Here is a 72,089-nt window from a genome sequence, read left to right as displayed (position 1 = left end):
CAGGTAGGACCTGACAGGAAGCACTTATCTACTGTGGGGTTATTGGTGAGGCCATTGTCAACTTTTGTTCTGAACAAGCACAAATCAATAAATTCCCCTTCTCGGGGCGAATGGCTTTGCGGGAAACGAACACAATGGTTGCAGTGCACTATGTCAGATAAGACAGTTGCATTATTGTTTGGCAATAGACAGTGAGAGAAGTTCCGGCTTAAACTAGCCTAAACTGGTCAAGCTGGTTAAAGCTGTGTTTTTGACACTCAAACTGGTCAACCATCAGTTCACCAACATATATGGTCAGCTAGTACATCAGTTCACTACCACTTCCAAATAGAGACCAGCTTTTACCAGTCATAGGCAAGTTATGACCAGCAAGAAGTGTCAACCCAACTTAAGCCATCTTAAACTATCGTAGAATCCCAGCTGGTCTTAGCTGGGATTCTAAGATAGTTTTTCAGCAGGGGTGTCTGTGCAATACAATGGTAAGCATCCCTAAAACCACAGGCCAAAGTATCCATTAACCTCCTCATAACATACAGTAAGTCTCCATTAATCTCCATGAATAACGTTGTCATGAGCATGACATAACTACGTTATTAAACATCCATGGCCATGGAGGTGCGGCATATGTTTTATGAGAGAAATATTAGCACCTTCGCTGCTAACAGTCATAGCAAACAAACACAGTTATGCACAGCACAACCATTTACAGTATTCTATACTGAACGTTGATACTGTGTAGATTAGTAATGTATTATTTTTAGGCTATATCCGTTTTAAATAAATTTTTTGATCTAATATTGAATACCCTACAGTGCAATAATGGTTTCATTCATTCACACAACCCAGATAGCAGGCATAGCATAGCTAGGATGCACAACACAGCTAAAATGCACAGCTAACATACATCACAGCTAACAGACAAGCACTGCTAACATACTACATCACAGCTACTGTAGCAAACACAGCACAGCTAACACAGCTATGGCTGTGAAGGCCAATGTGAGAGCCACACACTCTGCTGCAGGTTGAGCATGTGAACTGAGATTTGGATGGTTCAACCCATGCAGCAAGTACAGTAGGTGTCATTTGGTATGCCTCCTGCCTTGTCTCTTGCAGCGAGCTTGTGTTAGCTGGTCTCCCCTAGTGACCAGGGTCAGGTAGGTGGGTCCACACTGTGTTTCTGGTAATATGTTTTCAGATACAGTATAAGCTCTGCAAGTTTGCAACCTCTGAGAAGTGTGGTAAAGAGGAAGCTGGAGGGCAGGAGGGAGGTCAGGGAGTGCATTGAGGTCTAGGGGGTGGTGGGGTTGGTGTGATTGAGGAGGGAGCTGAAATGTTCTGCCCTGCTGTCAAGGATTTTGTGCTTGTCCTTGATGAGGAGGGTGCCATCTGCGGACCTCACTGGGGTGATCAATGGCTTCAGCAAGCCGTAGAGGATGTTGATAGTATCATTGGACCCCTGCGAGTTTCCAGCCAGGCTCTGTATTTTTTTAGCCTTTTGCGCCCACCAGCACATGGTCAGCATGGCTAGTTGTGTCTCAGCTCTGCCTTGGGACAAGTGGGCGTGCAGGGTTGGTGAGCTGGACGTGGCAAAGTGGGCTTTGTGGGCTGCACGCTTTGCCTTTTGAAGAGATTGAATACGGGGAGTGCAATCATCAAACCAGTCCTGATGCGGTTTCCGTGAGTAGCTATCTGAGTCGCACATGGATGGCTGTGCTCAGATCTGACCAGGTAGTGTTTGGATCAGGTTCTGGGGGACTGCAGAGAGTTTTGAAGCAAGGGAACATCAGAGGTTGTTTATGATGTCAGTGTTTTTGAAGGCACTGAGGTTGAGCTTTTTTGAAGGTGCTTTGCTGTTGTGGTGAAGGGGGGATGCACAATTATCAATGATCAGTCTTTGGTTGGTCTAACTGTTTGCTGTATGAACCTGGTAACATGGACCAGGCAACTATGGATGCAGCAGGTGTTTTCAGGAACACCCCTCCTGAAAAAGGTGTATCCTTCTCCAACTTCATGGAGGCTTGTTTCACTGAAAGCTGCAATGTCAATGTTTTATTTCCATAGCTCATTTGTTAGCAGTCATTCAATGAGATCATGATTTGTTCTTTTTATATACTTATATGATTATATTTTGCTGTGACAGCCACAGTAAACAGAGAGGGCAGAACAGGCAGTGTTTAGACTACCGTTTCTAGGTCCTTCCCTGCCAGGAGTGAGCAGTATGCGGCTGCTCTTTTGCAAAGGAAGCTGCTGACGCTGTTCCAGTCCTATATCTCAGCAACCGCCACTCCATTGGTCCGCAAATGCAGGGTTTTCAGCACTTCCAGTCACATCCTTTACCTACACATACTGCCGTTCCCAATCAATGCAGGACTGAGAGGGGGTTTGATCAGGCACCTACACAGATGATTAAGGTGAGGGTTTGGACATCATCTTCGCCCTGCTGCAGGACACTGCCGAGGATCCAGTCTGTTGTATATCACCTGTGCAGGTCCCCATCCGCAGATTTGGAATCAGGGTTTACTCCCCTAGCCTAATGTCCTCACAGAGATGACCCACAAGGCAAAGCAAGAGGCGTGAGCAATGAACAAGCGAGCAAGCTGTTAGTAAGCAGGCTGGCCAGGCAGTTACTCATGCATTTGCTGATGGATTAGCTGCACTAGATGCTTCTCGACACCCCGTGGCTTCGCAAGCCGCCAGCCAGCAGCTAACACACACATCTAAGCTAACACACACATCACAGCTAACAGGCAAAGCTAACAGGCAGAAGGAAGGAAGGCAGGAATTACTCCCAGGCAGGCAGAGAGACAGTGGGAGGAAGGCAGGGTGCCAGCAGGAGGTGAGGGGTAATGCCACCAACAAGAGGACAGGCAAGCCCAGTGCTGGCTGACATACAGAGTGCAGCAGATTCAATGTCCTTCAGTCTGATCCTTACAGTGTGCAACGTCCCGTCTGCATTATTAGGATGTGTGTGTGCATTTAGCAGAACGGTGCCATAAAATATACATCATCACCTTGGTCTGCACAGACAAATGAAAATGAAAGATTCCTTGAACTGATGCCAGTATTGCTTTCCAAGTATCCTCATGTTCAGTGAATGCCTCTGTTCAATACAACTGACACACATATTTTATGGTAGCAACTTTATCTGGTTTTCAGTTCATAAATCAAGCTTGTAAATGTAATATATTGTTTACCAGTTATGATACCCAGACCAAGTAATGGTACTGCATGGCTTGTGGAAAAAAGCTTTCCTTTTAAAATGTTGTACTTTTAGGCTAGCCTCCCAACCACATGCACACACATGCAAATAACCATAACTGGAGTTGTCTAACAACTGGGCCATTATTTCGATCAAAAAAAGGAAATGACAAATGCACCAAAATATTTCTAATTCAGAACAAAGCTTAAAAACTATTTATAGGGATGCTGTCTTTTTGTGGCATGTGACACATGCATTCAGGCTCTGTCTCACACAACCCAAACAAATATCATGCCAAATGAACAACAATGTCAATGACACACCCCCATCATCAATCTCAATCACACCCACGACCCGCATCACCCAACCCAACCCCAGTCTCCCCACCAACAAATCTGGGCTTGATCTTAATCACCCCCCATCACCTGTAAAAGGAATACATCTCAGCTCACCAAACTTGTGAACTCTATTTCACCTTGAAAAAGCAGAGGTGGATTTCTTACATTAGTGGCATTCTCTCTCTCTCTCTCTCTCTCTCTCTCTCTCACACACACACACACACCCACACACTCACACAAGATAGAGTGCAAGCCCTCATGCATCTCTTTCTTCACACCTATCTGAGAATCACACAACTTTGACGGTGTCTTGGTCTTTGCATGCAGGGTCACTTGAGACTAACAGAGTACCCCCACTTCTACATTTCCCTATGTCAGTTACACAACACAAACAATCTTACTAAATCATACCTCAGAGGGATGCCATCATGTGCTGTATTTGCTAATCTTTGGAGAACCCTGCCCTTCTCTCCTGTAGCAAGCAAAGACATTTGTTTTCTGGCTCCTGAATTTGTTTCTAGATTCCATGGCAATGCCCAATTACATGTAAATAAAAATGTCAGCAGCAGTGAACAGGTCACGAGACAAAGTGAAAATGTAAGGAGGCCTTGTCATTCACAACCTGGAGTGTCCTGGCTGGCAGAAGTATTAACAATCACTCCTGTCATGCCAATAGGTTAAACAGAAAACACATTTTCATCTGCCCAGCTGAAAACAACATAACACAATCACACTGTAAAAGTGAGAAATTAAATGTGAAAATGCCCCCTCTCTCGCTCCCTTTTCATAAATAATGCATCATACCATATAAAATTCCAAATGCTGGGAAAGACACTTAAATCAGTTCCTCAATGGTGTCGCTCTCTTACAGGGGGACAGCAACATGGTGGTGTTAAAGTGAAAAAAGCGTGTTTGCTATTACCTCTCTGATACTGTCGCTATTGACAGCAGTACAGACCACTTCCTGCCCAGACTGTGCTTATTAATTAATTAAGAAAAATCTACTCTTGGAGAGAGAGCTAGCGTAATGTGAATCAAGGAGTGTGAATGAACGTGTGACTGTTCACAGCTGGAGGTGACGTCAACCATTTACACCCCTGACTGCATTGTGATTTTCATATTTGAAATCTTGACTTCAGAAAAAAAAAATACAGAAAATAATCTGAAAAGGAGAGAGGGGAGATCCTTTGAGAAAATGAAGATGTCTTACATTTCTTTCTCTGCTCCTCTTCTGCTTTGATGCAGCAAGAAAATCCAGAGGCTGCAAGAAAAGTCAACCAAACCACAACAGGCTTCTTGCCATGGCCAACTGAGTGTGTGTGTGCATGTGTCTGTGTGTGTGTGTGTGTGTGTGCGTGCATGTGTGTGCCTGGATTCGCTACTTTGTTAATCGCACTCACTCAGCTATTTCTGTCTTCGTTATTAATTCCGTCATTTCCAACCTGATCTCACACTGCATTTAACAGGAGCATTTTGCAATTTTGTGAAAGTGTGTCTGATTCACACATTTCTCAGCTTCTTTCTTTTTCGGGTGGTGACGATGTCGATCTAGACAGAGCCGAGTGATTAGAAGAGTATTTTCTCCCTTTGCAGTGTTTCATCACTTCAACTCCCCCAGACCCTCCTAAAACAAAATAACAAAATCCACTCTGAAGATTAATTTGAGGGAAAATGATTTGATGCCAAACTGGCACTTTAGTTTTATGGACAGCTACATTATATTGGACTAAATGCAAAGCCCCAAAGAGGCATAGACTTCACGCAATAAAAATGGAAAATGGCATGTGATTGAAAAACTTGCTTAAAGAGCAAAATGACTCCATAGCCTGCAAACACACTTATTGGGAAAGTCATTTTGCCAACACAGATTCTGGTTAGGAAATTCTGTTGGTCCTATGCTGCACAAGCTTCTCTCTCTTTACAATGTGTTTTACCTCACCATTGCGGTAAAACACTCCACATAAAGAAAACCAATTTTAACACTGCCAGACTGCGACCTCGGAGTATAACAGGGAATATTATCATTACTGGGCACATGGCAACACTCTAGTCATAATCTGGTCAACTGCGATGAACACGGTTATTCACCTATCCGATCCAGGCTGAAGCAGGTCAGGTGTGCTGCATGGTGAATGTACCCAAAAACAGCCTTTCTGTATCGCACTAAAAAACCCCACAAAATATGGATAACCTGAGAAACCGATCACCTATTTTCGAAAACAATGAATAAAACCTACAATACATTTTTATTCCACCATGGCTACGAAAGTGTGTGCAATTCTCTGACATGAAAAGCTTTCTAAGACGTGTGTCGACCTGCGAAAAGCAGCTATCTTTGTTGATTTGTGGCCCAACAGTGACTGATAGTTTCTCTGCCATTCTCGCGCACGCTGCTAGGATACACGGCGGTATCCGTTGACAGCATCGTTAGCGCAGTACGAGCTGTGCTTTCCCCTCCCTCCGTCTGCATGCCTTATTCATGGGACAAGCGTGTTCGATGCCATCAGGGACGTAATTACACGCGCAACGCAGTGCGTTTATTTCCCCGCTATCCTTTTGGGGAAGTACGCTCATGTAATGTGTGGAATTATGGGAGGGGGAAGACTAATACAAATTATGTACAAATCAGATGCTACAGGACAAATGTAAACAGGCAGGATTTAGAGGTGTGAAAGCAGTAATGGATGCAACACATACGGAATCGGCTATAAAAATCCCATCTGACGGCCTTTTTTTTGGCAGGAAACTCTCTTCACTTTTTGAAGTTGTGCTGTATCAGAATGCTCCTGCTCCCCACAGCGACTCTATCATTCCAATCCAGCCTTTAGCGGGAAAAACGGCGCGTTTCCTTTCTGTTAGCTCTGATGACTGATCTGGGATCAACTGTGATTTAATAATGCCAGGGGGCAACGATGGCCTCGTGTGTCAGTTGGCTTTTTGAAAATTGGGGCAGGTCCTGTTCAGTCAGTTGACCAGGTGTGGAGGGCACGACATTTAAGGGTCCTGTTGCTAAGCGCCTGTAAATAAAATAAAAATAAAAAGATCATCATAAAAAAAGATACTACTACTACTACTACTAATACTACTACAACAACTACTGCTAATACTAATACAACTACTACTACTAATACTACAACTACTAATACTATTACACTACTAACGAATAATAACATTTATTTTCAAATTGCCAATGTACCACCTAGACAAGCACATGAGACACACTGTTGCTCAAGCCCATGCACTAGGCTGCAGCCACTGCTTTTACACGGCCTACTGCCCACATGGTTTACAGGACTGTGCTAATGGCTAATTGCTTCTCTAACTGATGACAGCCTGCAGGTGTCTGGCCCCTTGATGGGTGCAGCCAACCTAGCAGCCTCACCTTAGGAACCTTGGGTGACCTAAGAACCTGCTGGGACAGGGCCTTTGTGTCCCAGGACTCCCCGTGTCAGTCAGCTGATGTCTGCAAAGCCCTGCCTGGGCTCACGGCTAGCGCCTTTGCTGCCTGATTCTTCGTTCTCTCCCATATTCAGGCGTTTCGCTTTCCCAGCATGCGGTGGTTTTAATGGCAGTTTTGTGCTCCGCTGGTGTGTGTGAATATACACTGTGGTGATATTGCAGGTGGGAACCAACAAGCCTGCAAATACACCATTGAGTGAAGCAATTCCGCCAGCATTAGTCAATAAAAGCCTTGCACAGCAGCACAGCGTGATATATCCAAGTAGTAGAAAGCAAAAAGGTACAGCCGCTGTGCTATATTTATCCGAGTTTAGTGTATAGTGTTACAGTTTAATGGGTGGGTCAAAGAGCCTATCACAGTAAAAAGAAACAAGTAACTAAACAAAGTAAATAAACAACGATGGTAGTTACAAAAGGGAAAGTCCTCAAATCCAGACCTATGGTTCTTTTGGCACATTCCTCGTGTAAACACGTCTTTGGTTGCTTTAGGTTGATTCTATGATCTCTGGGGTTGTATTTAATCTGAAGTATTCAGAGCAGAGGAAGGTGTACAGTCTTACAGATGTACAACCAACGTAATTACAGGAGCAGGATAATGATCGTGTAAATGACAAGGACAAATGTGCAGGCTGCTGCTGCTGCTTTTTCCGAAGGCCAACGGTCCTTTTGTGCAATCAAAACCACTGCATCCTGACCGCAGCTGATCCGATGACGTCGCGTTTGATCGAAACGGTGTGGTCATTCAGCATTTCACCAGATTTTGGAGAAACATGAGTGTGCAGGTGCTATATTGGTCACTGCTGTTGCGACGTTGCGGTGTGAGTGCGGGAGGATCGGGTGGAGCGGACATGTTGTATTTCTGTGCTTCTGTTGCCCAACCTCTCCCTCACCCTTCTGAGGTTTTGTGAATCTGCATGAGGTCCAATAACAACAGGCTCTCCCCGGATCGTACATTAAGTCCTTGGATGCTTACCAGGTACATCTGTGTTTTGGAGCAAAAAAAAAAGCAAATTAGATTACAGTTCTCTGTACCTTTTTAAGTGTTATGCAACTTCTCCACAGACCTGTGAGAGATGAATGTTTAGGCTTCTGCGTGTGTGGTTTGTGTGTGTGTGCCTGCTAGTGAGCTGCTTTGTGTGCCAGGTTGCCTACGCTCTCCCTCCACACACGCACACACGCACACACACACACGCCGACTCTCACACATGCTTCTGCAGCGCACATTACGACCCTCGTGAGCATCTCGGTCATGAATATTTCAAAGGCCCATGTGGCAGCCATGCACAGCTCTTCGAGGACCCAGAGATGGGCGCACAGGGCTCCATATTCACTCAGGCAGCTGTGAGGACAGCCCACGCCTCATGCACAGGGGCCTCTGGCTGGTTATATGGCATTATCTAAAATTGTACAGCTACGGTATGGAGTGGCACCTCTGACATAACATCCCTACAGACACTGCAGGTTCCTCTTACCCACCCACCCCCATAATTTGTTTCTAACATTCCTGGTCAACCAGCGACTGCTGGCAGGTATCTGGCAGTATGGCTCTGTCAACATTAAAGCAAGTTTCTTATCCTCGTATCCTACGCTAGTTCAGGGGTCTATGGCTGTTCATGCATAATTCTTCACAAAACAGAATGTCCTTTCATATTTAAGCTTGCCCAAAACAAATTTCCGTTGGAACAATAACGATTATCTTATCTTATTTTAAGCGAGCTCCAGCATGTTAGATAGGATTTATTTTAAAAGTAAACCTCAGAATGACTTGATATAACTACTGAAAGCCCAGGCAGCATCCAGAAGTTTTTTTCAGAACCCATGACAGCTGGAGGGGATGTGGTAGAGGGAAAAGGATGGTTGTTGGTTGTTAAGAGCGTTTTCCTGTCAGCATGAGAGTCCAGTCGCTGCCTGATGGATCATAGCGAGCACATCCATAAGGGCATCGCAACGAGCCAGCAAGGGTTTAATTTTAAAGTTTGGAGGCCAAGTGAAAGTCTTGCATTCCAGTATAACTGTTGTTGTCATTTTTCAGCTATTGGAAGGAACCTAAATGTTTTTGGAACAAACTTATGCGGTTGTGGTACTACTATGATGGTTCAAGGTTCAGTGTTCCCCCTTGAGACCAAAGGGTAGCATTAAAAAAAAATTAAAAATAGACCGAAATTCAGATTTTTACACACAATTCCCAGCCCTGTTCAGCTGTTTTTCAGACCAGATGTCAGAATGGGGAAGAAATGTGATGTTGGCTGTGGAATAATTGTTGGTGCCAGGCAGGGTGGTTTAAGTATCTCAGAAACTGCTAATCTCCTGGGATTTTCACACAAAACAGTCTCTAGAGGTGGCTGAGAATGGTGCTGAGCAGTTCAGCGGGAAAAAAAATATTGTTAATGAGAGAGGGCACGGGAGAAGGGCCGGACTGGTCGAAGCTGACAGGAAGGCGACAGTAACGCAAATAACCACGCATTACAACAGCAGTATGCAGAAGAGCATCTCTGAACACACAACACATCAAAAGTGGATAGGCTACAGCATTTGATGACTTAATAACTCAGTTTAAGTTTAATAAATGCCTAATAAAGTGCTCACCGAGCATACCTGTACAGAAGGAAGTGAATGCTGAGCAGAGAGAATATGTAAAGCCAGTCACAGCACAGTGTATGGATCTGTGATTAGTGCCAGGCCTTCCCTCCTTGATGGAATCCTGCTTTCTCTCTCTAAAAAGAGGGAAACTGATGAGCGGTCACACTGCGGAGAGGAGAAAAACACGGCGTTCTGTGTGTGCGCTGTGTAATAATGAAAAGGTGATAGACGCTATCATTTTGCACTCTGACATTTTCATATGCGGCGTATTACAGGTGCCGTGGCGTTCATTGGCAATTGGGAAGCTCTGCCCTTCTGTCTCACATTTGATTTGGCAGATTTATCCCCTGGACTGCAGAATCACACAAACCTGTGTCATTACACAGATAAGGCAGGGGAAGAATTCATTACCGCACAACTGAAATAGTGGTTATCTCTTCAATCATTCGGCCTATCAGAGGAGACAGCGGAGATTTGGGTAAAAGAATTATGGCGACGCGGCGGAATGAGGTGGTTCAGTTCCGGAGACAGGCAGAGACATCTTGGGAATGAATATGGCGGAAGAGTGAGGCGCGTAGTGAGTGGTTGAAGTTGACTCAGGCGAGCCGGAGTGATCTTCTGAAGGCGATCGTCTGGCCGGATAGCGGGTTGACATGAAACGGGTAATTAGATTCTCGGACCTTTCAGATGTGATAAATGTCTTTCAAAGTCAAAGCCACTGTGCAGAGGATGAAGGGAAGTCATGGATTCACCAGAGAGGAGAACCTGGCAGGGAACACAAGCCACTCTGCTGTGAGAGAGATGCTTATGCAAAGACATGCATTTCCTCCACTAAAGTCAACTCTCACATGTTTTTCCCCCAAAAACCCACATCCTGGGAACTCTGAGCTTCCTCTAACACTTTCGCTCCTTCCCAGAGTTTCACATCTGACAACTTCCATATTTCTTTTAGGTTACAGAACACAAGCTGTACTTTCAGCGAAGATCTGGCTGACAGGAGGGAGTTTCAAGGGTCTGAATTTAAATGATAAGCCGAGAAAGGAAACCTTTGGGATTGGAAGGTAAAGACGGTGTGTGTTTTTTCTTCTGATTGTGGTAAAGTGAACATAACGTTGTTAGCACGATCTGTCACAATAGCATCAACACACTGACCCTGGGGAGGTTTTCCTCTGTCACTGTTAAATGTTTGTCCTGTGCTGCTACTGCTTCACTGCTCAGAAATAAAAAATAAATAAATAAATAATTGTCAAACCACTTTGATTTAGATGGGTATAGTGAATTTGCTTAGCATTTAGCATGTTTTATTTATGATTCCTTCTGGCGCATAGTTTATTTTAGCTTGCTAAATTAAAATGTGTAAATATGATAAAAGTGTGAGTGTATAAATTGAAAGTATATGCTGTTGCCAAAAAGTAAAAGGACTGACAAAAATAAATAAATGCTATCAAATTGTTACCAAAGACTTTTATCCAAGGTTTGTACAATAAAACTGAAATAGAAAGATCAGGAGTATGCTATTCCATTTTAATGACCAGCTTTTAGATCTTGAGCTGTTATTAGAAGTCAAATCTCAAAACCATATAAATATTCATTAATCAGAAACCTGATATGAAGCTAGCCTCCTCAAAGTTTGCCTTGTATGCTAAATTAAGCCTTTATAACACACCAGGTGAGTAAAACACTAGGTTCGGTAGGTCATAGAAACTCCTTCACATGCAAGTGGCTCTTAGCACCCCAATGCTGTCTGGGGATACGTAGAGGGGGCACTTTTATGTAAATGATGGGACATGATTAAAATGAACTCAACAAAGTACTTTTTCATTCACAATAAAGATAGTGAACAAATGATTGAGTGTGCAGGGTGGTAGGCATTTGGAGGGCATACATATAGTGGTGCAAAATCAAATAATTTGCTATAACAAAAATGACACACAGTGTACACACAGAGTAACAAATTGACAGACTAATCATGTGAACAAAAGAATAAAAACCCTGTGCAGGTGAAATAACTATATAAGGTGTGGAGCACAGTGATTGGATTGTGCTGTAGATTGTACTATAGACCATTAGAACTGTACAGTAGATCTAATTGGTGAGCGGGATATCGACTGTTTCTAATGCAGAAGGCATTGTGCGTTGACAAAATGGTCTCTGAGCACACATTTTCTCAGCGCTGTCATTTAATGTGAACAGAGAACATGACTAACATCTTTCAGGTGTTTTTCCTTTGTCTGTTAATGTTACAAACCATGTCCTGATAGCCGTTGATCCGTTTTTCTTGGAGATTTGTAACACTAGTTATGGATCCAGTACCCAAACAGCCAATAATTGTCCCTGCCGGTGTTTTCACCTGGTTCCCAAAGAATTGTAGCACTGGCATCAGTTGCTGTGAAATGGCTCTGAAGTATGTTTACATAAGTAGTTTACCTTTTGGGGAAAACATTAAGAAGAAAGAAGTCTTCTCTCTCTGCTCCTTAATTAAACAAACTGCATCCAACGTTTCAGCAGTACGAGACGGGGCTCACAGACGGGGTTTACTGTGAAGAAGACAAATAGTGCCCAAACACTGGTTGTATTTTACATTAATTAAGGAGGAATGTGTGCACAATTGTCTTTCTTTTGAATGTTTGTATTGTGTTCATCTGAGCCTCAGTGGGTGTGCAAACTACTTCACAAATAAACCATTTGAGGGAAAATGGCTGCATGAAAATGACATCTCATTTGTAAAAATAAGACATTTGTAAAGGGATGGAAACAGCACAAAGACTCCATACATGGGATACTAGTGGCTGCTTGGAAGGCATTGTTTACATTGGAACATTTTTAGGTTATCGGTACTCCCTCTCATTATTTTCATTTGATATAACTAATGGGCCAAGACATTACTGTGAAAATCCTTAAATAAGCACAGCACAACACACTTTTTCTGATGACCCTTAGGTTCCAATAAAATGCAGAAAGTCTGTTACATACAGTGTGGAAGTGTATCATTTCACTTCAGTGGCATTTCATTTTGTCAGGATATTATACTAGTACTTTGACCGTCTGTGGAAAAGTAAAGTGCCACATGCAAATGATTGGCCATAAAGACTGTATAAGCAGATGATTATCAGTAATCAGTAAGACATATAGGATCAGTAATTTTAAGTAACGGCATCAACCGTTCAATATCCTGCAGTTTGTCATTACCTCCATTAATCCCCATGCATGGTCGGGTCCATACAGTCAGCATGTAAAGTAGAGATGAAAATGTTATTTAGGATTATCCATCATTCTGTCAGAAAATTGCATAGGTTATTGGGCTTGCAAGGAGTCATTGAAATGTAATCATCAGAAAGCAATAATTTTAATATGTTTTCTGTTTTGGAAGCATACGGGCATATTCTGCACAGTAAATGTAGCTACAGTACCACACAATATCAGCTTTCGGGCAAAGTAGGCTAAATTGTAGTAACTAGTCATGACAAAATTGCTCATAAGAGCTACACTACATGGGCAAAAGTATTTGGAAACCTGCTCATCCCACATCCCGAATCATGGACATTAATATGGAGATGGTCTCCCTTTGCTGCTCTAAAGGCCTCCACTCTTGTGGGAAGGGTTTTTACGAGATGTTGAAACGTTGCTGTAGACCTTTGCTTCCATTCCACTGAAAGAGTGTTACTGAGGTGAGAGGCTATGGTGCTGGGCAATTAGGCCAGGCTCACAGCCTGCATTCCAACTCATCCCAATGGTGTCCGATGGGGTTGAGGTCAGGGCTCTAAGCAGGCCATTCGGGCTCTTCCACGCTGATGTGGACAAATCATTTCTGTGTGGTCCTGCGCATGGGGGCTTTTTCGTGCTGAAACAGCAAAGGGCCTTCCTCAAACTGTTGACGCAAAGTTGGAATCGTAGAATCATGGAGATTGTCATTGCATGCTATAGTCTTATGAATTGCTTTTGCCCTAGGCCAAACCATGAAAAAACATCCCCAGACCAAGGGCTGTCTAGGTACTTTTGGCCGTGTAATATAGGTTAACTGGATGTCTGACTTAAAAAGGAGATTCAATCACGCGGGAGAGGGATGATATAATCTTCTGCTTCCATTAAATAATGGAAGCCTCATATGAGCTCTGAGCTGTCTATTTTACAGAGAAATTCACTCATTACTGAACAGCTATGCTCATTGTGCACTGTGCAGGAAAGAAAAAAAAAGATTTGATACCCGCCTTCGCTGAATGATCCTGTCTTTCTCTCCCCGTTGGCGAGGATAAAGGAGGGATGAGAATGTATGCCCTCTGTCTCTCATGTCTTCCCCAGCCTCTTCGACAGGCTCTGTCTGGTAGTGTCAGCCCGGCCCAGGGCTGGTTCTGAGACCTGGGGACTCAATGCCAACAAGCTGATGAGAGAGGTGACATCTGTTCTGCTGTTTGGGAGAATGGGGGGAGGGAGGGGGGCTGTGGGGAGCAGTAGAAGGACTGGGGCAGAAGGTGGGGGCGAGGGGGGGGGGGGGGGGGGGGGTAAAAACCTGTGTTTGGGGAGACCCTGGGGGGACCATGGTGAATTCATGTGAAGCTGTCTCAGCATAATTCAGTGTTTTTTATTGTCAAGGCAGACATTTTGTAAATATTGGCAAAGCATTATCAGTGGCGTAAAAACATGACAGCAAAGCAAAGATATACTGAAGCAAATAAACGTGTTTGCATTTACATGTTCACTATACGTTCGCCTTTATTTTATATTATCATTATTATTATTATACATTTGATCATATAATATTGTTATTAAGAAAATGAGTAATCTAATTCATTATTAATGCGTTACTGTATATATTTGTGCTGGTGGCTGCTCTTGGTCCCCCAGGATATCAGACGAAGCAGAGACTGTGAGGTACGGCTGGTCCTTCCCGCACAAGGACTTACAGTTTTCATTATCTTTCATGACAATACACTTATTTCTATGTTGAAAACATGTTTCGAAATATTCTTTCTCGTTTTGTATCTTCACATTGGAGAAGATACAAGAAAATGCACACTCCCCTGACCAAGCAGTCATATTTTTTGGACTCATCTTTTGTGTCTGTCTTTTTCAATAGCCAGACGGTGGTGATTGAACCTGCATGTGTTACAGTACTTGGTTTTAAATTTGCTTCATAATTCGGTTGGCCCTTAGTGTCAGTCGTGATGCAGTGCTGGCCTGATGCTGGTTTGTGTTAATGGGGGTTATTCATAAACAGCTTCACAAAATCTCCGCACTGGCAATATTAATAAATACACTACCTCGTAAAGGTGTCAGCGGAATAATCAAAGTGATGTGTCAAATTATCATTGCCCTGTTCCCCTCTGTATAATAATGAGCATATTGAGCAGTAATGAGCAGGTAGCAAAAGGAAATGGAAGAATTGCCTGTAAATTAGTAGAGTTTACATTATGCATTTACTGTCAATGGCCTCGCTGATACAATGGGTGCTACTGTATGGATTTTACTAGCACAACCGGGTGACATCTAGTAATTGAGTAATTACCTGAGTACATTCATAATTGAGATTGATGGTTTGCTTGAGATTACTGGTAGAGTCCTCTGTCGGCATTTCATTTGAGGTGTTTGTCAATGTGCACAATGGTAGGCTACTGTGGTAAATTAATTGTAGATTATAGATAGCCGACATGTCAATGTTATGCGATATATAAACATTACGAGAGAGCGAATAATTATCAGTAAATCTTGTGCACTATACGGGATGTAATAATGTTTATGGGGTTAATTAATTAAGTGTAAAAGTGGGTACGGGGTTAATTAATTAAGCTGCTTCCCTCTGCCTCTCAGTCTGTCTGTCTGTCCATCTGTCTTGCTTTATAGCACTCTTTTTTCATTTTCTCTCTGCCATCCTCCCCCTCGCAGACGACATTCTGGAGCCTGATTAACAGAAGAAGAGAAGTCTCTCCAAAGTGTGTCATTATTCATGACGTTATGAAGGTCCTGTGGGCACATGAGTAAGTAACAGCATGGCACCGATGAGCAATTTAATCTGCGGAAATTTATGGGACCCCATCTCCCTCTCTCCCCCTCTTCCCATCTCCCCATCTACCACCCCCCCATCCCCCAAACCCCTTTAACCCTCTATGAGCAGCTCAAAGACGGGGGGGGGGCTGTCGCCGCAGGGGTTAACAGTGGCAATTACATCTTTAATGGTCTCGATGATGTCATTCAGAGATGCTGCTGAAAGCTCTGTGGAGGGGGTGGGGGTATTCAGGAGGGGGGGGACCTCACATTCCCTGCACACTTTTTTTAACCATTATTTTTCATGTTGTTTTGGAACCAGCTGTTGTGCTGGAGCCAGCAGCTCTGCAGGTCAAGTGTGTGCACTCCTCCAACTCAGTCACCTGCAGGTCAGTGACTCTGTGACGCCCAGTTGGCCATGTTGAGGCCACTGCTGGTGAGGATTGCTGACTGGCTTACTGACGGTCTGAGAGACGGATCTCTCACTGATTAAAACTGGCAGCCCGTGGATTCCTCCCTCATTATTTGGAGGAATTAATACAACACTTACTTGTGGGGCCTTGGCCAAATTAAACATGAAAAGATCAGTTTGATTCCATATCGACCAACCTGCACTCATGGAAAAACATTTACTCACGGAACCACTTTATACAGGCCAAGCTTTGCATGTCTTTGCTTTTGGTACCTTACCACTGTTACAACCGAATGGAAAAAATGCCAAAGAAACACACATGCAAAGGTGGAAGGACGTGCTACAACTGTGTGAAAATCCGGGAATGTCATCAGCAAGTGGGGACAGGTCTCCTCCGTTTTGCTCTGCTGCCAAGATGCCCTCAGCTGTTAGGGCATGTGCAGATGTCATGAACGGTAAGAACAAAAGCAGGAAGCAGTTTGGACCCGAGCCTGCTGAAATGGTGGGGTGAGTCTGCAGTACAGGACCCTGTTCCACCGGCTTTCACTTCAGGTTCCAATTTCAATTCATGCCTTTATTTGGCAGGGACAATGCGCATTAACAATATTTCTGTCAACGTGCCAGAGATGGCCAGGAAGGCTCGTTTTTCTCTGTAGGCTCGTATGTGCTACATGTTTTTACATGTTTTCTGTTATATTGGAGACTTTCTTTGCTTTAATATGCCTTCCTTCTAACAGTGTGAAATCATTAAACCGCAGAGCGTAAAGGCCACAAATCTACTCATACCTAAAGGCTCTCTGTTCACGTGAGAGTGTTTTCGGTAGAGCTGTGGCCTCAAGACTGTTTCACAGCTTTTTACAGCACGAGGACACTGGAGCGCTATGAGTTATTGTTCTACAGTACATCTGCAGTGTGAAGAAAGCCATGAACAATGAGAACATCTTAAGGATATTAAACATGTGGTTTGCATGTATAACAGGTCTTTAACAGGTTTGTTTGTATGTGTTTGTGTGTTTGTGTGTCTGTGTGTGTGTGTGTGTGTGTGTGTGTGTGTGTGTATGGGGGGGAGGGGGTGTTAAATGGAAGAGGATGCCTCCTCTATACATCTCTACAGTATGGTGGTGGTTGCTAAGCTCTCAGTTTATATTCCAGTTGGCTGTTAAGCACTAATTTCAGCCATATTCGTCTGTGGGAATCTGATGCTATTATAGCAGCAGGGGGCTGGTCCATTTGGCCTTTAATCCACATTTTCTCCAGCTGGGCGCTGGGTTTTATCTCCACTTTAAAAGCATTAACTTGCCTAATTTGAATAACTTTCACATCCTGGCTTCACAAGCCTCCCCTGCACTGCTCTTCAGCGTAGCATCGCGCAGTCTGCAAATTAACTCAGCGAGGGAGCGAGTGAAAAAACATGGCAGCCAAACAGGCTATGCATTTTAACCCCCATAGGAGAACGTCTAGCTGGGCTGTGATATTTCAGATGAAAAGGAGAACTCAGATAAAATGAATTACGTTCTGTCGTTGAAAACCAGGGGAAAAAAGGAAGCAGTGATCTGCTTTCGGTTGTGCCTAGGTGTCCTAGATTCAGGTTGTGGCAGTTCATTTTTATAAGAGTGGGTTCTCACCTCACGCTGGCCTATATTTAGCCACCTGCATTCTTTTAAGAGCCTGATTTAATTGCTTTTATGGCATTATTTTCAGTCTAATTTTATATCTGGTGTGATACTATATGTGAAGTATGGTGGGTAGCAGATGTTTAAGGAGGTTGTATTTCTGGAGAGCTACCATACACTTCAAAGGGCGAAATAAAATGGATTGGGTTTGTGATTGCATGTCAGACTATGTTCCTAATTTCCACAAGACATGACCTCATAAGAGTCTTGACAACGATTCTTCATTCAATGAAATAAGATCATGCAACCTGTGTTATGTAACAGCGTGGTAGTAAGTTCACAAAGCTTGGGAAGTCAAAAAATGAGGCAAGAGCATGAATTCTATTCAGGATAGAATTGGTACAGTCAATTAATCATCAACCTTTGCAGGGATTCTCTTTCTTTTTTCTTTTGTAATGTCTAGCTTTGCTTTTTAAGCTGCAGGTATTTTTTGGAATAATGATCCATAGCCATTAGCTGAGAATTCAGTATCAAGGCCTGCTCCAAAGAGTTACCCTGAGAATGTTTGTGTACACAGTTCCTGGTCTACCCCAGCACAGAACAACAAATGGCAGCATGCTCTGTCCCTAAATTTGGCTGTTTTATTTGGTCCCATTTTGAAACCACTCTAGAGGAGGACAGACAGTGGGAGGTCGCTGGCTAACCTTGATTCCTGTCCTGAAAATGGCGGGAGTGTTTTGGGGTGGGGGGGTTGTTGAGAGCATACAGTAACCCATATTTATCTGAAAATCGCCAACCTTCCCCCCGGTTCTTTTTTTGCACCGTGGCTCCCCCCCCCCGCTGAGCTAAACTCCAGCAGGATACATTATTCAGGAGTACACTTTGTCCACCCTCCTCAGGTCCAATGGAGGGAGAGAGAGGCAGACAGGGCGGGGTGGGGATGGAAGCAGGATGGGGGTAGGGGGGCGGTTTGCCTAATGATGCGTCTCTAAGCCACAACCAGGTGCGCAACATTTGCAAGATACACAGCGAAATGAAACACTGCGTTAAATCAACTCTGCCGTAATTACTCCCAGGAAGTGAAGTTTATCCTTAAACATCATTATCCTGTGTACAGTGTACAAGACTGCAAACTTCCAAATTGAAAACAGTATGTTTTCATTTCACGGAGTGAGGCAGTTGGGCTTAAGTATTTGTGCAACTGAATCACAGGTTGGTAAATGACATCACACCTGCACCTTGATGTGACCATACGTGTTCTTTGGTGAGACTCAAATTTCTGGTCACATGATCCCACTGTAACCCAATAACGCGTGACTTTGATCTTTATGCAGGTGGCAACATCACTCACCCGTGTAGACGAAAAAGACCCAGAATGCACCACCACATGTCCAGACCGGTATGGCCGTTCCATGGATCCTCTCATAACATAGATACTGAGGAGGACAGTGCTTTGAGCTGCAAATATCACATTACAAAGCGATAAGGGTGAATGGCCAGGCCTCCGGTGTGAAGAAGAATTAATTTCAGTGGATGAAGACATCAGTCACATTCCGTCAGACATGCGGTGACTTTCTAAACTGCTGAGCGGAATTCAGAACCGTAAACCGAATGCGATCGAATGGTATTGGGTGGTGGTGGTCAGCCAAAAACGCGAGAACCGTTTTGTTTTCATTCTGCCATATGAGGTTTTGATTGTCAACAAGCAATTGGCCATGAAATCTCAAATTCATAAACTTGGAATCACATAACCTTGACTAGATAGACATGTGACACTCTTAACCTCACCCCCTTAGTCCCTTAGGGTGGGAACAGGCTAATTAGAAGACCTCCTTCGATCTCTGATCTCTACAACAAATCACGAGGAAGCATAAAATCTGCACCATAAAATTACACCACAGCTTATTGGAGAACATCTCAACTGCACATATCTGTTAAACCGTACTGTGGAGCGCACAGAAATTTGTGTGATGATTTCTTCACACGGTGTCATCAGTTATTATGTTATGTGTCTCAAAACAAACTAACATTATCTCGTGGCTACAGTATTAAGCAGGAATACAGGCTTTGTGTGGTAGATGGATGGCGTAATTCTGGGCAATGATATTGCCGTAACGATAATGAAGATATGATGAGAGAGACATTCCTGAGTAAGCGCTTTCTCCCGTGATTTGAAATCAATAGCCGGCCGATCTGGAGATGAGAGAGCTTCCGATAAGCAGCCAGAAACACACGGAGAGGCTGCGCTTCCATAATTGTAATGTCAAAGTGAAATATTGGAAGGTTAAATATGTGCATTACTTTGATCATGTGAGACTACTGTAAGCTGATAAGGGTTACATGAGACAAATCTTCCAGCGGACCTCCGCCGCAAATAAATGTCCAATGTTATTTTCTTTCATAATTCTAACATTAAATATTTCAATATAGGGAATGTTTTTGTTTTTTTAAATTGAAGATATACCAGAATCATTATTTTTTTACAGTGAGTCAACATTCCCTAACAATTCTTGAAAATGTATTTTAAAACATGAAATATTTTACCACAAGAGTTCGTAGTTCCATTTCAAGCAGAGCATAAACTCCGGTGGCAATGGTGTCACCAAGGTTAACCAATTTTATGGCCGATATAGTTCATCGTTTTTCACTGCTGAATATACTGTAGCTCTGAGCTGTTAAGGTTGTTACAGGTCAATGGCGAGCCGTATTGGTCATCAAATGATGCGGCCGAAAGATGACAACAACTCTAAATTGCACGGATATGCCTCAAATACAAATGTAAAATACTATTATGTGCTGGAAAAATGCATCACTGCAGGTACCAGAGAATTTTCAGAAAATGTTACAAAACCACAGCTTTCAAAATAGTGGAGCAGTGGTGGGCTGTACCAAGGTATTAACCACTCAAGAGATGGGCAATCTATGTTCGGTGAAGGGCAGAAAAACGTTTAAGTATTACAATATGATGGCAAAACATGTTGCAGTGAAAGTATAATTTATTGTAGTTGTTATTGAATTCCCCTTGTACTGTAGGTTTCAGTACAAAAGAATATCTGGTTCTTGAGGATCAGAGAAGCAGGTACCCGACAGAGAAGAGAAATGAATTGGCAGGTCATAGGGAGATATTGGAATGGATTTTTCTTTTCAATCTTTCAGTAAGCACGGTTAAAGGGTCTCAAATAGGTTTTCATGTGCAGGTGTATTTGTGAGGAGGTTAGGATACCAATGCACGTTTGTAATGTAAAAATGCTCTCTTTGGAAATTCCACCACACAGTAAGTGTGACCGTGTGCATATGACTTGTGAAGGTGACAGTGGCCTTTGACTGCTTTCTAGTAAAGAAGGTTCAAAGAATGTTTCCGTCAAAAGCATCAAGGCAGAATGGTTTTATTTACACAGGTAGAGGTGGTTGAAGCTCAGAGACCATGCGCAGACAGAACTAAAGAGACAAATACTAGGCTGTTTACCATATTTTATTCAGTTGCAATATTACATTTTTTCATCATCTTTTTTTCATCCTCATGGCAGGTTCTTCCACTGTCCAGTAGAGGAGGATGAAAGGGACAGTGACAATGGGGAGGTTAGCAGACAATGCAGCTTTTCCAGAGGAAAGAAAGACTGGGAGAAAAAAAAACTCAGTTCATCTGCTGTATCTGTCTGATAACTGCAGTGCTGAATTAACAGTCAGGACAGAGTGGAAAATTAGCATAGCTCTTTCTGATAGCCTTTTATAGTCTGAGGTAATGGTCACAGTGGCAGAACCCTTCAGAGACATTCAGCAAAAACGCAGAATATTTCAGTTTCATTTTCGTATCCTATATATAGGCATACTATGCAAGATTTTCACCTTGAAAATATAATATATATAATATAATGCTCAGTCATTATTATGATACACTGGCATTCCGTGTCTGTGTCCACTTCTGCCTAATTGCTTGCTTTTCTACTTGTATTTATGAAGATTTGAGACAATGCAACAATGAATTGATGCATGTTTCTTACAGAATTGTTAGTAGCGTCGTAAATAACATCAGTTAAATAGCTAGCTAAACGGCCTGTGTGGAAACCGATGGCTAAAGCTGATGTTTTATGAATCATATTAGACCGCGGTTTCTCAGTCGCCTGCACCAGAGAGGCAGGACTGAGAAAGGGGCATATACATTTTTTGTGTACAAACACAGGAGCGAACCAAGGAAATACATTTGTGCATAGTACGCCTTTTAAAGATTTAAGCAGATGCCTCAACTGAAAATAACATTTTCTCCATTCTGTTCACAGCCACTACAGGTGTCTTCCTGCACAGGTTTGTCCCAAAAGTCCTTGTAGTGGCAGTACCTCTATCCTCAGCGTCTCCTTCTGTCCCCTCCTGGATTGGGACATCCCAGCACGAGCAGACACTCCTTAATTACAGTGCACCCCCCACTGCACTCCATCTGGCTCCAGGAGCTAATTAGCATTGCTGCAGTTTGGACTCAGTTCCCCTGCAGGAGCCTACGGTAGGTTTGAGGTGGGATCAGGGACATCAGTTGAATTGTTGATTATTTTTGGGATAAACACTCCCATGCCTGTCAATCACATAACCCATCACGATCACATGACCCATCCCGCCCTGACACAGGGGCGGGATGTAGCGTAGTGGTTAAGGCAAATGACTGGGACACGCAAGGTCAGTGGTTCTAATCCCGGTGTAGCCACAATAGGATCCGCACAGCCGTTGGGCCCTTGAGCAAGGCCCTTAACCCTGCATTGCTCCAGGGGAGGATTGTCTCCTGCGTAGTCTAATCAACTGTACGTCGCTCTGGATAAGAGCGTCTGCCAAAAAATGCCAATAATAATAATAATAATAATAATAATAACACACTCTCGGAAACAGTGACAGTGGAGGTACATTTCTGTTCTTCAAGGATCATATTTCCCAAATGTACCCTGAAAGCACAGTAATGTTCCCTTTGGGTACAAATTTTCCAAGTAAAAAAGATACAAATGATTTATACAGTATATAGCTGGCTAGGGGTACACTTTTACAGTGACAAGCATTTGTACTTTTTTAGGCACCTTTATTTCAGAGAATAAATGTACAATGAAAAACCTTCAGCGCTGATGGCACTGCAGTCTCATCTGTTATTGTGGTTGCCAATGGCAGCCCTATTATTTAATCTGCTTGTGCCTTTGTTTTATCCCATAAGTGACAATATTCCAACTGAGACCCCTCTTTGGATCAAACAGTCATTTAGTGACACAGTGATGTAGCGTTCTCCAAGGTGGACACATCTATGAGATACACTACCCTCAGAAGACGAGAGACTGCGATCATCTTATATCACTGGCTGTGACACTGGGCTCTTCACCATAGTATGCATACAGCAGGAATACCTGAAGCCAGTGGGGTTATAATATGACCAGCTTCTATGCCATAAATCATTGTGTGAGGTCATGCAGTATGCAGGTACAGTGAGTGGACTACTTTATTCACTCTCACGCTATCTAAAGATCAAGTCTTGACATCAAACATGTCAGTTAACATCTGAAATGAGATGGAATAATTGCACACCATTCCCAGCTCTGACAGAAAGATCTGTCCAATACGGTTCCACTTTCGCGATAGCTTCGGCCGAATATATCGGAACACATTTGGCCGAACGTGTTTTTTCTTTCATCCGGTATCACACCTTATCGGTCCGGTTCTGCGGGTTGACCACTGAGGATTGCGGGTAATTTGTCAGCGGTGCACCGTTAATGGGGCCGGAGTGGAGATCCGCGGGAGCCGCTAATCTTTTTAAACAAACTCCGCTAATCCCGCCGCCCCTCTCCCGGCGCGCACCCCGTCCCCCCCCCACCCCTGCACGGGCCACGGATAAATGAGCGAGCAGCTGCTGCCGCGTCTGCGAGCGGTCTGACAGCCACGGGCCCTGACTGACGGCACTACAGGGCCAGAGTTATTCCGCCGTTAATGGAACACGAGTCTGCCAGCCATTCACGGTGCTTATGGTTATTAGACTCTGGAGCTGAGGAAAACAGCCCCTGCCATACCACTTTTTATGTCATATGCCTAGTGGGGGAAACTTAATTCCTGGAGGGGGGGAAGGGTACAGAGAATGCAGAGGCAGCCAGACTGCGGGGTGTGATTGCCTTGTTGCTCTGGATGTGTCTGGTTTAGGCATTAGCATTCCCCGTAGTGCCACACTTGAATATTTCATACATTTACATTATTCTAAGATTCCGCCTTTACCCTTTGTTACTTGGCTGCCTTGCTTTTGGAAAGGATAACACATTCTACCTGCGAGTATATGGTGACAGCCATGGAAACATCAGTGGCACCAAACCAACCAATTTAATTTCAGAATATTCACTTAGTGACACTAGTTTAAGTCCATTAAATAATTTGTTCATGGGTGAGAACTAAATGCAACAGCTTTTGTAGAATATCACCTGACACCTGATACCACACAATTAAAACATATTGCAATGTTAGCAACACCAGCATAGCCTTTTTCGATGTATTATTTGATCAACAAGAGAGTGAATACTGCAATACTGGTTTATACTGTGTCACACCCCAGTCTTTCTTTTGCCTGCTGTCTTTGCTTTTATCTTTGTGGAGGTCATTGGGACCAGCAGGTAGCTTAATGAGCCACACCTGTGAGTGTGGTTGGCAGTTGGCACAAAATGGCTGCTTTGTTTGCCACACCTGTGCTTTCTCTTTCTGTTTGGACCTGCTGTCTGACTTCCCTTCTAACATGTGGTGATTCTTTTTGGTTTATGCTCTGCCACACTCGCTACCTACACTTTTCACATCCAATATGGCATTACACAACTGGTGTTTCATACATCCACGGTTTTATATGTACTATTGTTAGATAGCTATTTTGCCATTGAATTGGTGCATGGCCACCCCATGTTTCTTACAAGTTTGAGCCAGGTGAGGAACAGTTAGGAACAATATTCTCTATACCACAAGTTACCACCCAAGAAAAACTTTCTATGCAGTCAGTTATTACTTGCCAGCTATATATTGTGTGTGACACACCAGGGAAGCTTGAGGTTGAAGAAAATATAATTAAAGACCAACTTTACTGGTGCTGTTAGGTTATACAAAACTACAATATGTTAGTTTAATATGAACTCACTGAATGTTGTTTATTCTTTGAACTATCACTTCTATAATGCGTGAGCTTGTGTTATGCCACTAATTGATGGAATTAATCGACTCTATTTACGGACATTGAGCTGCTGTCCTGTACTTGCACAAGCAACGATGAAGTTATGAAGATAATTTAAAATTATATTTAAATTAAGTTATTTTATAGTATATTTCTGAGATGTCTGTATCTCTTTTTGGAGAGTCAGTGTAGGAAATGTTATTAGAGAGAAGTGAAAGACAGACCCATGTCACATCCTAACTGTGACCTGCAGCTTGGGAGGTTGGTGGTTGTATGGTCACTGGGGAGGGACGGTTAATGGAAGTGTCCCTGTCTTCTCCGGTCGATGGGGTTTCTGCAGCCTGTGATGAGACCTGCCTATGAATGCACCAGGGACGTATAAATGAGGAGACAAAAAAATAAAGTCTGTATTAAAAATTGGCTCCAATAAAAGGTGAAATTAAAATCTCAGGACAGAGCACCTTCAGGGGAACCCTATAGCCTTTTCATGAGACCTATGACCTTGCCCTTAAGCTCTGAAATCCCCCCCCCCCCCCCCCATGAGAGGGAATGACTACACAACTAATTTATAACATGTACTTATTCCATCTCAGAATGCTGATACGTCCCCAGTACTGTATGTGCCCCACATCACATGGAGGAAAGATGGACACAAAGGAAAGTGCCTCTGAGCAGCGCAAATCAATCCTAGCAAACATGCCATTTCATACACTTTCAGCCAGGTGATACTGGCACTTTGAGAGGAAGTGCCTGGGTGGTGTTGGCCTTTTAAAGTGAGGGGCTGGGTGGTACTGGCCCTTTAAAGAGAGGGGCCGGATGATACTGGCCCTTTAAGGAGAGGGGCCGGGTGGTACTGGCCCTTTAAGGAGTGGGCCCGGGTGGCAGTCTGCAGAAATAAGTGGGAGCTATGTGGACCCATCCATCAGAGACAAACAGCAGCTTTATTAGAAACGTGAGTTTATTAGAGAACAGGAGCGTCTACGCGTCTCTGCATGAATCATTGCGCTGAATGCAGTAACATCACAATGATTTCACTTCATCATCTCCCATCATGCACTGGGAGTGTGACAGCAAGATATCTGCGGCTGCAGAAAGAATAAATAAGTGAGAGAAAGTGAGAGAGAGAGGGGGAGGGAAAGAGAGGGAGGGAGTGAGAGAGTTTCTCCTTTATTATCTGCTGAATGAGGATCTACGCACAAACTCACTTACAGGCACACACACACACACAGACACACACACACACGCGCATACCCCTTATAATGTTTAACTGACTGTTGAGTGGATCGCATGAACCAGAACAGTAAACAGTGTTTATTTCTGCGCATGAAAGCAGCCTGCTGCCAGTTCTGCATTGTTGTTGATGCAGTTTTGAGATCCACAGAGTTTTCTGAATTCCATGAAGATTTCATGGCAGCAATGCCTTTTTGATCCACAGTTAACATCTAAAGGTCTAGAATCTAAGTGTGTGTTTGTATGCATATATGTGTGTGTGTGTGTGTGTGTGTGAATCCGCATAATTGTTTGCAGGCCTGACTAGTGTGTTTGTTTCTAGGCACTATTGTGGGTGTGTATGATGCAATGCGTTGCCTGACAGGTGACGGGTGTGAGGAGGATGATTCTCTCTCTCTCTCTCTCCTCCCTGTCTTTACCCACCCAGGACCTGCTTTGAGCCGCATGGTCTGTGCAGCTCCATCTCACGCTAATCTCAATGCTAATGACACCAGCAAACACACTTTAACAGGAGCGGGGGGCTCGGAGAGGGTGGCCCTCAGTGTTTGGTGTCTGCACGCGTTTATGAATGTATTCATGACATGGTGGAAGAACAGAAAGGTGAAATAAATAAATAAACCCGTCGAGCGTCTGGCTCTCTGACAGGCCTTTACAGTGAGATGTTGAGGACACAGCCCCTCGATAGTTCAGGTTTTTAAATGTGTCAACCGCTCGTTTCCCGGGCCCTGTAAGGTTAACACAGCAGTGCAATAAAGCCACTCATGTTTATGTTATGATATTATTCTGCTGTTGGATGTGGCCAAACTGAACAGCATGGAAAAATAAATATATGATAGAATTGTCAGGGGAAATAAATGATTAAAAATAATAATCTCCAGCAGCTTTTCATCTTATGTGTGAAGTGTGACCCCTCCCCCCCAAACGCAGGGCCTCGCCTGAGGACAAGACGCCCAGAGAGGTGATTACAGGTGCGAGGAAAAAAAGCCCAAATGTTTTATTTTCTCTGAGAATAAAGATTTTATTAAAGTAATTTTTTCCAAAACAATAACGTCACAATATTTATGAATTTTAATGATTAATTCACAAAAACACATTTTAGATACATTTTTTAAAAATGCATTAATCTCATCTCACACAGGACTACATTGAGAACTGCATTGTTCCCTGTTTCACTGGGGCATGAACATAAGGTAACGCATATAAAACCCATGTGTCATCCATTATTATTATTATTATTATCACCAGGGGCAAAGAGCTCTAAAAGGACCTTCACAATTCAACAGATGGAAACAAACACATGAATAAATATGAAACTAAAGACACCACCTCCCCCATTAGGTCAATAATTAAGAAGTTTCAAAGAGCAACAGTGGTGGTTTTGGCATGGGACAGAGAGTTTGCGCTAAGAAGAACATCAGGGAAATGTGGTGGTTGGGGCATTTTGTAAGATCAATGGAAACAAGCAAGTCCCAACACATGGCAAAAAGTTGTTGAACTGCTGACTGGACAGAGCCAGGAAGATGAAGCGATGCCAGAAACGTCAAACAGGGAGGAAAACAAATGGGGGCATGTGAGTTGCCAAGAAAAGAGGTGTTTTTTGGCTTCAGGTAATTAGCTAAGGGTTGTACAGAATTTCCTCTGCTGAATCGTTGTTAGCGTAGCTCATATTCCCATGGGTAACAGCCCTGCTAATTAGGTAACTAATTTCATAATAAATTCAACATTTTTGTGCATTTGTTAATTGATGGCTGATATTAACTGAAATTACTTTAGCAATTAGTGGATGATTATTACAGTGATCAACTCCATGTCTTTCGCTCTAAAAGTGCACACGCAGCAACATAAAGCCATGCAGATTAACAGCCCAACTCACACACTACTACGCACACATCAAATTACACACATTCATTAACATGCATACATATCAAAATACACACACTCATTAATGTAAGCACAAATCAGAACACACACACACACACACACACACACAATGATACATGCAGATGCAGTTACACACATGCATAAAATATACACATCAACATACAGTACATCCATCCCCTAAAATATGCATGCATAATACTATTAAACATTAAAAATACGCACATTGACTAAAATACAAGCAAAAATATAAATAAGAAATGCATACTATGTACACTAAGATCCACATAGTGTATATAAAAGTACACACATTATGCATCCATCCATCCATCCATTAGCTGAACCCGCTTATCCTGAATAGGGTCGCAGGGGGGCTGGAGCCTATCCCAGCATACATTGGGCGAAAGGCAGGCACACACACCATTCATTCACACACTCATACCTACGGGAAATTTAGACTCTCCAATCGGCCTAACCTGCATGTCTTTGGACTGTGGGAGGAAACCGGAGTACCCGGAGGAAACCCACGCAGACACGGGGAATACATGCAAACTCCACACAGCGAGGCCCCGGCCGACGGGGATTAGAACCCAGGACCTCCTTGCTGTGAGGCGGCAGTGCTATCCACTGCACCATCCGTGCCGCCCCACACATTATACAATGCACATAAATGAAAACAAGCATATACATAAAAATACAGACTCATCAAAAATAACCAGTTGGGTTGTACAAAATGACTAATTAGAGATCATTAAACAGGGTTAATTACACACTGAAAACAAAACCACTAATGTCATCAAGCTGAGGGGTAGGGGGCAGGGAGAGCTCATGTGTCCCACACCTTTTCTCCTCCATTTTCTTCTTCTCTGAGAGTACTCAGGTCATAGCACACCTTTTCTCCTCCATGTTCTTCTTCTCTGAAAGTACTCAGGTCATAGCATACCTTTTCTCCTCCATGTTCTTGTTCTCTGAAAGTACTCAGGTCATAGCACACCTTTTATCCTCTGTGTTCTTCTTCTCTGAAAGTACTCAGGACATAGCACACCTTTTCTCCTCCGTGTTCTTCTTCTCTGAAAGTACTCAGGTCATAGCACACCTTTTCTCCTCTGTGTTCTTCTTCTCTGAAAGTACTCAGGTCATAGCACACCTTTTCTCCTCTGTGTTCTTCTTCTCTGAAAGTACTCAGGTCATATCAGACATTTCTCACCCAAGCATGCCTCACAGGGAAGATTCTGAACCTTCAAACAGAAAAACATTTCAGCAAATTACAGGGACACCACACGTATGTGTATGTGACTGTACAAATGTAACTTTCAGAAATGTTGTATTAACCCTTTCAAATGGTGCCCCTTGTGTGGTTATTAGCCAGCACTGATGGAAATGTGAGAGACCCAACCATGGCTTCAATAATATCCGTTCCCTCTGTACACAAATAAACCAACTGTGCACATCACAATTATACAGCCAACAGGGATCTCTTTTACACTCTACTAATAAAGGTTGAGTAGCAAAGAAGGCTATGAATGTTGGAGGAGCGATATAAAGCGAATGACACTGCAGAATCTTCTGGGAGGAGCCACTCAATGGGCAAACAGGGACGGGCTATGGCAGAAGCAACGTGAAGTCCAGGCAGGCTCAGGGCTCTGGCTGGGGGTCAGCGAGTCTCCTGTGGCTCGGATCACATAGGCAGGAGGACGAGGTGCTGGGGACCTGTGGAAAAAGACAGACGAGAGTTTCCCGCTGTCAGACAAAAGGCAAAGAACCTGTCGCGTTAAACAGATCGCTGACCTCGTCAAAGCCTTTTTCTTGTGTTTTTGTCCTTTAAAAGGAGAGCGGGACAGTTCACCCTCTGTTCATATTTTCTGTTTTATTCAAACGGGTCGAAAGCGGAGAGAGGTTAACACGTAGAAGGGACCGCAGCTGAGACACAAGACCCCGCTCAAGCAGGGGGGAGGCTTGTACACGGCTGGAGAGTCAGTCGCCCTACTGACTGTGCCACAAGTCTCACCCTGTCTCTGAAGGTGCTGGCGCGCTAAGCAGGGGCAACGCACGACAGCTGTCACACCGGGCGCCGTTGCCATGGCTCCCACTGTGTCAGTCTCCTGACCTTTGACCTCTTTTCTTCTGTGGTTGTGAAAGGTGAAGGAATACGGCCTGCATCCCCAGGCATCTGTCCAAGTTCCAGTCCCATAATCAAATGTTAATAACACTCTGATATAACGTGTATATTTGAATATCAGCTGAAAATAATATAATGTAATTCTTTAATTCTGGTAATTTTGGTAGGGGTGCTGAAGGGAGACTAGAGAGTAGATAATCAGTATTGATGCCATCGAAGAGGACGTATTAGCATAAAGAGAGGCTTTCCGACATATGCTGGGTCCAGAGGAGAAAGGGTCAGGCACTCTCTCTGTTTCCCCACTCAGCCCCCGTTAATCCCCCTTAAACCACTAACCCCTGGGGTGCTGCGTATGCACATCAAGCTGAAATATACATACGCACTAACAAAATAAACACTCTCTCTTTCATTTTCCATCTCTTCTTTCCCCCTTTCATTATTCCTCCTTTCTGTCTCGACCAAAAATTCAGTGTGTTTCAGAAAATCAGCATTTCAAACACTAGTGTACATAAACATGCTCATGTCATTTGCACAAGAATTTCAGAGACCCACAGAAAGAGGTTTGGTGCATACATTTGGGGGAAGGTTGTGCATCCATGATGGCTCTGGCTACTTCTAAGCCCTCACGGTGAATGCTTTCATATTACATAGATCGGTGTTACAGCAAAAGTTATGCATCCATGATCTAGTGTGGTTTGCTCCTGGTCCAATACAGTACCAGAGGTCTCTCAGACTTGTGCTGGGTAGTCACACATTTATTGTCTTGTGCTGGCTAGTCACATGTTTATTGTTTTGTGCTGGGTAGTCACATGTGTATTGTGAGAGGTGAGGTCCATCCATCCATCCATCCATTATCTTAACCCGCTTATCCTGAACAGGGTTGCAGGGGGGCTGGAGCCTATCCCAGCATACATTGGGCGAAAGGCAGGAATACACCCTGGACAGGTCGCCAGTCCATCGCAGGGCACACACACCATTCACTCACACACTCATACCTATGGGCAATTTGGACTCTCCAATCAGCCTAACCTGCATGTCTTTGGACTGTGGGAGGAAACCGGAGTACCCGGAGGAAGCCACGCAGACACGGGGAGAACATGCAAACTCCGCACAGAGAGGCCCCGGCCGACGGGGATTTGAACCCAGGACCTCCTTGCTCTGAGGCGGCAGTGCTACCCACTGCACCATCCATGCCGCCTGAGAGGTGAGGTCCCAGCTGAAAATTCCAGCTAAGACCAGCTGGGATTCGAAGCCAGTTTACGACAGTTTAAGCTGTGTTTTAAACATTTCTAGTTGGTCATAGCTGGTCTATGGCTGGTCAAAGCTGGTCTCCAGCTGGACAAAGCTGGTAGAGTAAGCTGGTGGTGAACTGGTGAACTAGCTGACTATATAGGCTAGTCAGATGGTGAACAGCTGGTTGACCAGCCAAAAGTTTCAAAAACACAACTTAAACAACCAACCTAGAGTGATTTATGATGGGAGTTGAGAGTTGTGTGGTGCGTGGTTTAAGAGGGAGTTGTGCTGGGAGAGGTTTGAGGTGTGTGTTGAGATTTGTCAGTTGTGTGGTGTGTGGTTTAAGAGGGAGTTGTGCTGGGAGAGGTTTGAGGTGTGTGTTGAGATTTGTGAGTTGTGTGGTGTGTGGTTTAAGAGGGAGTTGTGCTGGGAGAGGTTTGAGGTGTGTGTTGAGATTTGTGAGTTGTGTGGTGTGTGGTTTAAGAGGGAGTTGTGCTGGGAGAGGTTTGAGGTGTGTGTTGAGATTTGTGAGTTGTGTGGTGTGTGGTTTAAGAGGGAGTTGTGCTGGGAGAGGTTTGAGGTGTGTGTTGTGTGGCGTGTGGCGTGTGAAGGAGAAGCGGAGAGCTGGATGTGTGGAGCAGACCTCCATCCCCCAGCAGCTCATGGCCGATGCCAGACTGGCTGTTTCCCGAGCGCAGTGTGCAGAGCGTAATCTGGGAAGGGAGCGGGCTCCCGCCCGGAGCGGGATAATGAGATTACAGGTCTGTGTGCCGCGGCGGGCGGGAAGCAGACTCAGAGCCCGGAGCGCTTTTACGAGCTGAGTCGCGGGAGCTCCTGAACGAAGCTCGGCTGCTCGGCTCCGCCGCTTTAGGAGAACCTTCACACGCGCTCTTATCCTGTTTGCTGCTTCTGCGGGGAGCCGTGACTACCACTGAATAACAGCGGATTCTCCTTTTCATGGGAGCGCATCATCTCCAGCGGATGGAGATGCAGTGTGTCAGAGCCCCAGAGATTAGAGATTCTAACATTATTTTAAACGTTTCTTAGGAGTGCTGAGCCCCAGGGAAGGGATATGCAGACATGGTCATGTCAGCTCCCCCTCTCTTTCTCTCTCTCTCTCTTGCTGTCTCTCTCATTCACCTAGGCCTTTATGTACTTCAGGGAGATGGTGGATGAATGTCATTGTAAAACAGGTGTACTCCCATGTTCATTGTAAATGAGCAATAATTCTGTAAAACACCAAAGCTTACTAAATAGTTTGGGTTATTATCGTCCCCTTAACATGAAGGTGAACATTTTCTCCCAGGGAGTCTTATAGTCAGGAGGTCAAGGGTCAGGTGTCATTCCATAGAGGGGACCTGAGACCAAGGAAGGTCCTTCACTTCCATGGGGTTGCCGAGTCTCTAAATCCCCCATAAACAGACCACACTCTGGCTGAGGACCTCCCCACGTCAGTAGAACAGTCCACTGTGGTACGCTTGTGATATAATATCATCCTTATTTCAGCTTCATTTTATGACCCACCCGCCCGATACAAGGCATTCAGAAGGAGAAAAAGCCCATTACTAGAGAAAAGCTCTTCTTGGCCACAGAGGAGCAGCTGCAGACACAGCCATCATTTTACAGATTTGTCCATTTCTGTTTGGGGAAAAAAAAGACCTAACAATTTTGCATCGCCCCACTAAACCACTACCCCCCTCTCGCGCACACCCTCGCTAATTCCTCTTCTGCAGGAAGACCTGCAAGAGAAAATCAATAAGGAAAATGTACTGCAACAGCCAATCTCACAACCATCTGCCCCTGTAATCTCCTATTGGGCCGTGGCGGTGGCCAGAAAGCACACTTTAGCGGAGAAATCCATCATCCTTCATTCAATAAGTCACTCAGAAAGAGACCCTGTGTTCCAGCACACTGGACCAGAAGGCAAACTACTGCGCTAAGAATCCGATCCACTCCGGCCCACAAGGACATAGTACTGCACTAAGAACCAGGTCCGCCCGGGACCGCAGTAACACATCCACTCAATTTATTCAGTTCAGTTCAATTTTATAATTATGTATAACATTTTACAAAGAGACATTGTCACAAAGATGCTCTACAGGAAATAAGAAAATATGAAGACTGAGAATGAGCATGAACCCACAGTGTGAAACCCACAGGCTGTCACAGTTTAAAAGTTGAAGATAAATAGCATATAATGGGAATAATCTATCAGAGCAAAGTGGTTTGCAACACTATTGCCTACCATAGTAACCTAGCTGGTGAAAAAGGCAGTCCAAGGAAAGAATTGCATTTTAATATGCAGATCCAGAGGCCGCTGTATCTAGACCTATCAGGACCGCACTGAGGCTGTAGTCCGTCTGTGGACGGAGGGGTTGGGTGGAAGGGGCAGATAAACAAAGGGATTCAGGACTAGATAAATTATTACTGATTTTATTTCACAATGATAGCTGGTTGGCTCATTTAACTAAGGCGTGGATGCTAGCCCCACATGGTTGAATGAAATCCAGGCCGTGCAAGGATGGAGAAGACTTTCTCTGACTCTACTCTACGCAAGCCTGGCGTGGCGTGAAAAGAAACAGGCAGGTGACAGCGTTTGTTTGGGAAGAGAACCAAGGATGTCTTCACTACCCGTCATCGGCAGTAGGGATCATGTACAAACACGGTTATAGATAGTAATTGGACATTCCAAAATGGGGTGAAAACAGGCCCAGGATGAGCCACATTTAACCTTTTAAGGTGTAAGAGCACAAATATGTGATTACTGCCAATGTAACAATCATTTCTGGCTTTCAAAGAAGTGTTCCAAAAAGCCTATTCTCCAAAGGGTTAATATGGTGAAAATATGCTGGAGCATTTTGTCCAATAGGATTATGCATTGCTGGAACAGTACCCATGTAGCACAAACAATGTAAACAGCCCACAGTTTGTGGCTACATGTTTACACAACCACGAGAGTGATCCTGGATAATCAGTACCACAACAGAGCACAGAACAGCAAACCAGAGCGTTCACATGTACCATCAGTTGAGCTCACCAGACTGCTCCATGGTCCTGCTCTACTCTTCCCTCACATCATTGACTGTGTGAGCGAGAAATGTAAGCTTTGAGTCCATGCTTAAGAACAGAGTGTGTCCAAAGCACTGACATGAAGATTGAGATTGTCCTCTCGAGGAGAAAGCTTTGTCTCCCACTGTAATTTAATTATTCTCAGAACATTTCAAACAGCAAGCACAGAGTAATCATGGTAGAGACTAAATGACTTGTAGACTACTAAAATATTCTGAAGCAAGACCATTTAAAGTTTTGAGAAGAACTTTGAAGCTATTTATAAATCTGACAGGCAACCAGGAAAAAAACACATAAGCATACATATAAACTGGTATATTCATATTTCTTGGTTCTTGTGAGAACCCTGTCAGTTACATTCTGAACCAGTTTTCAAGGTCAGATTAGTGCAGATAATAAAGCATTATAGAAGTCCAGCTGAGGGCTGTCATGCAGTGAGAGAATCTTCCACATTTTAGATGTATTTCTGAGGTGATAAAAGGCCATTCTTGCAGTATGGCTAATGTGTGCATAAAAGGAGAGATTTTAACATCCACATTAGCTGTAACAGTGAGGCCGTGAAATCTACATTTAAAGAGAAATGCAAGAATCATCTAACATCTCAGCCTTTTCTGAATTCAATAAAATTATAATCCTTAAGTATCAGACAGGATTCTACTTTGGCAAGTTGCAATACTTTGCTGTGTCTAACAATACAGTGCATGTTTTTGGACAGCGACACAATGTTTGTTGTTTTGGCTCTGCACTCCTGCACACTGGATTTGAAAAGGGAATATAATTCCTACATGGATCACCAGAAATGGATGTGCAGTAAGTACCCTCAAATGAAAGTTCACAGTTTGTACCTCATTGTTTCATATCAGATACAGAAATTGTAGGCTAGAAATTGGTCTATAGTTAAAGCCGTTGGATCCAAATTTAGTGTCTTAAGTAGTAGCTTGATTTCTGCCATCTTAAGGGATAATAATGAGTGAATTTATAACATCCAGAATCCTTGTGTTATGAGCAACCCTTCGGCAGGTTTCTAGGTATGGGGTCTAGAAGGCAGGTGGATGATGCTGAAGATGGAACTAATTTCACTCAGAGATACAAGAAAGAGATTAATTCATTCATTCCTCTGTGTCTATGAGACAATCCATCCATTATCTGAACCCGCTTATCCTGAACAGGGTCGCAGGGGGGCTGGAGCCTATCCCAGCATACATTGGGCAAAAGGCAGGAATACACCCTGGACAGGTCGCCAGTCCATCACAGGGCACACACACCATTCACTCACACACTCATACCTACAGGCAATTCAGACTCTCCAATCAGCCCAACCTGCATGTCTTTGGACTGTGGGAGGAAACCGGAGTACCCGGAGGAAACCCACACAGACACGGGGAGAACATGCAAACTCCGCACAGAGAGGCCCCGGCCGACGGGGATTAGAACCCAGGACCTCCTTGCTGTGAGGCAGCAGTGCTACCCACTGCACCATCCGTGCTGCCTGAGAGAATTCAACATTGTAAATTGTAAACTTTTTGAGTTATTTGCTGCTTTATTATTGAAAAATACAGCAAATATTTTGAAGAGAAATCTAGACTAAAAATTCACAGGAGTAAGATGACTTGGCATTAGAATGAGCGTGCTTATAAGCACTGAGACATTTTCCCGGCCAAATCAAATACTTAAACTGTAGTTTAATTTGCATTCCAACCGATGAGATTTTTGCTCGAGAGCCCATATGTACACAGTATACCGAGGGGCAAGTCTCTTTAAAATTTTTATTTGTGATGAGAGAACATGGATCAAAAAAAAATAAAAATAAAAATGAGAGAAGCGATGTGCGCATTGAACCAGAGGAGAATTAACCGAGGCAACAATAGGGGGAATCCGAGGCTCAGCGATAAGAGTCTTGAAAAATTGAAAATAATAGAGCACACTTTCCAGGTGTCCGGGCCGCTTCCATTGAAAGAGGAGAAAGAGGCTTTAAAACCCATCATTATGCCAGCATATTGCATCAGAATATTAGAAAAATGAAACAAGAATAGCCAATGTGATGGGCCACATGGGTTTTCATCAGGGCCTATATATCCAACAGAAAAGACACCATGGATAAGAATCTGCAACAAAACAATGGGGCTCAGGGAAGACCTATCAGAGAACAGAGTCGCATAATAGATGTGTGCCACTATATGGGATAAATCTGTCCATTGTTACCTTACTGTAATTGACATGAAAGCATCTTGACTAAAGAAACCAACATGCACTTTTAAATCTATCAACCTGAATCATTGTGATCAATCATTACTGCGAAAATATATAAACAGATCATTCATATTAACTACAATATAATTACTGTTTAATGTAATTAACCTGTAATCTGAAAAGATTGTTGTGTTGCGTATTGCTAGATTTACCCTTACCATTGCTTTTACATTAGTACGAAAAGACATATTCAGAACTGTCTTTCTGAAAATGAAAATGTCATTAGGGCCCATAACCAGGATTATCCTATAGTCAGGCAGTTTGCAAAGGCTCATAATGTTAATGTGTCTCTATTGCGGATCGAGGGCATTGAACGTATCAAACCATTTTTCCACAGTGGAGATTAAAATGCCTCTTAGAAGGAAACTTTCCACAATTTAGATGTTTTGAATCTTCCGTTTAAGTGAAGAAATTGATTTCAAAGTGGTCATTTGATTTAATGTGTTTTTCATATGTAATTTTCTGTTTACTTTATTGCGGTGTTATACAATTTTTCTTGTTTCTCACTACATGACGTGATCCTTCTGGCTAATTGTTTGATTTGTCTTAATCTATGTGCATGATGTTTTTTAGGGTTTTTTTCCCTTATATCGCCTCTAAAGAGCCATGTTGCTTATGTTTTTTCTTTACTATTTATGTCCAATAATCCAATGTAATAGGCTTTTTTAATTCATTTTACTCATCATCACACCATAATGCCTTCGACACCTGGAAAGTAAACTACATTGTTCATAATTCTTCTCACTTCAAGTTGTTATAAGTAAACATTATTTTCCCCCTTTTTGAAAAACTTTTTATTGGAACACCTACATCAAGTGTTTTGTACAGAACAGTAGCTAATCCATTTGCCAATTCATCTGTTGTCAGGGAGCTAGTTGAGGCATCTAAATCAAAGTATCGTGGCAGCACATCAATAGATTTTGTAATGGTAGACATGGCAATAGTGTATAACATGTAAAGTCTGGATTCAGTTTTTACAGGCTGGATCAATTTCAGTGTAATTTGAAAATGGTCAGAAACCAGAGGATTATGAGGGTGAATTTCAACACCACTAACATCAATGCCAAACCTTAATACCGCATCTGGAGTATGGCTATAATAATGTGTGGGGGGCAATAACATTCTGTGTAAAAAGCTATTGATTCCAACATAGCCTTGATGTACATGTAAAATAGTTGGCTACATTTTCAGCGTGAAGTCACCTAACGCCACAACTGTCATAAATTGTTAGCTGAGTGAAGAAAGCAATTGTACAAATTCATGAACACAACTGCACTAAGAACCAGGCTCACACTGGACCATACGACACATCATTGCACAAACAGCAAGGCCCCATGCAGTTTTTCTCCATTCAGACAGCCCAGTTTTTCACATTGTTCCCACCTGACTAATGAAATACACACAGCACACAGATGTCCGCCATGTATGCAGCATGGACACCCCAGGTTTCCCTGGAGCCCTGTGGAGAATGCTGATAGACACAGATTCACCAGCAAAAAAAACACAAATTGCAGACTTCACATTAATGGGATGTGGCCGATATAGGTCAGCTTTTGACATACATTGGTCAGCTCCTTGTTGTCTTAACACACTTTACTTTCCCAGAGGAGGAAAATAGTTAAATTAGTGTGTGTCCTCAAAAAAACTGTTAAATTAATTGAGCCATATCATTTCTTGCTGAACTATTTTCCCATAATGCGCTGGGACAGATCTGGGCCGAGATGCTTTCATGCTTGTGGATATTGATGGGTTTGTTTGATACCTCAGATGAAGCGTGAGTGTCAAAAGACAGAATACACACAGGGTGAGTGAGGTGGAGTTCTTCACTGATGCAAGCTCCCAGAGTGACTCGGACACAGTATAAGCACAGGCATGGCCTTGTAGCCACAGATACAAGCCATGGCCTCAGCCACATCATCGACCGACCATGACCTGGAGCCTGCTTTTGTCCTGCTGCCCATTCAATAAATACTGTACTGTACAAATACCTTTTTATTATAATCTTAAATATGATCAAAATTATTTGCTTTTATAGTGATTCTGTTTGCCACCAGCAGCAGACACTAAGCCACTTCCCTATAGTTTCAGGAAAGCAACAGGTTGACCATATCATTGCACATGTGCACAGTCATTGAGACAGAAGCACTTTTGACCTTGCATTATGAAATATTTCCCCCAGCCCTCATCCAAACTGAAGCAGCAGTTCCCTTCCAGGAGAATAAATCCTGGCTTTATTTAGCTGTATTGATCCTTCCCAGTTTAAAAGTGCATAATAAACAGACCCAAAAAGTTCATGTATTCCCTGAGAGACAATATTTTAATGTGTAAATACATATTCCTGAAAGATAGTTTGGAACATACCCACCGATTCCAGCGTTTATCCTGGGTATTAGAATACAGCCAATATCACATTTTTAACTTTTTTAGCGTGGGAATATTGCATATTGTTGACCTATGAAAATCGCAAGGGCTATCCACCATTACGCAGATATGACTAGCCTTAACCTTCGGCATCACAGCTGATTGTTTTGTAAAAATGCAGGTAAGATGAGAGTTTTGTTTTCCATGTATACAATCGAATGTCCGAGCCGTGTAATTCAACTGGAAAGCTACTCATGAAACGGTGAGGAATCGAACAACTGACAATCACCAAGAGTGTGAGCTGTAGAACAAAACGGGTGTAAATATTTCGGTTTCCATTTCAGAGCATACAAGGGTATTTCAGGCAGTCGTGGGAAAAATCACAAATCATTCCCGTCAGCTACCGTGGCACATATTTTGCAATATATGTCAACTTCAACAGGAGGGCCAATTATGGATAAAATGTTTTCGGGAGATGCATTGCAACGCACCAACAACCTCCAGAGACGTTCTTCTGTTTGTTCGAATTACTGCCTGCAATACCGATAAAAAATATATAGAAAACGCTTAATGTATAGCAATACCCGCAACCCTGAACAGAGCTCAAGATATCATCTCCTCTCTTTTCAGCCTTACTTCAGAAAATGTGCACGAGCGCGTCTGTGCCATTTATATAGCCCTCTAAAAATAGCTCACCTTTCACTGCCATGTAGAGCTCGAGTGGCAGCCTTGGACAGCCAATCGCGTTGCTCTATTTGGTTTAACTCCTCCCTGACAGTGCACTTTAGCGCCGCCCTAATTGGTCGCATATGAGATCATCAACCCTATTTACCTTATATGGCAACGCACGGGTTGATTGACAATAACTTCTCCCCGCCCCTTGGCTCGCACTGCACACTAGACAGCTACCCTAACTACTCGCCTGCTGTACCAGCATAGCTAAGAGAAAAAGCTACCTGGAATTTAAAGAGCAACGATTGTAGTCTGGAAATGCGGATATAGATATGGACGTTTCATGCCACCAAGCTTGCATCCCGCTTCTGGGCTGAAGACCTAAGGGTTCACACCAGAGAAACAGGATTGCACTTTAGTGACAAGCTTTAAATGTTTCTCCAGATTTGTATGTCTCTTTTTTGATACACATGCATACATCTTTACTTATCAGAGCACAACACACTCGGATGTGAACATTTTATTTTTGTTGTTCCTGACAATAAAACAAAAGTGGGCTTTTTTTTACTGGATCAATTCAATTGTTTCCGTAAGGAGCATCGACATGGACGTGTTGGCGAATTACAGTATTTTTCAAGAACTCCAGCTCGTGCATGACACCGGCTACTTCTCTGCGATGCCTTCCCTAGAAGAGAACTGGCAGCAGGTGAACAGTTTTACGTTACTTCGACCGTGTTCCTGTAATCACTGTTATAGTTAACCTGCGGACTCCAGCTAGACCCACACATGCTGGTCCTCAGACCAAAACAGCCTAAACTCTAGTAGAGGCGGAGCTCGTAGTCTTCGGCTGCAAAGGAGCGCACTTTTCTGCTTGAAATGTCTCGCAAGTTATGCTTACTTTTGAAGCATTTTTCCACACATCTTAGAACGGTTGTTATTGCTATGTTATGGTTATTGATAATTCGAAAACGAAAGAAGAAAGTAAATGTCGTAATTCGCATTCTTAGCGGGCAACTTGTGGTTTAAGAAATAAGTGGAAACTAACATGTAATTAAATCGTTTTCCTATAAGGAGAATAATTTTCCCCGTGTGCATGCGAAATGAGCTCATGGTGTTGTATTGATTGCCGAATGCAGAACGCACATCGATCTGCCAGTCCGTCCGTCCTGTTTTGCGTCAGTTTTAAAGAATTGAAAACCTGACCGCGTGCTGTACAAGTGATTAAGTCGGTAGCATTTTAATATTTGGTGTAATTTAGAAGTATAAATTGAGGACTTCACGAATAAGTGTGTGTTTTCAGCTCCTTTGTACGACGAGCAGTTAATAAATTACGCATCAACGCTGGGGTGGCAGGGAGGGGGGGCGGTGTGGTGGTGCAAGGATGTGTGTCAAGCGGCCATGAAAGTGTTCAAAATCGGAACTAAGCTGGACTGCACGCTTGCATTAATTACTGTTATGGCTCGCGTCATGTTTGGCACCTATAAAAATGAAACGCCTGTGCCCCATGCCACGTTGTGACAGGGCGCTTTCGCAGTGCACTCATTTACTGAAACGAAACGTTCCGCAGGGGGCTGGCAGACAAAGCGCGCACATGGTCAAACAGATTTTCACTCTTTATGTCCTCTGGCCAACATACTGTACCGTGCGTGGGCCCGTGTCAATTAAGGGATGATGATTTATCGTATGTGCCTTTATTATTAATATTTAATGGTGATGCTTGCTACTGTTAAGTCCTGGGAATAATTTAAAGGTCTGTGCAAAGGTCTGTCAGCTCCTCATCACAGCCGGGGGGAATGGGGTGTGCGTCTACAGTAGTTTCGATTCGTCGTCCAGAGAAGGATGAGCGCCACGCGACAGCCCTGCATCCCGCATAAACGCGACTTTGCGCACGTACCAGCTCATTGCTATTCCATGTGCTCGCGTGTTGGGAAGTGCGGCGGGGCAGTTATTTAACAGTGGTCTGCGAGGTCCCAGCACCGCCCCCCTCCCCCGCCGAGCGCACCCCAAGCCTGGCAGTAGCCTACGCTAATGGAAAGCTGGGTTCTGGCCGGCTGTATCCGGCCACTTTTCGCAATAATTGGCCCCTTACTGTCAGTAAGACAGCCGCACCACTGCCTAAAGCTCCATCCATCCTTCCTGACCCCCCACTCAACCATTCCCATCTCTGTCTTCTCAAATTGCATGGTATTTTATTTATTTATTTAATTTTGATATGTCATTATATAAAGTCATAGGCATTTGTGCTTTGAGCTTGGGTATTTGTGGATATTCTCTATTCTTCATTCTCCGAGTGTGTATGTGCATACACATGCGAGTGTCTACATATGCTTGAGTCGGTGTGTGTGTGCACATGTTAGTATGTGTGCACATGTGTGGCAGTGCATGTGTGCTTGTGTGTGTGTGTGTTTGTGGGTGGGGGTATTGTGTTTGTATCTGTATGCCTGTGTATCGTAAACCCATTAGCCACCCACATTGGCTAGGGGGCTTAACCCTCCCTGTTTGCCCAGCTGCCTACCTGCTGTTGTAGTGAAACAGACCTGCTCGATGGGTTTGCGCAGACAGCCACCAGTGGAATCAGTCAGGATTCAGGGCTCACTGAAGTGCCCCTCCCCCCTCCAGCCAGTGTGCCGTATCCTCCGTTTCGAAGCGTGGGGCTGGAGAGGTTGGTGGTGTGGTGGGGGGGGGGGGGGGGGGGTTTCTGAATGAGAGAGAAATGTCCAGTCGGGGGCACCGCATGCTGCTGCAGCCTGCTGTCTCACTCACTGTGTCTTTCAGTGTAACCACAGGGCAGGAGAGACCTGAGTGCAGCAATCACAGCAGACCTGAACACCACAATCAGAGCCCCCTCAGTGCGCGACAAACCTTAACACTACTCACACCTCCTGCAGTGTGGAAGAGACCTGAACACTATACTCACAGCATCCTTAGTGTGGGAGAAACCTGAACACTACTCACATCTCCCTCAGTGTGGAAGAGACCTGAACCTCTACTCACATCTCCTGACGGTGTGGAAGAGACCTGGACACTGTACTCACAGCTCCCTCAGTGCGAGAGAAACCTGAATACTGCTCATAGCTCCCTCAGTATGGAAGAGACTTGAACACTACTCACATCTCCCTCAGTGTAGAAGAGGCCTGAACACTGCCCTCACAGTTCTCTCAGTGTGGGAGAGACTGGATTTCTATAATCATAGCTCTCTCACTGCAAAGAAGTATAATAGTCCCCCCCTCAGGAAGTCTGAACACAGAGAGACACTGTGCATCTCAGGGCCAGCCCGTCTCTCTCCTGCAGCCTCAGTGGTCGTCTGATGGGCTCCGTCACCCTTCTTTGATGGGGTGAGCTGGTAATTGGGTCACTCTGTGCCTCAGTCTCCACTGTGTCTCGCCAGCCCATTCCTGCCCCGTCGGGCTGGTTTCCCGTAGTACTCCGTCACCGTTGTTGGTGTTTGTGTGTTTTTTTTTTTTTCTCCTTATTTTTGAGGCTTGAGGAAGCTGAAGCATCCTCTCTCGCTGATTTTCCTTCCGTCGTTTAAATTTAGATCACGGAGCGGCGTTAGGCTGCAGCCTGGGCCACTGCTGTGACAACCAGCACTAGGGACAGACAGACCAGGGAGGTTTTGGGAAGTTTGAGAAAGGACAAGGAGTACTCTGACTTCAAAGACCGTGGGAAAGGTTTAAGTGAACCCTAGCAATGCCCTCGTTAGGGGAAGTGGCTCATGGGTTGCCCACACGTTTCGCTGAATTAGATTGATGGCTGGCTGGTAATGCACGTGGTTTGGGTGCTGTCATGCTCAGTTTCATTTGTTGCTGTTGCTAATGACTCAGCCTGACCAACAGTGCAATATAGTCCCAAAGACTCAGGGTTGAGACTTGTATCCAATGTCAAAAGATGAAATAACACTGCTGATTCACTTACATTCCAGCCAGCTGTCTTTCTATGTCTCTCTCCTCTTTTCTCTAAACATACAGTACAGCAGCTGTGTGTGTGTATGTTTGTTCAAGTGGGGGAGGCATCAACGGCCAAGTGTAATGTGGTTTCGGTATTTGTCTGGTGATTTCTTGGTGACAGAATATCGTACAACATAATAAAAGCAGTAAAATCAAATAATTGATGAAACATCAACTGATTATAAGTTTCTCAATCGAAATTATAATACAATTCAGGACTAGATCCATATTAATACAGAGCTACACCCCCCATTAATGCAGGGACACAATCTCATTTATTCAAAACTACATCCCCATTAATGCAGTACTACACCCCTGCTAATACAAGACTGCACTCTGTTGTGCAGTATGACATATTCAGTGATATTAACACAGCACTAAACCCCAGGGTACAGTGCTGAACCCTGAGAGTGGCTGAGGGACCCATAGTGAACATCGGCGCATCTGATTGGTTGTTCTCCTGAAATAAGAGCACCTGAAGCGTGCTGCAGAGTCATTGTGTCTGCACAGCGTTCACAGCGCGCAGCACAGCGCTGCATTATATCCTCTTTAGCACACACTTATCCGGAGTCACTTATTAAACCAACAGTAGAAGTGCATACTAAGCCCGGCCCTTCAGAAAAGGATAACTGACATTCTCAGAGCTAAGAACTTCTTGAATTCTTAATAGACCAGAAATGTTGAGAGTAACCGTTCTGTCAGCGTAGTCGCGTGAAACAAGCACAGATCCCGCCGACCCGCGGCACGCCCTCTAGAGGCCATCTGATGAAGCGCAGGCTCGGTGCAAACTGTCCCAGAGTGAGTGACTGACTGACTGAGTGACCTGAATTTGGCACTTTCTGCTCCCGGCTGGATTACACATTGTGGAAAAAAACAGACAAGCGCATTCAACTATCCTTTCAGGATATAGGGCCTGTTTCACAGACACAGAACAGAGTTCTGTTTATGATTTCCATTCCAAATTGAATGTAGACTAGGAAACGGCTTGTGCGCGTGTGTGTCTGTGAAACTGGCCTGAAGAGCATTAAGTGAAGTACACAGATTGGCATAAGTGCTCTGTACAGCAAGTGCTGTTAGAGAGGGTCAGGGTTAAGAGAGCCTTTACTGTAGGTAAGAGGAGGGTGTTCAGTCCGTATTGGGAAGATGATGTCTCTCCTCTCTTGATTTCCTTGTGAAGTGCTCCTCCTGGTTCTGCTCCTTTTCGCTCTGCTCCTCCTCGCTCTCCTCCTTCCCGTTCTGCCCCTGCTCCGTGTGGCGCTGCACCCAGATGAAGGAGCCTCCTGTTACCGCGGGATACGGCGAGGCCGGTTATGTAATCACCAGTGGAGTGCGGCGGCCTGTACTTTCACGCACCATGGCGGGACTGTGACTCACCGCGGGAAAGTACCTGGGACCACGCGGAGGAGGAGGGGGGGGGGGAGAGGGGGAGGAAGAGTGAATGAATAAAAATCCCACAGAATTCCCAGATGAGGAAAAAGAAGGAGGGGTGGAGAGATAGTGAGGGAGAGACAAAGAGGAACAGAGAGATAAGAGAGAACAGGAACAGCAGACACAAATGCGGCTGTTAACATCGCCCGAGGGAAACAGTCTGACAATACGGGAAAATCATTTATATAATCCATGTGCATTGTGCACCCTTTCTCTTGATTTAAAATGATAAGAACGCCAAATATTAAGAATGTATTAATACATTGTATTAATCTTTGGCTTGATTTTGTAGGGATATAGGCCTGAGCAGGCTGTGAACCTTGCTATTTTGTAAAATGCGCTATAAAAAAGTCATTTTGACTTGATTTGACTTGACCTGATTCAATGAGTTAAGGGAATTGTATGGTCATATTTAAATGTACGACTGCAAGCTGTGGCAATATTTGAAGAGCCCTGGCATCTTGAATTTGAATGTAAATATTCAGAATGAGCTGAGAGAGAGAGAGAGAGAGAGAGAGAGAGAGAGAGAGAGAGAGAGAGAGAGAGAGAGAGAGAGAGAGAGAGAGAGAGAGAGAGAGAGAGAGAGAGAGAGAGAGAGAGAGAGAGAGAGAGAGAGAGAGAGAGAGAGAGAGAGATGCTGTTCATGGCAGAGTGGTGCTGTGGCCAGACTGAACAAAACCAGTCAAACCAGTTTCACCTTTACAGTGGCAACACTACAAGGTCTACAAGCAAGACCTTAATCTAGAGCCATCAAGTCAACAGTCTCTGCACACTGTAACAGATTGCAATGGTGGGGAAGGCGTTACTGAATCTAAAGTTTCTCAGAGCCAAAATGTATCACGACTTGGCTGTCAGTTTTTTTTTTCTCAGTATTTTCTAGTGTTACCAACACTTAATTGCTACATTGTGTAAGAGGAGAAGGGCATGAGCCACAGTAATAGAATGGCAGATTCCTGGAAACGGTGTATTGTCCAAACAAGTCACAAAAGACAGCTGTAATAAAAATGACATTGACAGCCAGTGTGGGAAGCCGGGCCGCGTCTGTCACACTCTGCCGATGTGAGCCATTATATTCTGTAAATTCACCGTGACTGTAGCAGCGAGGCAGAATGAGTCTGCTCCCGCACTGGTTCTGGGCTCAAAAGGGGATGTTTAAAATGATAATTGAACTTTAATGCATTTTTTATGAGTGCGTTTATATTATTTATCCCCGGAATCAGCAGATATGGGCTCCTGCTCTGAAGGCTGTGCGTGGCGTTGGCGCTGCAGTGCGGAGACGGGACTGGCTTGAACCCGGGGGCAGAAATGTGCTCTCTCGGGCGGGTTCACGGGGTGAGCCGTGGCCCGGGGGCTCTGGGGGGGGGGGGGGGGGGGGCAGGGGTCGGATGCTGGAGGCAGTCGGTGGAAGGGTCAGGGACCCTCCAGTGAAGAGCCTCATCTCCAGAAAGCTGGAGTGCACTGATTATCCCAGGCTCTGGAGCTGATGGGGAATTGGTGATGTCATGTATTTGCCCTCATGAGGTGGGGAGCTGATATCATCAGCCTCTTCTTCAGTGGCTTTGTGGAGAGGCAGAGGCGGTGCTTCTGATGGTCATGGTAGTATCAGGAATTTGCCTTTGGTTTTTCTCCATTTCCCCCTCTCTCCCTATCACCACCCCTCTCTCTGTGTTTCTCTCTCTCTCTTTCTTTATTTCTTTCTCTCTCTCCTGGTTGACTCTGATAGCTTTAGGCCCTGCTGTTTTCGAGACAGAGTCTGTACTGTTTAACCTGCAATAATAATTGAATCTCATAAATAAAAGATTGTGTGATTACAGTGCTCTTTATTCGGCGAGGAAGCGGCTTGCGTTAAAAACCTTCAGGATGGGGTCTCTCTGAGCAGGAAGTGAAGTATCTCTCTACAGAGAGGACTTATATGACTACCTCCCGGGCATTTGCTGAATTAAATGTCTCCTACTTTGGCTAAACCCTATTGAAATTCCCTCCCAATAAATGCCCCCAATAAACAAATTCAACACATCCTCGCCGCCTTAGGGAGAGTGTGTAAGAACTGGACACGATTAGCATACTGAGGCCCTTTTGCATTTCATAGAGCTACAGTTTCAAAGGCGAATGTTGACCTCCGAGTGTTTGAATGAAAGGTCAGAGAGATTGCTCTGCATTTTAAGAAGCTTTTTTATCTACCTGCTGGGTGGCACGCTGGTTCTGGTGGGAGAATGGTATGGTGGCAGTTGTTTTTTGGGGGATTTGTTTCTTTGTCATGAACAAACGCACTGGAACACACACACATAGAGACTCGTGCCAAGAGAGATGAAAAATATTTTTCTGTAATTCTAGAAGGGCCCACAGCCCCACTGGCAGCCTGTACAGTCCTGTACGTGGTCATGTACCGCAGCATAAAGGACGCTCAGAGGACACCAAACCACTCTCCAAATTGCTGTTAATAATGCATAAACAAAATATTATGGTACAAATTCTTTATATAGTTACTTATCAAGCTGACTTAGTGTTGTTGTTGTTTAAAATATTTTTAAAAATAATTATTATTAAAATAGTTTGGTATGTATATATGTTAAACAGTGTAGTCATTGATAGACTGGTGTTAAATGTTGGTAATGCATATGGTTTTTCAATACTATATTGGCCCTGCTAAAAAAAGCATCATTGACTTCGAAATCGAGGGAGAGAGAGTGAGAGAAAAGAGTACAGAGTGGTCTTAACCCTACTCAGGATACGGCTCAAATCTCCTCTTGTGCGTTTACCCTGGAGTCAAGTTTTCACCTTGGGTCCCGAGCCAAGCGCGTACATCACTTACATAGCTGTAAGCGTCAAGTGTGAGACAGCGACCGCGTCGGCATCGCAGGTAAATTACCACGTCGTCTGCGGGGTGACGGCGATCTTGACAAAATTTCAACCTGGCGGGAACCCTGAGTACCATCGTTACAAAGGCAGTGTCGCAGTGGGAGACAGATGTGTGTGGGCAGATAGGGCTGATGACCTCACGCCTCCTTCCCATTTTTACAGTTCTGACCTTCTTGTGAAAAAGAGGTGACTGCTTCACTTGCAAAGACCGCATGTCTTAAGGACTATATTAAGAGCAGAAATATTCCTTCCTCTTTGTTATTTTCGGTAGTTGGTGAGTGTTTGATGCTTCCTCATATTTATTTCTCCTTTCCTGAACCATGCAGACTGACTTGAGGCTGAGCTTGCGTAGGTATGAACCATGAGTTAGGTTGAGCTTGCATAGGTATGATCCATGAGTTAGGTTGAGCTTCCATAGGTATGAACTATGAGTTTGGTTGAGCTTGCATAGGTATGAACCATGAGTTAGGTTGAGCTTGCATAGGTATGAACTATGACTTAGGTTGAGCTTGCATAGGTATGAAATATGACTTAGGTTGAGCTTGCATTGGTATGAACTATGAGTTAGGTTGAGCTTGCATAGGTATGAACTATGACTTAGGTTGAGCTTGCATAGGTATGAACTATGAGTTAGGTTGAGCTTGCATAGGTATGAACTATGACTTAGGTTGAGCTTGCATAGGTATGAACTATGAGTTAGGTTGAGCTTGGATAGGTATGAACTATGAGTTAGGTTGAGCTTGCATACGTATGAACTATGAGTTAGGTTGAGCTTGCATTGGTATGAACGATGAGTTAGGTTGAGCTTGCATAGGTATGAACTATGAGTTAGGTTGAGCTTGCATAGGTATGAACTATGAGTTAGGTTGAGCTTGCATAGGTATGAACCATAACTTAGGTTGAGCTTGCATAGGTATGAATGATGAGTTAGGTTGAGCTTGCATAGGTATGAACGATGAGCTTGAGCCTGTCTAAGGCCTATGTGGTAGGTTTGAACCCTGTGGGACACAGCGGCAGATCTTCAGAACATGGGTATGATGTCCATGGCGATCAGTGCTGGGTGGAGTCAGATTGCGGGCATGACATAGTACCCATGGCAACCAGTGCTAGGCGGAGTCAAATCTGTCATTCAGGCAGGGAGCAGCTGATACAGTACCAGCAGCAGAGCTAAATGGGTCGAAGCTATTTTAATCAGAGATGCAGCCCCAATACCTGAGAGACGCACAGCATACTCACACGAACTGCCTGTATGTGTGTGTGTGTGTTAGGGTTGTGCGGTACAGAGCTCTCTCCGGGGACTGTGTTTGTAGCAGGTCCAGTAGAGCAGGCCTTGTGTTGCTGTGCATTATTTAGTGAGTGTTCGCTACAGGACAGAATACAGGAGTCACACACTCTCTGCTGGGGGTCTCTGTTTCTCTCAGGATCACCCTGCTGTCACTAAACAACACCTCTGCACTGCCTCTCAGCCATAACAAGCAATGCAAATCGCACCCTGCATGAGTGTCTGTGTGTTCATGTGTGTGTCTGTGTACTTCTGATAATGGGAAGTTGGGTAGCTGGGCAGGTGGGGGACAGCAGTGGACAAGGGACCTGTGGGACAGTATTCTCAACCTGACAGTCACTGTACCAGTGATTTTACAGGGCAGTCAGTCACTGTGCCAGTGATTATACAGGGCCAGTCAATCACTGTACCAGTGATTTTGCAGGGCAGTCAGTCACTGTGCCAGTGATTATACAGGGCAGTCAGTCACTGTGCCAGTGATTATACAGGGCCAGTCAGTCACTGTGCCAGTGATTATACAGGGCCAGTCACTGGGCCAGTGAAATAATGTATATTTGTAGTATGAATGAAGCAACGGGGCTGTAGCCAGGGTAAGAGGGCTGTAGCCATGGAAACAGAGCTGTAGCCAGGGTAATAGGGTTGGAGCCAGGGAAACAGAGCTGTAGCCAGGGTAATAGGGTTGGAGCCAGGGAAACAGAGCTGTAGCCAGGGTAATAGGGCTGTAGCCGTGGGAACGGGGCATTAGCCATGGGAACAAGGCTGTAGATGGGAACAGGGCTGTAGATGGGAACGGGGCTGTAGCCAGGGCAGCTGCAGTATGTGCGTTGCTGTCTCCTGTAGTATGTTCCACCGGCCAAGAGAGAAAGTGCCAAGTGGCAGAATCCCACATAGTTCTGTTGCCCCAGTTGGTTTGGTCTCTCCGCCGGCAGCATTTCACAGTCACAGATACACGTGTTGCATCCTGTACCAGGCAGCTAAAAAATGCTGGCCCCGCAAGCCCATCTCCACCACCTCCCAGCAACAGAGCAAGGAAGAGTTGAGGTGGTGAGAATTGGCCAGTGTGTTTACCAGCTGTAGCCTCCGTAATTACTGCTCGGGAGGATAATGGCCTGGGCGGGAGCGGCGATTAAAGAGTCTGTTTACGGGCGCTGGAGTGAGCGCGGAGGAGCGCAGCCGTCTCTATCGCCGGCAGCAGGACCGCCGGGCCTCCCCTATCTCTCCTGAGCGCGCGGCCCGTGGAGAGGGGGTGCAGTCATTAGGGATTTTAGCAGCTCCCTAATCCTCTCCCTCTGCTTTGTTGAAAAAGCTTTTGCACGTGAACGACCCTCACGCAGGGCCTGGATAAGTGTGTGTGTCTGTGTGTGTGTGTGTGTGTGTGTGTACGTGCAGATGCTGTGCAGACTGTGCCCTGCTAAAGAGACATACTTTATTTCCTCTTGCTTCCCCTGACCACTTCTCAGAATCCTGTGGGGGGGGGTTTGCTGTCATATCTGAGTGAGAGAACAGGGTCTGCCTTGAAGGTGTTGTAGTGCAGAAAAGTAAAGCCATTGTACTCCGATATATTATTAAATTATTATTAAATATTAAAAGATAAGTTACACAGCCTCAAGGGACAAAGCATAATCATTCTCTGGGGAACCAATCAGTTCACACTTTCTCTTTCTTTTCAGAAAAATTGTAAATCCTTGACTCCGGAGGACAAAAAGCAGAGATATTTCAGGTTCCAGGCATTCGTCAGTGTGTTGACACCCACATTTCCCTCCTTCTCACATCCTGTCTCTCTGCCTCTGTGATTTTCCTGTGCGATTTTGTCCTGCCGGGGGAGTGCGGAGCGTGTCTCCGTCACTCACGCTCAGGTCTGGAGGAGAGAGGCAGCGTCTGTAAGCCCCCAGGAGGGGTGCTGTGGAGAGGGGGTGTGGGGGGGTGGACAGAGAGGGCGAAAGGCTGTTTGTGACCAAGCACGGGGGTGTGGCTCTCTGGTGAGCTAGTGGTGTTGACTCACGGAGATTAGCCTTACACGCCCTGCGGAAAAAACAGCTCAATCTGTTTTTAAACAGCTGGTTGCTGGTTGACCAGTTCAGACCAGCTCCCTGCGTGACATGGTTTGACCAGCTCAAGTTATCTTTTCAAACAGCTGGTTGGCCCACTACCAGCACTAGCTGGTTGACCAGCTTATACCCAGCTAGACTAGTTTTGTGATCAGCTTGGCCATGCTGGTTGACCAGCCCATACCCAGCTAGACCATCTTATGTCCAGCTTGGCCAACTCTTAGTTGGATTTTACAGCCAGGCGTATTCTCCTGTGTTACATTCCCAGAAGCAAAATCCTATAAGGGGCCTTTAAGACTAATTCATACTCCTTTCAAAAAGTGTCGCTAAACAAAATGCGGGTGTTGCGTTTGGTATTCATACTCCAACGAAGACCTTTGGGAATGGTTCGGTTGTCTTGATAGTGAGGAGACGCCAAACTCCTGACCATTTGTTTACATCTGTAAACTGTCCAATCACACTGCATGAGAAAGTATGACAGTGTCCGAGACTCTCATGCAACACTTTTTTCAGTTGAAAATATGTCAATTTTGTCAAGTAACGCTCGTTAAAATGTTGTGTGATGTAGTGTACAGTGCATTATCGGCTTCATCTCCATGAATCAGTGTCTCTAGCTCAAACTGATTTCCAGTAGGAGATGCAGTTGAGATTTCTAGTAGTGCCAGACAGGATCTTTCGACTAAACCTCAGACTCTGCCTCTATCTGTGATTATCCCTTTTCAATCTCTCTCCATCTCTTCCCCCCCTTTCTCTCTCTCTCTCTCTCTCTCTCTCTGTGTTTCTCAGCGGGATACAGGGAGCGGAAAGTGTGATTGTCAGGTGGTGCTTATGGGGATTTGTCAGGGCCTCATTTTGTTTTGTGTTATATATCCACTGAAATATAGTTTTTTTATATATAATTTTTCTTTGTAACTTTTTTGGTGGGATATTTGTCAGGTGAAATGTCCCAAAGGTGTAGCAATTTATAATTCCTTCAGGGTTCTGGCAGTTGACATTTTAAAACAGAAAACAATAAAACAAGGATAACTAGCGTTTTGGAAAAGAGAGACTTTGTGAGGAATATAGAGGGGAGAGGGAGGTAATCTCACTGCTCACTATGAGAGAAGTCAGACTGGACCAGTGACTGCTCCTGAGCTTGAAATCGAGGAGGCGGTAAATATCCCCTGAAACGAATTGACCAATAAAACAGAAATAAAACTCTTTATTTGCACACATTTCAATCAATGTTATTAAAAATGGTTGATACATGTAGCTACTCTTTGTTTTCTGCACTCATACTGCGAGAATATTCATGGAAAAGCTGTACGCAAATTTAGTCATTTAAACAATCAAGCTCAGGATAGTTTTTATTGCAACACAGTAGATTTCTTTGTGTATGCAGTAAATACAATGTCGTCTCTATAAATTTAATTACATTGTGCAGACTTTGTAGCGACGAAGTGTCTGAAATTGAATCGATTAACCTCTCTAATATGGCGTGAAGAAAGAAGCTATGCGTTTACCTGCCAATTGATTCTTCCCATCATTGGCAAACTTGTTAATCAAGGAAAATGATTGAAAACAGGTCAAGACCAATAATTCGTTTAAGGGGATATTTTCTGCCTCCTGGATTTTGAGCCCAGGAGCCCGCGATTGAACAGGACACAGCTGGGGACTGACCCAACAGCGGGGCCCTTTTCCCTGATTTCCCTGATTTTCCTTACTCTCCCAAACAGAGGCTGTGGTCTGAGCCAGGTGTGCGGCTGCCAGGCATAAAGAAACAGGCTGGACGGGCCAGGGGTTAGGGGGGGGGGGGGGGTTTGTCATGACAGGCATGTAGAAGCAGGTTGAGGGTTTGTGAGGGGGTTGTCATTTACGTGACAGGCATCTGGACATAGGGTGGAGGGGACGTTGTATATGACTGACATTCCTGGATGCAGGACGGATCAGTTGAATGCTATTGTGTAGTGTTATGTAACGCATAATGCTATCACTCCAGTGCTCTCCCACTACCCTGCTCAGGGGCCTCTGTGCTTAGACCAGAGGCTCATTCCAAGTCACTCATTTTTCACCTCTTCTTTTCCTTGCTTCTCTCTCCACCCATCGGGGGAGGCAGGAAAAATAGCGAGAAAAGGAGGTGAAGATGAGGGAATCAAGAAAACACGAATTAGGCAAATGGAATACGCTTGCTCCTTCAGATGTTAGTTTTGAAGCCGCGTCAGTTACAGACATACAGTCCGCAGGTCGGTCATTTATACGTCATGCTTTCTTAAAAAAATACTTCTGCGAAGCAAGCACTGATGTTTTCTTGCTCAAGAAATCTTCGGGACCCTTCTTGCGCTGCACTTTTAGCTACTGGAAGGAACATTTAACGAATTGGAATTTCCTTATGGCGGACCTCGATCGATTTTCGGGTCAGGCGAGGAACAAGGAGAAAGGAGGGAAAGAATAAGCGATTGGAATGAGCTCTGTGTCTCAGGGACGAAGAGGGACGGTTTGATGATGATGACTGAAGGTCTCCTGGAAATCCTTTTGGCTGCTGGGTGCCTCCATCACAGACTTAAAGAGTCTCCTGTTGGTGGAGCTACCTCTCAGACAGAGACCATTAGTGAAGTAGTTTGTCTGACTGTGTGCCTCGAACGCAATAAATAAAAGTAAAAACGCTATGGAGGTCTGCAGCGCTGTGGATTTCAGTGTTTACTTCATTTTTTACCTTTTAATATGCGCAGGAGGATAGTTTTATTTGTTCCTCTCCTTCACGCTCGGCGTGTTGATTTGAGCCATGTTCATACCGTGTCCCCCTGAGCTCTCTAAAATAGCAGGCAAAGGCAAGCAGACCATTCTGCGTTTAAGAAACAATATCCCCTCGAACCTTAAGCAGCAGGAAAGTGATGCGCGGTTGCCTGACACGCGTGTCTTGGGAACTACCCGTTAGCATATAAAACGGCGTTTGTATCGGATGTCAAGAACAAAATAAAGGATCACAATTGACTTTTCAATACGGGAATCTTTCCATGGAAATGGAGGCTTGACGAGTCTTTGGTTTTTGCCGAGAACACAATTGCTTAGAGAGGAAGACATTTTGTTTTTTTGTTTTTGTTTTTTATTTGTTTTTTATCCAGTGTTGAAGTGCTGATATTTGTAGGAGTGCTCCAGTTGGGTTTGGGCTGCAGAGGACTAGGCCCACGGCCCAGAGCTCCTGTGTGGGCCTGTGGGGAGATTGATTCTGGCCAGCTCGAGCTGCGCTTTCTGCTCTCCACTCGTGGCACGCACCGGAAGCCTGGCAGGGCGTGCCAAATCGCCCCCGCCACGCCTCTTACACCGAGAGGCGCCCTATTAAATCACGGCATAATGAAAAGGCCAGATCTACCCTGTCTTTGTTAAGAGCGGGGTGTGTTTATTACTGTATTTATTTATGTTTATTACCTGGCTCTGTTCCATTGGCTGTGGCAGGGCCTGGGGGGAGGGGCATTGGACTGAGTGCTAATTGCTTGACTGCGGGAGAGGGGTGATGGGAAGGGGTTGTGAGTTGGGGGGGTATAAGTAGGTGGGGTTGGGCACTGGTGCACAGAGTAAAGAGGGAGAGGGGTGATGGGAAGGGGTTGTGAGTTGGGGGGTAATAAGTAGGTGGGGTTGGGCACGGGTGCACAGAGTAGGGAGGGAGAGGGGTGATGGGAAGGGGTTGTGAGTTGGGGGGGCATAAGTAGGTGGGGTTGGACACGGGTGGACAGAGTAAGGAGGGAGAGGGGCACTCACACAGCTGGAGAGTCTGAGAGAGGCACCCTGTCATAGGCTGTTTATTAAAATTTTAGCAGAGGGGGTGGGTGTCTGGGGAAGGGGGTGGCAGCATCTAATTAACCTTGATTCTGCACACAAAGAGCAGGCAGGTGGCATTTGGCTACGTGACATTGTTCCTGTGACTGCATCTGTACTCTGATATCTCTCTCTCTCTCTCTCTCTCTCTCTCTCTCTCTCTCTTTCAAGGACAGGAGTCTTACTTGTATAGGAGTGCCAATAAAAAGAAAAAATACAATTGTAATAAGCAGATTTATAGTCTATCTGTTAAGATCTCTTTTAAGATGGGTTTATCAGCGTCTCAGTACAGTCCAGCTGATTCTCGCTGCTGTTGTCCACCCTATGGAAATGACTGAATTTTGTCGGAGGGATAAATTAAGAGTAATGTGCTAATTAAGTGGCTGATGATGGGTTCCATCATTTGAACGTCCTGTTAATCTTACCTCTGACGTGGTGTGGGTTACGACCCTGTGAATGTACTTTGGTTTCATCAAAAGACACGCACACACACACACACACAGACACAGGCACACAAACACACGCTCCCCCCCCGAATTAGCTGAATAAAGAGTGCCTCTTCAGCCAGTCATTCGAGTGGTTAATCACTCCTCAGCTCAAGCTGGGCAAAAGCGAAAGACAGAGACAAAAGATAAAAAGCAAACAATATGAACCTTGAAATGGGGGAAGCCATTAAACGAATTTACAGAGGTGTGCGGGAGGGTGGAGCCGCATCATTAGCCTAGATAATTTGCCGAATCTATTATCTGAAATCATCAAGACTTAACCGACTGGGATAAGAGAGATAGCTGGCCTTCCCTGCCATCTTAGCCCAGCCGGTGTGCATCAGCAGCGCATGTGTGCTGCCTTTCTCACCAAGCTTTAGTCTCTCGTTTATCTCGCAGGGCCCATTTGACGGCTGCTTTTTGCTGAGCTGTCTGTCGCAGGTTCAGTTCACAGGATATGACACATGAGTAGGCCTCTAATGCGACCTCTTGGATCATCTCCAGGGAAATTGTAGGGGACCGGGTCGCGCTTTGACCCATTTTTGAACTGAATTCATTGCATAGTTCCTGTGAGTGCAAGCAGTGGGAAAACTCCTGACCTCAGTCTCTGAGGTTCCCTAATTTAGTCTTCCTCTTTGACCTTTTGACCTTTCTCAGTCTCTCTCTCTCTCACACACTCTCACTCACTCTCTCAAGGACAGGAGACACTTAGTGTTGCTTGTAAGTTATACCTATATGGATTTTCTTTGTTGTGCTTCAATGACGTTGCAGTACATGCTAGCCAACTAACATTTCCTAGAGTCCCGTAGACACTCCTCGAGGGCCCGTGTACAAATGTCAGATTTGCTTGTTTGTGTATTGTTCTTTAATTCAGCGGCGTTTATTCACAACAGCCGCCTCCAGAGAGCTTTTTTTGATTTACGGTCACATGCAAATGCGCTTTCTCTGTGGTAGGGAAGAGTAAAACAGAGAAGCATTATTTTAAAAATGAAAAGCAGAGCGTTATCGTGGAGCGACAGATGGCGGGTTAAGTGCCTGCTACTTATTTTCCTGGGAATAAGGAGTTGGGCGCGAGCTGGAGAGGCAGTCTGTCATGTTAAAAGTCCTGATAACTGAAATATGGCAGCTTTATTTTATGCTGATGAAGTGGATAACAGGCCCTGACGGTTCTGTTGGGTTCTGTCCTGGCTGCACGCGGCAGCTTGTAATGAGCCGGAGCAATGGCGCCGGGATCTGAAGAGACGAATGTTATCGGGACCGCGTAGAAACTGCTGAGGAGTCGTTTTGTGGGCCGTGTTAAGGTTTTTATGGCCAAGCATTCCTCACATTACGCCCTAACGCTTCCCATACACAAGAAAAAGAGCGTTTCAGACATTTTCTATAGTGACAGCAAGTTTTTCTTTCTTTTTTTTAAAGAACAGCTTATTTATTTTGTGGGACGTATGGTGATTTAGGGGTTGGGGGACCACCGGAAATGAAATCCTGGCCACGGATGCGCGAGTGAAAACGGGCGGGTCCGGAGCTGATCTAGAACAGCCGGGGTGATGAATCTCTCTGATCTCCTCCATCTCCCAGGGCCTGGTGGAGCACACATCGCTCCCGGTCGCCGGGCTCAGGTCGCCGGGCTCAGTCAGGTCGCCGGGCTCCGTCAGGTGGCCGGGCTCAGTCAGGTCCCCGGGCTCAGTCAGGTGGCCAGGCTCAGTCAGGTCGCCGGGCTCAGTCAGGTCACTGGGCTCAGTCAGGTCGCCGGGCTCAGTCAGGTCGCCGGGCTCAGTCAGGTCGCCGGGCTCAGTCAGGTCGCCGGGCTCAGTCAGGTCGCCGGGCTCAGTCAGGTCGCCGGGCTCAGTTCCCCGGGCTCAGGTCCTGCACATACGGACAGTACAGGCAGGGCCTGGGTTTGGACAGCTACTGAAACCGGGGTTTGAGAGAGAGAGGGTTAATGGGTCAATGAGCAATCTGTAATAAATGGTCTTAATCCTTTATTTTCAGCTTTAAAAAATACAAAGCTTACAAAGCTCAAAAAATGATACAGCTCAAAAAATGTATCAAATATACCAACATATACAGGTATATCAGATTGTGTTAGCTAGTATTGGCAGTTTTTGGCCAGTAAAAAGGTCTGGGAAATTCAAAGAATTAAATGGAAATTGAGATCTAGGCTACAGCATAAATGATGCCTCTTAATATGCATTTCACTGAAAAGCACAGCAGCAAATCATTGTTATCCCCCAAAAATCATTGTATGAAAGAGCGATTTATGATTTATCGCATCAAAACACCAATGCGAAGCCGCCTGCCAGAGAAGGTTATGTGGCTAATGCAAATTTCAGGCGGCTATAAAACTTACGAGACATTCAATTTCCAGTCAGCAGCTGCCCACTTTCATGCCGTGAAGTATCGCCGCAAATGAAATGCTCAGCCTAAATATGTCGATGCTTGGCCATCATAGCCGTAATGTTATTTTCTGCTTGTTATAAATAGGCCATTTTTACCCTTGTCAAAACTTGATAAACTTGAATGGGCCTAAAGACGAGCTTGATATGATCGGCAAATAGTTGTTTTATTGCCTTGTCGTTAAATGAATCGTTCCGCGCTGCAGGCTAAAGTCAATTAATGTGTCATCAACAATCAAAATAAGCTGTGTTATGGTATTTGTCGAGGTGAATAGTGGAAATTGCTTTTATTAGCCTAAGAATGTTTTTGTGCTCAGTAAGAAAGAGCCATTTCCCTGGATGAGTAGGTGGCTTTCTCTCTGTTTCCCTGGATGAGTAGGGGGTTTTCTATCTGTTTCCCAGGATGAGTAGGGGGCTTTCCCTCTATTTCCCAGGATGAGTAGGGGGCTTTCTGTCTGTTTCCCTGGATGAGTTGGGAGCATTCTCTCTGTTTCCCTGGATGATTTGGGAGCGTTCTCTCTGTTTCCCTGGATGAGTAGGGAGCATTCTCTCTGTTTCCCTGGATGAGTAGGGGCTCTCTCTCTGCAGTGGGGGGCTGACGTGCTTCTCCCTGCTTCCCGCAGACCTGCCTGGAGCTGGAGAGGTACCTGCAGACGGAGCCCAGGTGCTTCTCTGACTTCCTGGAGGAGGAGCTGGACTCCCTGCTTGCGCCCGCCTTCCTGCACACCGAGAGCGAGGAGGACGAGCTGCCCGACCCCCTGCTGCCCCGCCTCCCCGACCTGCCCGCCTCCGCCCTCCCCCCCTTACTCGCCGCCTCCGCCGCCAAGCCCCGCCCCGCCGCCGCCAAGCCCCGCCCCTCCGCCGCCAAGACCCACGAGCCCGGCACCAACGCGGCCCAGCTCAGCGCGGCCGTCACCTGCCTGACCCCACCCTCCTCCCCGGAGCTGGGCCGTCACCTGGTGAAGCCGCCCCTGGCCTCCCTCACCGCTGGGACGCTCACGCTCAAACTGGTGGCCAGGAAGGCGGGAGGGCTGGCCGCCGCGCACGCGCTGCCCTCGCTGACCTGCAGGGGGCAGCAGAGCGACGGCGAGCTGGGCGGGGGAGACGTACCGGAGAACAAGAAGAGGGTCCATCGCTGTCAGTTTAATGGCTGCAGGAAGGTCTACACCAAGAGCTCGCACCTGAAGGCACACCAGCGGACACACACGGGTAAGGCGCGCTGCAAGGCCTGGGCTGTCTTGGGTTTCAGTCTTCGATTGAATACTGCTCTACAAAGGATGTACTATACAGTGGTCCTTTTACATTTTAGCATTTTGTGTTCCTCTTAACTCAGTGAGTGGAGGGATATTCCATTAAGTATCAACAATACTCGCTTTTAGAATATGGGATTTGTCATTATGTCTTGAAAATGCTTTGCGAAGGCAATCCTGTTTATTAACATGCCTGTAAAGCTCCTTTGAATTTCATTAAGTGGAATATGCAGGCCTACTATGGAAATGAACAATATCAAACCTGACAAAAACCCCCAAATCCTTTTGAGTCCTGGCAGACAGTGCAGACTAAGGCCTGTCCTCTATGGATGGGGCTCATAATTCCCTCTCCCTTCACTGCGACCTCAGCTCAAAACCACTGAGGCTGCCATTGAAAAAATGCCTTTTGAAGAGAATATTTATTTGATGATTGATAGCATGAATTGAATGGATGTCTGTTTTGTAAATGTGGAAATGTGCCATTTTTCTTTAACCATTAAAAGAAGGCTCACATCCAAAACTATTACAATACAACAATAATGTTCGAAAAAAACCTTCTATAGATACAAGCAATATCTGCAACACACATAATGTATAATAAATGTATGATAAGCATACGGTCAGGTATACGTATGTGGTGTGCTGAAACGGAGGTATTACTGTAAGTCCATAGTTAAAGATGAATAACTTGAATTACTCATGAAGGGCTCCAGTGCTATACCCGCAATCGGAGTGGTAATGGAGCATCATGGTGATTCTCAGGCTTCCATCGTACCCTTGAGCCAGGTAGCTATGGTAACCGCAGATTTCTCCAGCATGTATCCAGGTGTTGGAATGAATTGTGTGTGAAATAAATGCTATCTGTGATAAGTGGCTCAGGACAAGGGCGTCCGCAGAGTTAATCTAGTCAGCAATAGTGTGGGTCAAGATCAGGTAATCCCAGAAGACTCCCAGTGTGGAGAGTGTGGGGGCCTGTGTCAGCGGTGACTAAGTCTTCCTCTGTGTTGCGGTTCTGATCCAGAAGAGCGATACCGCTTTACTTGACTCTATGACCCTCCGGTGCTGGCTGGTTCTGGCTGTTTGTTGACTCACTGGTTTTACTGTAAGCTGTAATTTTGGTGTTACCCTGGAGCCGTGAGCTCCCCCCCCTCTGGGTCATTATGCGATGAGCTCAGCGATGTGACTGGCTTGGTCCGTGTGTTTGGATCCGATGTCCATACGTCACTGACGCCGTAAGATTAAGAGTAGTGGAAAATTCAAGTGCCCTGCATTGAAGATGACGTGGCTCTGCCTGGCTTTGTAAATGCCGTTTTGTCACAGATAATATTGTATTGGCGGGGGCACTATATTCTGTGCCTGTCTGTGTCACATACAGGGAAAACCTCAGGGAGTATGACATAATGCGATGTCAGTTTTTATCCGATAACTGACCTCAGAATGATTTCTGCTTCCAGTCGACTGAGGGAGTGTGAGTGGCTCATTTCCAGCACGGATAAAGCAGGTGGTGGGGGGTGGGTGTTGGGGGAGGGGTGAGGCAGCCCACATCAGCAGCAGGAAGAGGCTGATATTTGGCTGATTACACGCTGCTCCTGGTAACAGTCTCTGGTGCTGCTCTGTCTTCCCATTCCCCCGCCCCCCCCCCTCCCTCCCCCTGCCCAAAAGCAGAGTATAAACAGCCTAACAGACTACATTGATTTTGGTTGGCAAGCAACAGCATCACACTTATGCTATGCAAGCTCTAATTGGCTGGTGGTTGCACTACTGTCACCTCTCTCGCTATCTCTCTCTGTCTCTCTTTCTTCCTCTCGCACACGCACACACACTCACACACACACACACACATACTGGTTGCTAGGCGATCAGACCATGCATTCGTGCCTGGCCAAAATCATAATGTCCATGGCTGCCGTTCTGTCTTCCTCGGGCGGCCAGGTCTGCCTCTCTCCTGTTGGGCCTTGAAGACGGGCCAGGGGTGGGCGTAGAGCTCTGTTAGCCTGAGCCCAGCTCTGATTGGCCGCCGGTCACATGATTAGGGAGAAAGAGGCCCATAGGGTGCGCAGGTCAGGCCTCCATTGCAGTGACTGCGCAGCTGAGCATGCTAATCAGTGCTCTCCTCTGGTGATGCTGAAGGAGGAATTCATATAAACAGATTTCTGTGGACGTTACCAAGACAATCAGCCAATTATTCCGAATATATACACGGCAAAAAGCCTGTCTTAACAAGTGTTTTATTCTTCTAATGAGACTTAAAATCTTATTTCTCTGAAGTAGAAAATAATTAGCTTGTTTAAGTTACTATTTGCTTAACAAATTTTCTTACCCCTCGGCAAATCTTGAAACGAGTAGAGCTGTTTCTCTTCATGGGTAATGTCGTTTGCCTTTTTTTAGCAGAAGAGCAATAGAAATAAGAGAAAGATGAAAATACTTGTTGAGACTGACTTATTGTCTGGTTTTTGCGGCGTAGATGATTTCAAATAGTTAGAAACAGTAAAAAATCTTTACACGGAGTCATTTGTTTTCCCAGTGAACCTGCGCAGCAGCAGAAACATTATTCCGTGGCAGCCCTGTTAAGCGCGGCTCCACATTGCCGCTGCAGCTCATTTCTCCAGCCCGGGTTTGCCGTGTGGCGTTTCGGTGGCCAGGTTTACTCCCCTGTAATGAGGCCTCGGTCATTAGTGAGATGGGTGGCATGGCAGCGAGGCAGCTGTCCCACTGTAAATACGGGAGGGCTGCTCATTAAGGCGCATTACCTCCCGAGTTATCACAATGCCAGATCCGGGCGCTACGCACAGACTCCGCGCTGGGCACGCTCCTGCATGCCACATGCGCACGCACGCAAGCGTACTCGCACTCACACGCTCCTGCTTGCCACGCACGCACGCACACACGCACACGCTTACTTGCACTCACACGCTCTTGCATGCCACATACACACACACACACACACACACACACACATACACGCACACACACACATACTCGCACACACACATGCACACAAACGCACACATACACACGAACGCACACACATGCCAAACACACGCATTATGCACACACATACCCACCCACCCATAGTGTTTGTGAGAGGACTGTGATTGGTGGATTTGGGTATGACTGTGAGTGGGTGTGTCTCTCCCCAGGTGAGAAGCCCTATAAGTGTTCGTGGGAGGGCTGTGATTGGTGGATTTGGGTATGACTGTGAGTGGGTGTGTCTCTCCCCAGGTGAGAAGCCCTATAAGTGCTCGTGAGAGGGCTGTGATTGGTGGATTTGGGTATGACTGTGAGTGGGTGTGTCTCTCCCCAGGTGAGAAGCCCTATAAGTGTTCGTGGGAGGGCTGTGAGTGGCGTTTCGCTCGGAGTGACGAGCTGACCAGACACTACCGCAAACACACTGGAGCCAAGCCCTTCAAGTGTAACCACTGCGACAGGTAACCCCCGCGCACGTGCGCGCACACACACACTCTGACAACACACACCCCCTGCCCCCACCCCGAGCTAGAAAAACTGATGTGTGCATGTGTGGATGTGTACGCTCGGATAGACAAATTGTCACACCTTTCTTGTAGGCAATTATCATTCATTTGTGAAATATTTTAAAAATTGTAAGTATGTAATCAGATTGAAAGGTACTGGGGATACAGGTAGAGTTGAGGACTACGGTGTGATAAAGAGAGCAGATCTAGCCATCCTGAACCATCCTTGGAGAGAGAGAGAGAGAGAATGAGAGAGAGTGAGGTTGAGAGAGAGAGAGAGCAAGAGAGGCTAATTCATTCACAAGCAGACTGAAACATCAGTCTGGTTTCCTTTGCTCTTCAAAGAAACTGGGAGGATGTATTTTTAAGAGAACAGAGGGAAAGGGAGAGAGAGAAAAGGGGTTAAGCGGTGAAAGAGTGGGCGAGAGTCAGAGGAATGAGAGAGAAAGGGAAGGGGGAGGCGGATGGCACACCGGGGGGAGGTTAGATTTTCGGAGGTAGCTCCTGTCATTTCCTGCATACATTGTTTCACTCAGTGATATTACAGCGCATTCACTGGAAGCTTTTTCACTACGACCAATTAATAATGCATATAGCCTGAGGCAAAAAGAACAATCACAAAGCCTTCCTCATTTTATTTCTCTGCGTTTTGTTTTCTTTGGACAAACCCATTACAATTATGATTCATTTGGTTCTGCATATTATTGTCCTAAAGGGCCATCAAAATAAAATATGCACAGTATTTGAATTGCAGATATTTTCTGTAATTTTTCATTCAGTAATATTGATTTGCAGCTCATGTTTTTCTGGAAAAACAAGTCATTTTTGTCTTCAGGGCTATGCGCACACCTGACTGGTTGTCAACAGTGGCCTACATCCGAACAAATGTTGTTCATTTCGAGACTGAATGTTGTTTGTTTTCACCACTGTGTGATTGTGTCCATCTGTAAGGCTGGGTCCCTGTTTCACTCCATGTGAGATAGACACACATGCTGATTTCCCAGAATGCCAATTTTTCTGGAAATTCTGATTATTACTCCTGTTACATTTCACTGTGACATCCAGTATCTATTTTTAATGTTGCTATCTATATATCTATCTCACTTCTCCTCTCTCTCTCGTTCTCTACCTACCTGTCTCTTTATCTCTCTCTCCCTATTGCAGGTGTTTCTCCCGGTCGGATCATTTGGCCCTGCACATGAAGAGACACATATGAGATGGAGAGCGAGAGTGAGGGAGGGAGAGAGAGGGAAGGAGCGAGAGAGAGACAGAGAGGAGAGATGAAGCGATGGCGCGGGTAGTGGGGACACATCCGTGTCCAGTTGGAGACCGGGATTTCGCCCTGATCCCGGCAGCGTTGTGCGCTGATTGGACGGTCACCACCCCTTGTGTGCTGATTGGACGGTCACCAGCCGTTTTTTGTGCTGATTGGACGGTCACCACCCGTTTTGTGCTGATTGGACACACCCCCCCCCCCCCCTCCCCAGCTGCCATGGAGGGGAGAAGGCGAGGCAGAACTTATCATTTTTGGCTTAATAAATCTAAGACTTGTGCAGATTTTCTGTACAATCCCTCAGTAACGCGCCATGCTGTATACATAAGCAGATGTATGCCTTATCTGGCTAATGTGTGGGAGTTTGGCACAGCTTAATAATTCTGCTGTCCCTGTCAGACCCGAGGGGACTTTTTCTTTTTCCCAGAACTTGTGTGAGACTCTGGGAAGGACCACACTCACATACCAGTGGGGTTAACCGCAGTATTCCCTGTATCTCTTGGTGTGAACTACTCCCTTTGTTTCTTTTCTTGAAGGTTGTATCACAATTTGTACGCTGTTAGTGATGTCGACCGTGGAAAAACAAACTGGCAGCACAACCAAACTACCAGGAGAACAGACCACTCAAAGCTGGCGCCTCCCGCCCCCTTGACCTCTGACCTTTCACCCCTACCCCAGTGCCCCGGACGCTGTTGAGATACGCGCTTCGCCAGGGCAACGCTCTCCCCTCTCTCATTTATCCTCTTAAAAAAAAAAAAAAAATTCTGTCTGTTTTTGCTTTTTTCTGAACAGAAGTCTTAACACTCACCGAACATGTCTGTTATGCACATGAGTGGGTGAGTGAGGACGCACACGTTAAATGTTTGCACAAGTGAAACCTTGGTAGCTGCTATCGAGCTCTGACAGAGAAGGAGATGGAGAAAATATGACCAAAATGGGATGTAAAGGCATCGTGGACTTCTGGACTGAGATGAAAAGAACAGTCTTCTGTTTCTCATTTTCTGGGTCTGTTTTTGGACGGAGCGATCCAGTACATACTGAACCCTGAGTAAAAGCCTGCCGGCTCTTTCCTGAACAAGGCCCAGGAATCCTCAAATGCTCTTTGGAGCCACCGTGACCCTCCCCCCTGCTCACACAGCCAATGGGAGGGCCTCACCCTGTGAGACGGTTGGGCGGGACTTCCCGGCCATCCGGTCCTGATGAACCCTGTCCTGGTTCATAGCTGTCATCCGCACTGACTTTCTCAATGTCGTCTGTGCTCCTTCCATACAGGAAAAAACTGAGAAATGAGAAATGGTAAAAAAAAGCAAAAAAAAAAAAAAAAGAAGAAAAAAAAGAAAAAAAGAAATACGTATGCACAGATACTTACACAAACACACACACACAAACACACATGCATGAATGTACACTCATACACACACACATACACACACACACACACACTTCTGTAAAGTAAGACACTTGGGAAAAGAACGATCATGAAACAAACACCATTTAGAAGAAGACGCTGCTTTGCAGAGTCGCTCATGACTTATTTCTTCTGCTCCACAATTTTCACTTTTTGATCTTAGCAACTGCTGTTTATTTTTAGTTTTTTTTTTTTACAAATGGTTCAAACCACTGGGAGTGAGACTTGACAAAAAAACTAAACAGCAGATCAAAACACCTAGTCAGGGCCACACAATCAGGAAGCTCCCTAAAAACACTTGCATTCTGCACTCCTCACCGTTAGAGTTTGACTCTGACAAACGATCACAGGCACGACCTGATTCAAAATGGCTGAACTGTCAGCTCAGACTGGGGGAGGGTGGGGCCACGTGGTAAATGGGAGGGGCCTGAAATTCAGTCACACCTGAAGAACTGCCCTCCAAGCTAAGGGTGTTTGCATCTGCTTTGTCTCCCCTACAGATAGCCTGGACTATTTCAACTCCCTAAAGACATATGGCTGAGTTTGAACTTTCTTGTTTCACATTTCTTTCTTTTTTTGCCCATGTAATTGTTCTCTATAGTGTGGAAAAATAACTTTTCTTCAGGATAATGGTTTTTTTTTTATTCAGCTGTTTACGTACAATCCAGTGAAGTCTCGCACTTACAGTGAGAGGTGGCGTGTGTGTGCGCGCGCGTGTGTGTATATCAGTGTCAGTGTCCGTGTGTGTATCTATGCGTGTGCCCCAGCTGACATGTAGTGACCACGGCGTCTGTGTGTTGCAGTAACGTTGCAGAAACATTATGCCGTGGTTACGTGTGGGAGAACGGCTCAGGGAGGGTCACGTGGGAAGGGGTCCCGCTGAGCTTGTGATGGGGATAGACTGCGTGTGGTTTATGTGTAACTTGCATTGTTTGCGTGCTGATGGACACTCTGCTTATTGGGAACAATCAGACCGCTTTATCAATTAGTCTCGACGCTTCATTCATTTTCATCGCTCGCTTTGCTCCGTCTAATCCATCATGCCTTCTGGCAGCAGAGACAGGGCATGTCTCATGCCCTATTGGCTGTTTCACCTCCGTCTCCGTGGGTACAGGTGTCGCCGTGCCGACGGGCGGAGAGGGCTCAGGGCGGGAATCACATCCTTCTCATCTCACTCCTTCATCCGTTCTCTGCCCCCTTCCTGCCTGGTCTTTCGCCTCACCCTCCCTGTCCTGAAAATCTGTTTAACTTGTCTCTTCCAAGCCCCACTACCCCCCGGGGTCAAGAATTTACAGTGGTGACCCTTTGACCTGGTTTTGGTCTGCCTGTCAATCCAGTACATGGCATGTCTGTTGTTTTTACAGACTAAAGTAGGCAGTATACGCCAAACGATGCTGCAGACATGTTGCCAAACAATTTTGTCAGTATACTCAATACAAACTCCCATGTTCTTTTGTTTTATGCTTCTTCACGCCACTGTGGGGGTTCACAGACTTTTCCAAGTTGCTTTGCACGACTGAAGATCATTGACACCCATGTGCGTGCCAGGAATTTGAGCACATTTTACTGTCTTTAAAGTCTCTGCGTGATCGATCAACTCGTTCAAAAAGTATTAATCTCAAACGTATTTCAGTCATGACCACAACAGGAAGTCGTATCCTATCTGATAGGTTCGCTATGATTTTAAATCGACTAAAGTTTGAGCTAATTTCTTAGCCAAACTTAAGGATAAATCATTTGGACAGAGCAGGAGCCAAATATATGATGGGGAAACTATCCATAGAAGATGAGGAAGCTAGCCACGCTTGGTAGCTAGCTACCTACAGAGCATCACTTGTTTGTTTAGCTACATACCTAGCATTACTTACGGGAAAATGAATTTTAACTGTGCCCCTGGTCGTTCAACCGTGACACAGCCGACCAATATTTGCGTGGACCAATTGCAGACAGGGGGAGGTCTGCGAACTTGTGGACTGTTTGCCAACTGCTTGCGCACAGTTTGCGCAGGGGGCTTGCACAGGCCACACCGTTCTCTACAAACTCAAAATAACATCTTTTTTTTGTTTCCAATAAAAGTTTGGTTTGGTTTGGTTTGGTTTTGAGTATACTGGCACCTTTAAAAAGTCTGTTTGATTTGGAGAGAACCCAACGGTGACTCAACCTCCCACAATCCAACTCCACCCCTCCATCTCTCACACCCCACCCACTGCTTTTCCCATCGTTCTCACCTTTCACTTCTTTTCTTTTGTTAGTTTTCTGTTTTTATATTTGTTTATTTGCTGTAAAAAGTGTTTAAAATATTATTTGTATTATATGATGTTAGTACAGTAATGTTCTTTATTAAGGAAAAAGAAAAAATTTATTTTTGTTACTGGTCTGTTTCATAATTCTTTTTTAAATTGGTATTGTAAGATATCTATGCAAGAGCTGTTCAGTGGAGCATTTTTATTTAAGAATGTAATATGTGTAATAAATGGTAGAACCTGCTTGGCTTCTCGTTGCATTCACTTCTCTGTGTTTACGGGTAAATGGTAAATGGCAGGCATTTATATAGCACCTTTATCCAAAGCGCTGTACAATTGATGCTTCTCCATTCACCCATTCATACACACACTCACACACCCACGGCGATTGGCCGCCATGCAAGGCCCTGACCAGCTCGTCAGGAGCATTTGGGGGTTAGGTGTCTTGCTCAGGGACACTTTGACACAGCCCAGGCAGGGGATCGAACCAGCAACCCTCCGACTGCCAGACGACTGGTCTTACTGCCTGAGCCATGTCGCCCCACACGGGTGAATGCTAATCTCCCGACATCGCACAATGTCTTATGCAGCCGAACAGGTCCCTAGCATGTCCCGATTCAGAAGGTTGGAGCTCATTATGGACCTTGTCACTTTAAATAATAATGAGTAAAGATGTCTGACAGCTGGCATGTGAGGTTCCCTCTGCTGCCCCCGCTGGCGGCACCCTGCTAGTGCAGGTACTGGTGGAGGAATACCAGACCACTGGATGGGTATCACGGGTGAAGAATGCTACTACAGAGTCTCCACAGGTAACAGATGAGCTGCTGCATTTCCCATGTCACTGGTGATTTACTGCCTTTATTACAGATAAGACATGGTCATAGAGGTTTCTTCTGTGCTGCGAAACACATTATCTCTCACTCCTTCTCATTCAAAAACATTAGCGTAAGGACTAGCGTGGAAAGGAGACTTGTTACGAACCATCAGTCTAATGTTAGTGCCAGGGGAGACGATTCTGTTTTCCCCTGAGTGCTGGTGTAAAATAAATAATGTGGAAGCAATTGGTCCTGGGTGGTTGATGGATGAATACTGTTATTGAAAACGGTTTCCCCTTTTTAAACGTACGTATATGCTCCCAGTATTGGGGCTGTGGCATTCAGGCACCTCCGACCCTGAAAGAGAAAAGACAGCTACAGTGTGCTGTTCAAGAAGAGTGCTGCCAGAGTGTGCTGATTCCAGCTAAATTTACCCAGGTGAACAACATGGATGTCCCCACAGCCTACATTTATTTTCTGATCTGGAGAAAAGGAACAAAGAAAATAATAGCTTTGCAGTGCTGAAACTGCCATCCGGGACAGAGGTGATGACACAGGTGGAGATTTGCAAGGCTGCACTTTCCTTCTTCATTAGCCTCCACAGAGCCCAGCAGCATGCGGTAATAGTGGAGCAGCCCCAGAGCTGCAGCAGGGGTTACCCATTCTGGACTGTGGGTAGTGTCAGGTCCTTCATGGGCCTCTAGCTTCCGACATACCGACAGACATGCAACAGCAGAACAGTGGGAAACCGCCTGGCATAGATGGGCTTACAGCTGAATTAATTCATTTATTTATCTCCTTTTGGTCTCATACTGGGCGAGACTATGATGACAGAGTTGTGGGGGAGGGCAACTCTTGTATAGCTGCCACAGGAGGTGGACGTCAGCCAGCGGAAGGAACTGGTGGCCAGTCTTTCTTTTGTGTCTTGATTATGAGATTTTTATCTAAAATAATCACAGATAGATTAAAACGTGGTATGCACTTCCTCACTCTCAGCAAACCTATTGCTCTGTTGACAGATACATTTTCTGAATGTTTTTCAATCCAGGAAATAGCAAGCATTAAGGGTGTTGACAAGGGGCTGTATAAAGATAAAGCATTTGGCAGGGCAGACTATCAAAGGCTGCTTAAAACATTTGGCTTTGCAAAGAGGCTCACATCTTGTGTATAATTGCTGTACTGCTATACATTGTGTGCTAATGATCCACCAGAGGGACAAGGCTGCTTAACTCTCTAGCTGTTTTGAGTGATGCTCTGTGCCTTGAGGCAGTGGCTACGTGGCGTGGTGGCTCCAGGGTTTCTGTCCCTGTTAAATTAGCTGCTTATGCAGATGTCACCATACCAATTAAAAAGTTTGGGTTCTCTTCTGGGCTGCTCTGAAATGGCTATTTCAGCACGTATGTACTGGGATAAAATTGACCGGTTTTCTGATTGGGGGGGCTCTACCATCTCCTCTCTGCCATCACAGGTCCAGTGAAATAGGGTTTAAGGCACTTGGGGGTCTTCTTTAGATTTAATGTGTTCTTGAGGGGGAACTGGGACAACGTGGAGGCCAGCAGTGGTGCTGCCCCAGTTCTCCTGTTGGAGGGGGCTGGTGGAAAAACATCCTCGCAGCTTCAATGCTATTGGGTGGACCGATTATTTTAGACCCTCCTTCTGCAAATCTGGAGCAGGTCCAGAAATGTCAAAATAATTTATTTTGAAGAGGGCACCAGTGGCAGTGGGTACCGTTCGCTTTGTACTATTTTAAGATGTGGGGAAGCTTTGGCTCGCATGTCACCTGTTTTTAATGGACAGAGATAAAGTGGTCAGGTTCCACTGTCCTCCTTTCCACCGGTCCGTTCTGAGTGTGTGTGGTTTTCCGCATTGCTCGAGGGGGTCGGAGGGGGGTTCTGTAATGGAAGAACACCTTTTCTTCAACCCCAGTTCTCCACTGCAGGTTTCCCTGAGCATATCCCGTAGACACTTGCTTTTGTTAAGGCGGGTGTCTGCAGACTGTGACCCGCTTAGTTTTGTGGAAATTTGAATGGAAGCCTGTGGTTGAAATTTCTCTGCCGGGCAAATTCTAGTCAGTGGAAACAGTCTGATTGTGGAGGGGTTTTAGGGTGCACTGTCTCCAGAGAGCACTGTTCGTATTGCTCAGGGAGTAACCCTGTATCCCATCCCTAAGAGTGAACCCAATCCCCCACGTGCAGGGTGGGGAGGCAGGAGATTTGCAGGAGTGAAGGGACATGGAACACCTACAGTTAGAGACCAGTGGAAAAAAACAATAACCGCAACAGTAATGATCCTTCTCTGCCGAGGCCAGTGTGTGCCATCTCTCTGGGTCTCTGCGTGCTGTTTACTGTGACCAGCTTCTTTTTTTGGGTTCCATACTCCAGGGGGAAGACATAGGTCTGCACGCTCATTAATCTTACTCTTAGGCACGCTAAACTAGCAATTCTCAATCCGCACAGGGCACAGCCAGAGAGGGGAGGCTGTGTGATGGTCCTATTACAAGCAAAGCTTGTAAAATGGAAAAATATTGACTTACATTTTAAGGGATAATATGGGGCAACAACTAATATTCACTTACCTGACGTGATGACTATTACTTGTGTGTAGGAATGTTTTGTTTTATGATATTAATATTTCTTATATTTATACTTTATATATTTATATTTCTTTGTTTTTGTCTTCTTTTTTGGGTTATGAAACATTTTGTTTGTTGCTATATAATCTGGCTCTTTATCTACAGGTGACAAAGGGGTTTTAGCTGGTAATAAAGGCTGTCTTCCCTCCCTCCCTCCCTCCCTACATACTTGTTAGCAAATTCCTTTGCCATGTCTAATGGATTATCAGAGGTATCAGAGGCAATCCAACAATTAAACACTAATTAGGCAGCAGTAAATGGGAAAGAATGAGGCCCTGTAGACTACACCAGCCCTGTGAAGTTCTCAACAACAATCTTCCCATTCATAACACATCCATGTATACCTAAAATAGCATAATATTTCTTATGCTTACAATCAATTCATCAGTAATCTATTAGAATATTTGCAGCATTTATAATCAGACTACCAGATTGTTAAACAGGGCTTCAGAGTGGACATATTTAAATGAACCCATTGGTCTGGGGGCATGCATCTTCACGGTGGCCCTGTGGTATGTTTAGCTGTTGTGGTGTTTGGTTACCCTATAAAATGCACTTCTGAAAATGCCGTTGGCTAAAAGTGTGTGCTACAGTTTTTCATAGGGAATAAATGAACAAGAAAATAAACTCAATTCAGCCAATTTTGGAAAAACGGCGGAATTATTCCCTGGCCCCCTCAGCAGGCAGTCAAGCTGAAGTGATGTGATAGAAGAAAAACACAGGACACAAGCGTGCTGCAGAAAGTAGGCCAGTGCTTTTAAGGGTGAGAGGGTGGTGCAGAGGACCTTCACTGCAACAATGATGCTTATTAGGGCTATGATAAAATCGTGTATTCTGGGATTTGATATATTATAAGGAGACATTCCACCACATTCCCCCTAAACCCGGGATGTTGGTGCAGCACAGGATGGTCTTAGACCTAAAGAATGGAGGGACAGTAACCCCAGTGCTGGACCTGAATAATGAAACATACTGTCTGCAATCTTCATCAGTTTTTTTTTTTAGTTTAGTATGCTTATGTTGTCTTCAATTCATGCATTTATAAATATTTAAATGAGACAAGGTGAATCGGGTCTCAGGGTGACTGCTGTATTCTGGTGTATGTGTGACAAAGATGTAACCACTGTGTGTGTGTGTGTGTGTGTGTGTGTGTGTGTGTGTGTGTGTGTGTGTGTGTGGCATTTTATGACCGGTACATAAAATGTTT

General features: G+C 45.0%; 1 protein-coding gene across 1 annotated transcript; it reads left to right on the top strand.

Annotated features, from left to right (window-relative positions):
• Nucleotides 1–39,792: 39,792 nt before the first annotated feature.
• On the top strand, nt 39,793–67,678 carry LOC133117099 (Krueppel-like factor 7). Its single transcript, XM_061227225.1, has 4 exons — nt 39,793–40,260; nt 58,412–58,997; nt 62,343–62,466; nt 63,676–67,678. The coding sequence occupies exons 1-4, from the start codon at nt 40,159–40,161 to the stop codon at nt 63,725–63,727; spliced, it is 864 nt and encodes a 287-aa protein (XP_061083209.1). The 5' UTR covers nt 39,793–40,158; the 3' UTR covers nt 63,728–67,678.
• The last annotated feature ends 4,411 nt before the right edge of the window (nt 67,679–72,089 follow it).

The sequence above is a fragment of the Conger conger genome, chromosome 17, assembly GCF_963514075.1.
Source record: "Conger conger chromosome 17, fConCon1.1, whole genome shotgun sequence".
In the NCBI taxonomy this organism is placed as follows: Eukaryota; Metazoa; Chordata; class Actinopteri; order Anguilliformes; family Congridae; genus Conger; species Conger conger.
Note: the sequence above shows the minus strand (reverse complement) of the source record. Positions and strands in the feature narration are given on the sequence as shown.

What these genes read in the sequence shown, in the direction of transcription:
- LOC133117099 (XM_061227225.1), top strand. Translation starts at nt 40,159, where the DNA reads ATGGACGTGTTGGCGAATTACAGTATTTTTCAAGAACTCCAGCTCGTG. An exon ending in ACACCAGCGGACACACACGG is followed by an intron (nt 58,998 to 62,342) that starts GTAAGGCGCGCT and finishes GTCTCTCCCCAG; the next exon opens with GTGAGAAGCCCTATAAGTGT. An exon ending in AAGTGTAACCACTGCGACAG is followed by an intron (nt 62,467 to 63,675) that starts GTAACCCCCGCG and finishes TCCCTATTGCAG; the next exon opens with GTGTTTCTCCCGGTCGGATC.